The 62,752-nt window shown below is 42.2% G+C and overlaps 5 protein-coding genes across 8 annotated transcripts; 2 read left to right on the top strand and 3 right to left on the bottom strand.

Moving 5' to 3' along the window:
• Window positions 1-3,517: 3,517 nt before the first annotated feature.
• On the bottom strand, window positions 3,518-7,395 carry LOC138725700 (CDC42 small effector protein 2-B-like). Of its 4 annotated transcripts, none has more exons than XM_069866847.1 (5): window positions 6,806-7,395; window positions 5,383-5,499; window positions 5,066-5,262; window positions 4,493-4,594; window positions 3,518-3,951 (listed from the first exon to the last, which is right to left on the bottom strand). In XM_069866847.1, exons 3-5 carry the CDS (start codon window positions 5,117-5,119, stop codon window positions 3,877-3,879), a joined length of 231 nt encoding a protein of 76 aa, XP_069722948.1. In that variant the 5' UTR covers window positions 5,120-5,262; window positions 5,383-5,499; window positions 6,806-7,395; the 3' UTR covers window positions 3,518-3,876. The 4 variants fall into 4 exon arrangements, with proteins under 4 accessions (XP_069722948.1, XP_069722950.1, XP_069722951.1 ...); XM_069866849.1 differs by having other exon boundaries at window positions 6,817-7,395; XM_069866850.1 differs by lacking the exon at window positions 5,383-5,499 and having other exon boundaries at window positions 6,817-7,395.
• A 2,649-nt stretch (window positions 7,396-10,044) lies between these two features.
• LOC138725794 (nicotinamide riboside kinase 2-like) lies at window positions 10,045-13,416 on the top strand. Its single transcript, XM_069867014.1, has 8 exons — window positions 10,045-10,314; window positions 10,465-10,555; window positions 11,435-11,480; window positions 11,618-11,804; window positions 12,014-12,085; window positions 12,712-12,818; window positions 13,036-13,127; window positions 13,235-13,416. The coding sequence occupies exons 1-8, from the start codon at window positions 10,289-10,291 to the stop codon at window positions 13,238-13,240; spliced, it is 627 nt and encodes a 208-aa protein (XP_069723115.1). The 5' UTR covers window positions 10,045-10,288; the 3' UTR covers window positions 13,241-13,416.
• SQOR (sulfide quinone oxidoreductase) lies at window positions 13,000-25,346 on the bottom strand. Its single transcript, XM_069867004.1, has 10 exons — window positions 25,086-25,346; window positions 20,593-20,844; window positions 20,160-20,330; window positions 19,599-19,652; window positions 17,945-18,139; window positions 16,854-17,063; window positions 16,413-16,596; window positions 15,598-15,665; window positions 14,532-14,710; window positions 13,000-14,175 (listed from the first exon to the last, which is right to left on the bottom strand). Exons 2-10 carry the CDS (start codon window positions 20,824-20,826, stop codon window positions 14,118-14,120), a joined length of 1,353 nt encoding a protein of 450 aa, XP_069723105.1. The 5' UTR covers window positions 20,827-20,844; window positions 25,086-25,346; the 3' UTR covers window positions 13,000-14,117.
• Window positions 25,347-27,272: 1,926 nt separating this feature from the next.
• On the bottom strand, window positions 27,273-36,287 carry BLOC1S6 (biogenesis of lysosomal organelles complex 1 subunit 6). The gene is made up of 5 exons (XM_069867020.1): window positions 36,185-36,287; window positions 34,600-34,744; window positions 33,407-33,494; window positions 32,717-32,803; window positions 27,273-31,944 (listed from the first exon to the last, which is right to left on the bottom strand). The coding sequence occupies exons 1-5, from the start codon at window positions 36,243-36,245 to the stop codon at window positions 31,825-31,827; spliced, it is 501 nt and encodes a 166-aa protein (XP_069723121.1). The 5' UTR covers window positions 36,246-36,287; the 3' UTR covers window positions 27,273-31,824.
• Window positions 36,288-41,507: 5,220 nt separating this feature from the next.
• On the top strand, window positions 41,508-55,906 carry SLC30A4 (solute carrier family 30 member 4). Its single transcript, XM_069867005.1, has 7 exons — window positions 41,508-41,888; window positions 46,813-46,959; window positions 52,166-52,319; window positions 52,579-52,780; window positions 53,334-53,439; window positions 53,913-54,047; window positions 55,034-55,906. The coding sequence occupies exons 1-7, from the start codon at window positions 41,579-41,581 to the stop codon at window positions 55,186-55,188; spliced, it is 1,209 nt and encodes a 402-aa protein (XP_069723106.1). The 5' UTR covers window positions 41,508-41,578; the 3' UTR covers window positions 55,189-55,906.
• The last annotated feature ends 6,846 nt before the right edge of the window (window positions 55,907-62,752 follow it).

The raw sequence follows: 62,752 nt of genomic DNA, 5'->3' as shown, positions 1-62,752 counted from the left end.
GACTGTACAAAGAAATAGCACTACATGCCTGGGTTGCAAGTTGTTATATTGCAGGATGACTTGGAACATGTGTCACCACATCATTGTTATAAAGCTGCTCCTCAGGAGGTTAAAAAAAAAGACACATTAGGTGGTAAAAAAGCCAAATATCCTGTCTCTATAGGGATTGCAGGTTTAGGAAGCATTATAGGGTGCTCCAGTCTAGCAGGGACACAAAGAGATGAAACAGTATTTAAAATAAGTCACTTCCCACCCCCATACATTTTGTTTCTTTCTCTTTTTTTGGGGGGGGGTGGGTGCGTATGTGTATGGTTTTGTTTCATTTTTTAGAGGAAGCAAACAGATACAGCTCTGAGACTACCAGACTACATGCAAAAGACAAACCTGCTCCACTGCCAAGCTATTTCACTTTCAACTACAAAAAGAAACCATAAAACACCATCAAGTCAGAGCAGCAACGCTTCATTGCAAAGCTCTGTTGATATAAGGTCTTCACAGCCTACAATTTAGATCCTTTTGTCTTATTTGCTCTATTTTATTCCAGTCAAGCTCAGAAGTCAAACATAAAATAATTCACAAAGGAGTAATGGTTTGCTTCAGGTGGACAGAAAAGACTTGGTGTAAAACTGTGCTCTCTAGTGGAGAAACTGGGTTTTGTGCAACAACAACAATAAAACAAAGCCATGCTAATCCATCCACTTGACCAATAGGTTTTCAGTGTAGAGAAAAAAACAGGAAGATTTTCCACCATATGAAAAGAGTACGAGTGCCTAGTGCAACAGATTTATTATAACCAAGTTAGATTTATACTGAGTTACACAGCAGATTACAGCTATATGTGTCTTCTAAATATACAACAAAATAGTGAAGTTCCAAGACATGCTTTCAGGTCTATTTATATTTTAACATTAATGGCACCTTTAATGCAACAGCAAAACATCCCCTTTTAATGATGAGACACTTTAATATGGCCCTGCGTAATACTCTATAGAAAACAGGTTAGTTTTACACAAAGAAAATTAGGATTTTGCTATAAATAACAATTTCATAGGAAAATTCTGTTGATTAATCTTTAGAGATAAAAATTGAAATGGTCACGAACTCTTTTATTTCTAGTTCTACATACACCACTTACCTTAAACATACTGAATAGGTCTTCAGGAAAATACTAACTCCTATTCAATATGTTTTCTTACAGCGATAACAAACTACAATCCATTTCCTTCATGACAGCTGCCTTACCACTTTTTTTCTGGGAGTTATGGGCCAATGAATGCATAAGGACAATTTAACAGATGAATTAGAATCTAGTCTTTAAAACAATTTGGCCACTTTATGCTTTCTTGACAGTGTAAGGATGTTGGGGTTTGAGCTAAAAAGTAGAATCAGTTTTCTAACATCAGCTAAGTCTTGTCTAAGCAACTTCATTTTCCAAAAGGTAAATGCACATTTTTCAAACAGTTTCTCTCTAGAAATGATAACAAGGGGCACTGGGATGCAGAAGGCCACTGCTTATACTTACTCCTTCAGCAGCCAAAGCCATCATCAAGCCAGCAGAGTGCTGCAAGCTGAAGATGAGGAAGGCTCATGTCTGCAGGGAGGGGCAGACAGGACAGGTGACCCTGAGCTGGCCAATGCAGCATTCCATCCCATATACATCATACTTGGTGTAAACTTGAGAGAACATAAGGGTGTGTCTCTCTCTCTCTCCTGTAATTGTTGATGTCACATGAGGACTTGATGTGTCCATTTACCCCTGATCCTGGATCTGTGTGTTCCTGAATCCAGTTGCTGAGCCCCACTCCCACCTCCTAGCCTCACAGCCCTTTCCCTCACATCTGCTCTGCAGCATTTGTGGTGATTTATCATCATGAAGGGGTGGGGCGTGATTTAATATATTTGTAGAAATTTTATTTTCTTTATTATTATTCAATTAAAACTGTAGTTTTAGTTCCCAACCCACAAGTTGTCTTCTCTCACGTCCCTTGCCCCTCTTAGAAGTCCAACTGTTTGGTTTTAGCTGCCAAAATTGCCCAGGCCAGGGCTAAACCACAACAACAGGATTTAGCTTCTTTGAACTCTGTATTTTAACTAGGTTGCTGGAATAAATCTGAAGTTAGAAGACAGAAATGTGAAAGACTTTTTAAAAAGCTAATAGTACAGCTAACTCATGCTAATTTTAAAATCTATTAAAATTCAGCATGTATTCTAACACAAGAGTACAGGTCTACCAAGACACAGATACTAGATTTCTCTCACATGGTTGCCAAATGTTAAGATCAGCTGTTGACTGTTACAGAAAGCACAATCTTCCTCTTTGGCCCTTAAAAAGGGAATATGGGGGATTTTTTTTTTTTTTAAGCATACAGAAACAGTCACCTCGTGTTTAAAGTTCCCTGATATACTCAGAAAAGGCAGCCTAACGATGCAGCAAAGCCAGCACTCTAGACTGAAGAAGTATCACAAGTGACAATCATACAAGTTTAAAGACGCCCCAGCTAGATGTTTGGGGTTTTTTTAAATGGAAATAAGTCCCTAACTGACCTTATGCCTAGAACAAGGAGGAGAGAGTTATACTGACTTCCAGTGGAAATGGTGCTGATACAGTTTAACACCTGTATTTAGTTGATCCCATGACAGCACACAGATTTCCTGTTTCTGCACTGGTCATTCCGCATTTTGAGCTGGGGAAGGGCAGTCAGTGACTGGTTAAAAGGAAAATCTAGCCCTACTTCAGCAGTTTTGTCATATCGCTTAATAAAGATGAATAAGAGCTAAGTGATAAACAGTAATTTGTGTATGGCTAGATATTCATATTTATGAAGTGCTGGAACTCTGCAAGGCACTGTTTCCATTTAATATTCTCCTGCAAGTTTTCCCAATATTCTTTAAGTTTCTGTCCTTAATGTGTCTCTATCCCTTCAACTATGCTTTTTAGTTCAACCAATTGCAAGAAAAAAAAAATCAGTTGTTAAAAAAGTCTCAAAATTAAGGAGCCAGAAAGACAAGTGAGATAACCCTCGAAGTCCTGTGCAATTACTGTTACAGACAGGTAGAAGGGAGAGTTAACTTAAAGGTTTCATTTAAAATTCAATAGTAGTCATGCAAAATTAACACAGTTCCAAGCACGTTGTAGCTCACCTTGAAATGAACTGGTCTGCATTATTAGCTCTGTTGTAGTGACCTGACAGTCACACTGCATGTATGGAAGGGAAGCAGCCCAGTAATCGAGAGAAACGTCTTTTTTCCCCAAGCTCCATTCCAGAGCGGGTATGTTTGCAAAACCTCCACTTTTAGCTACAAAAGCGTTATCACAGCAAGCCAGAAGTTTCGCTGGGTTTTGCAGGCTCAGCTAACTATAGCTAGAGCTATCTCAGTTCATTCAGCACTGAAAGATACTAAAAAAAATTGACCAAAGTACCAAACATACGGGTTGACTTTGACTTTAGGGTGATGCGTTATCTGGACCTGGTACCAAAGCTCCAGATTTATGCATTAGGTTCTAAGCCACCTGAAAAAAACAGGCCCAAAGTTACATTACAGGCTACAAGATCTGTTTAGCTCATGTCAGAAGTGCAAACATGACAGCCTCCAAATAAATCAACCTCTGCGCTTCCTGAGGGTAAAAAAAGGCAGAGATCAAAACCCTAGACAATTTATACCAGCTTCTAATCTAATCCTACAAAACAACTTTGTGAAGTTTTTGAGATGCAGCTAGGAAGTCATCCACATTGACAAATTACAGTCACTATTACAACACTACCATGACTGAGTCTTTTAAGGATAATTTACAATAAACTCCTTTTTAGAATATACAGAAGCACAGTCCAGGGTGTCCTCCTAAGACAGAGGAGATTTCAACCTTCTCCCAGTTTCCTATATCTGAACAGTTGCAGAAGTGCCATTTGTGTAGCCACCTTTAGACTTCATGTGGTCCTGAATTGATACAGCCTGGAAAAAGAAAGTAGTATAACATGCATCTTAAAGTCTAGTTGCCAAATCAGCTATTAATGCAGCAATTTGAAGATGCACACGAGCCATTTGTTTACAGTACTGGGTCCCAGCAGTAGTAGGAAGAAATAGCAACGAAACCTAGGATCCTTAATGCTTTTTCAAGTCAGTGCACAAGATGGATCTTGCTGTCCAAAATCACTCTTACATCCCTCACTCTGGCACAGCTTTGAATTAAGGGTGATGCATTATCTGGACCTAGTACCACGTGTGTCCGCAGAATCCTTATCTAAAAGGTTCTTGCCATATTTAAAAAACGTGAAACAATGTGAAAATGATCACTTCTGGCTGAATACGTCTTCCACAGTACCTTATGTTTACAAACCAAAGGGCAGTTCTGTTCTGATGCTATTCTATCGATGAAAAAGAAAACAAAAGGTCATAGTTTTCTCTCTATCACAATTAAATACTATTTCATTAGCTATCTGCGCTACGGGTTACTGAGCGGAGATTTCTGCTTATGCAAGAGGAGCACACTTACTGATGCATAGTCACTACTCATCTCTCCTGCCCCAACATGCGCAGTGTGTACAAAGTTCATTGGTTCTCCTATCATGCTTCGGTCCAGCCTCTGACGCCTCTTCTATAAGAAAGAAGATATCTTAGGTCTCTACTCAGAAAACATAAGCAGCTTTCAAACCGAAACAAGCATCTCAATAAAGAAATAAAGTAAAAGAAATAAATAAAAAAGAAAACAAAAGAAAAAAAAAAAGAAGGGAAAAATAAAGAGATGGTCAGTAGTGACCCCTAAAGACTCCTCATTAAAAGTTTCAGATTATTTGCAGTAAGAGACCAAAGCTGGTTTAATTACTGCTAATCTGGTTTTAGCAAAACTTCCTTTAATGGTGGAAAGTCAGAACCCCAGTACTGCAAACTGTCACACGGCCCAAGTTTCTGGCAAAACACACATAGTTTAAGCATAGTTAAGCAGGTCCATTTTTAGCTCGTGCATCATTTATCCCAATCAAAACAACACGCAATGGAAATGCTCCCCACATAACCAAAGGATAAAAATTCAAATCTGATAAAGGATGACAGCTGGGAGTCTACCTACCGGCTGGGGCTGTTCACCGTTGCACCAATTAAAACAAACCAGGAATTCAGTCATTATATTTTTCAGGGGGTAATAAGATCTTGTTAAGTGCAATTATTTCTCCGAGGCCCAAGATGCAGGTTCTGAAGTGAGTTTAGAAAGGAATTGCTTGTGCCGATTCACTGGTAAAGATCACAGAAAGCATCTGATGACTTCACCTATAAAGAAATGATCATTATTTAAATATACACTAAAATAGATCAAAGTTCCATAACAAATATTGAGCAATAGACACTCCAGAAGACAAAAACCCAAGATTATAACATTCTTAAACATACCCGGACCAAAAAAGTAACACCTATCTAAACCACGTTCATGTCAGTAACCCAGCTTAAGAACTCTGCGTATTTACTCCCCGACAGACAGTAGTATAAGATCTGGTTTCATTCACAAACCTGAAGCAAAGCTAAAATGAAGCCACGGCTAGTTTAACAATTTATGAACTGGTTATAAGCAGAGCTAGTCAATGCTTGTAACCCAGTTGCTATTTCAAAGGAAGATATCTTAGAAGCACAGAGATTGAGCAAACACATTTAAAAGGAAGTTACTTTATGTCCAATACATTTACTGCTCTTAGACACAGAACACTCTTTACTTTGAGCTTTTCTACCATCCTAAAAACCCCTCAAAAAACAGAAAGAAAGCAAAAAAAAAAAAAAAAAAAATTTTTTTATACCAGCAGCAGAAACAGGCAAAGCTTAGAGCTGGCCAGAAGGTATAAAACTATTAACAGAGCACTCCTGCAATGCACATACAACCAGGAAACTCACTGACATCAAGTACCCTGAAGCTGCTATGATAAGAACCAACTTTTTATTGGTTACTGACTGGTCTGGTTGGTTTTATAATATCTTCCTCCATACCAAACCCAGGGCTACAGATTAGCCTTGTATGGCAACTTCTTCATGCCCTAGATCACTAAAATAATAATACAGCATGCTAATTGATAAAAAGGTGGTTTTTTCTTTTTTTAAAAGCTAACAGCCTAACAGAATTTATACCATCACCAGCTCAGCCTTCCTGAATCCCCACTGAGGTCTTCACAGCCAAACAAAATAAGCTTGCCTCTTCACAGGCTTTTCTTATGTAGTCCCACAATTATGTAATTAGCACATCTATTTCTTACACCTTTGTGGTGTTCTTACACGTCTCATGCTTCAAGCAGATGTTTTCAATTTCAACTATTTATCCTTCAAAGTGTTTGTTACATTTGCCTCTTGACTTTGGGTGGCCTCTATGACACAGTATTACGGAATATGTCGTATATTACTCTATTTTATAATGGGTGGGTTTAATACAAGTCACTACCTGCCTCAATTAACATTTTCAGACTCACTTCATCCTCTCACAAGTCTTTATCACCATGGAAGCCTTGTTAGGGTGCAGCAAAGAAGGAACAGTGGCCCACACAACTATAAGAACGCACAAAAGCCAAAGCTTTTGCCTATACTTCATATTAGCTGCAGATTTTTTGGGGTTTATTTCATGTTAAAGAGACTGTATTGAAGCTAAGATTTTCTTAGAAATCATAAAGCGTCTCACCATACACTAAGAACCTATTTTAAAAGCAGACTGACAGAGACAAGCATCAAATTACAGAGAAACATCCCCATCCCAAAATAACAGCTGAACTCAGCCCACTCTCCTCCCGTCATACACCCCAGCGTTTGGCCATCGACCTCCGTGAGGCTCTGTGTGTACCTGGGTGTTACCTGAGAGTCCCGACAGGATGGCACGTCCTCATCCAAGCGCTGGCACGCAGCCAGCTCCTGTCTTGGCAACTCCAGCAGATTTACAGCTCATATTCCTGGGTTATAATTAATCCTGAGTGCTAGGCAAAGACGATTCACTGTGATCCCATGCCCTGCGACGGTTCCTTTGCTCTGTACGGCGCCGCAGAAGTCTGTTGTGCGCTTCACGCTTACCTACAGGTGTCAGAAAAGCAGAACGGAGACCAAAAATAGCGCCCTAGTTTGGCGTCAGATTTGTGCAGCCGTGCAGTTTTCTCAGCATTATCCATACAGCCTGTGGCTCACTTCCACCCCTGCGGTAGCTCTGCAGGTGTCCTCCTGGCACACAGCAGTGCTGGACGCCTTCCTGTTGTTCTTTTTACAACAGAACTCTTCTTTTCCTCTGCGTGACTCAGAGTGTCATCCTCCAGGACAAGAATGTTTGTGCCAGGGCACGGGACGCCACTTTCCTTCCAGCGACTCAAGGTTTCCACGCTAACTGGAAGAATTTAAAAATCATCTTAATGGGTTCAGGCTCGCCCAGCACTAATAAAAGCCAACAAGAATCCCCAAACCGAGGAGAAAACAACATTTTGTCACTGTTGGCACACAGTCCAGAACTGGACAATATCCTGTTGTTCTTTCTCTCTATTTTTCACCATAGCAGCAGTATCATCGAGGAGAGAGACACAAAGGGCCAGGGAAATGGCTAGCACGCGCAGACACAGATGCTGAATGCAATGGGCAGGACGCGCAGCCACTCTGGAGTCCATGGCTTTAAAGTGCCCGAGACCTCTAGGAATGTTTAGATCCACTTAATTATTGAGTATAACATTCAGTTTGTTCTACCACTCCTGTGTATTAAAAAGTATTAAAAATATTCTTGCATTGTACTTTGAGGTAGAAGCAGATGTTTGCCTTCATCAAAACAAAAGAATTGTCCCTCTCCGTAGAGGTAAGAGATGCACAGTAATGTTGATAAATAACATGGAATCGTAGAATAGTTTGGGTTGAAAATGCACAGAAGACGAGAAGTGGAACCATTCAGTGGAAACTGTCAGCCTCTGGCCTGGACAGGCGCACACTCTCCTGGGTGGAAAACTGGTTGGCTGGCCGGGCCCAGAGAGTGGTGGGAAATGGTGTGAAATCCAGCTGGAGGCCAAGAGGTTTAACAAGGCCAAATGCCGGGTCCTGCACTCGGGGCACAACAACCCTGTGCAGCTACAGACTAGGAGAAGTCTGTCTAGAAAGCTGCCTGGAGGAGAGGGACCTGGACGTGTTGGTTGACAGCGACTGAACATGAGCCAGCAGTGGCCCAGGTGGCCAAGAAGGCCAATGGCATCTTGGCTTGGATCAGAAACGGAGTGATCAGCAGGTCCAGGGAGGTTATTCTCCCTCTGTACCCGGCACTGGTGAGACCGCTCCTCGAATCCTGTGTTCAGTTCTGGGCCCCTCACCACAAGAAGGATGTTGAGGCTCTGGAGCAAGTCCAGAGAAGAGCAACGAAGCTGGTGAGGGGGCTGGAGAACAGGCCTTATGAGGAGCGGCTGAGAGAGCTGGGGGTGTTTAGCCTGGAGAAGAGGAGGCTGAGGGGAGACCTCATTGCTCTCTACAACTACCTGAAAGGAGGTTGTAGAGAGGAGGGTGCTGGCCTCTTCTCCCAAGTGACAGGGGACAGGACAAGAGGGAATGGCCTCAAGCTCCGCCAGGGGAGGTTCAGGCTGGACATTAGGAAAAAATTCTTCACAGAAAGGGTCACTGGGCACTGGCAGAGGCTGCCCAGGGAGGGGGTTGAGTCACCTTCCCTGGAGGGGTTTAAGGGACGGGTGGACGAGGTGCTAAGGGGCATGGTTTAGTGTTTGATAGGAATGGTTGGACTCGATGATCCGATGGGTCTCTTCCAAGCTGGTGATTCTATGATTCGCAGCACAGCAACCGCCAGCTTTGTCATAGCATTGAGCTGAATCACCAGCGTGCAAATTAGGGAATTTAATGTTACTAAGAATACACTCAGATTAAATAATTTTTGTAAGAAAGTGTGACCGCAAGTTTTATTTCTTGATAGAAGAGGAAAAGGCTTAACAAGAAGAGGTGAAGCCCCTCAGGCACAGCAGGGTTTCCAGTCCCGTGGTTTTCCATGGTTCGCAGGAGTCCCAGTGATGGCAGAACACGGCCAAGGGATGAACGTGGCTGCTGGGGGACACGGGCTCCTCCAGCCACAGGAGCAGGGCAGCGCCCTTCCTCTGAGACCGAGGGACACAGGAGACAAACCCTCCGTGCTGAGTTTCCTGTGAGACCGAAAACGCCAGCAAATTCGCTCTGTAAGACTCGATTTGGCGTTTCAGAAGGCGAGCATCCTTTCTCCTCACGAGGCAGCTGCGTGCAGCGAGATGAGAGCTGGGACAGAACACATCTCCCACTTACACGTGTCATTTTTCCCAGAAATCTTATGCATATTCTATTACTTTCAAAGCACCGATTTTAATATTCTTAGGAGCTTCACAACGGTGAGAACTCTCGCTCATTTGGAGCTTTGGCTCCAGCTCTGCCCTTGCCTTTGAGATGGGGAAAGGCTGCAAACAGAGGGGCTGGCAGAGGAGACACCTGCTCAGCACCGATCGCACTGAGCACGAGGCGGTATCACCTTCAAGGGATGAGCAGCGCCTGCAAAACACTCGTGAAAGAAAACCGTGCTGCCTAACTTTCAAAGAACACCATTATTTAGATGAAACTTAACTCTCCTTTCGCTTCAATCAAAGACACGCCCCTCTTTGCCACAGCCCCCGCCATTGGCGTAGCTCCCACGCCATTGGCGTAGCCGGCCCTCGCTATCGGCGCAGGCGCCCCTGCGATTGGATTAGCCGCACCCGCCATTGGCGTAGCATCCCCGCCATTGGCGTAGCTCCCCCGCCATTGGCGTAGCTCCCCCGCCATAGGCGTAGCCGCCCCTCCCACTGCCGCAGCCGGCTCTCGCTATTGGCGCAGCTCCCCCGCCATTGGCGCAGCCGCACCGCCCTTCGGCTCATCCGCCCCGCCCCCCGCTCAGCAGCCAATGAGCGGCCTCACCGCCTCCCCGCGGGGCGGGAGCGAAGGCGCGGGGACCAATCGCCGCTCGGCGCCGCGCGGCCCGCGCTCCCCATTGGCTGCGGCGGGGCGGGCGACGCCCAATGGGCGCGCGGGGCCGCGAGGGGAAGCCGCACGCGGCGCGCGGCCGCCTCCCTTTGCGCAGCGCTCGGGTGCGGCGCGGACCCGCGGTGCCGCTGCTCCCTCCTCCCGCGGCCATGGCGCTGCCCGGCAGTTGACGTTGGGTTTTTCTCCCCCTTTCCACCTCCTCCTCCTCTTTCTCCGTCCCTTTCCTTCCTTCCTTCCTTCCTTTCCCCCTCTCCCCGGGCGCTCAGGCGCGTGGCAGCCGGTTCCGGAGGCCCCGCTCCCCGCGGGCCGGGCCAGGCCCACCATGAACATCATCATCGGCATCGGCGGGTGAGGAGAGGGGATCCCCCCCGTGTCCGTGTCCCCCCTGCGTCCGCGTCCGTGTCCCTCCCCCGCCCCCAGCCTCGTGCCGCACTGAGGGGGTTGGGGGGGGTCGGTGTCGCCGGTGCCCGACGGGCGGTGTCTCTCCTCTCGCCGCAGGGTCACGAACGGAGGCAAAACCACCCTGACCCGCAGGTTGATGCAGGCCCTGCCCAACTGCAGCGTGGTGCACCAGGATGACTTCTTCAAGGTGAGGCGGGGGGGGGGGGGGTGCGCCAAAGGGTCACGGTGACAAAAAGGGGTACATCTTTGATTGAAGCGAAAGGAGAGTTAAGTTTCATCTAAATAATGGTGTTCTTTGAAAGTTAGGCAGCACGGTTTTCTTTCAAGCAGTGTTTTGCAGACGCTGCTCACCCCTTGAAGGTGATATCGCCTCGTGCTCAGTGCGATCGGTGCTGAGCCTGTGTCTCCTCTGCCAGCCCCTCTGTTTGCAGCCTTTCCCCATCTCAAAGGCAAGGGCAGAGCTGGAGCCAAAGCTCCAAATGAGCAAGAGTTCTGACTGTTATGAAGCTCTTGAGAAGATTAAAATTGTTGCTTTGAAAGTAATAGAATATGTATAAGATTTCCGGGAAAATTTATCCATCTGCATGGAAGTAGGAAATCTGTCCCAGCTCTCATCTCGCTGCACACAATTGATGGGGATCACTGCCTTGTGTTGCCCTGGCCTCATAAAGGACGCTTGCTTTCTAAAACGCTAAAAAATGAGTCTTGGAGAGATTATTTGCTGGCATTTTCTGTATCAAGGGGTGACCCCTGCTGCCTTCTGCCCACTCCCCCTGTACTGGCTGCGGCAGTGCCTCTGCAGTCCCAATGCGTGAGCCTCACTGCCCTGTGTCCTGGTGACTTTGTGTTCTTGGAGCCAGTGCACTTGTGTTGGTGGGAAGATACGAGAAGCAGGCTGCTTTATCTTAGCCTTGTTACTACTGCTTTTTATCTGCATGTGAAGAAACCTGGGGGAGGGTTAAGATGCCTCTGTGTAGCTCTGGGTTAGAATCTTGCTCTGAAATGGGTATTGAGCTTCCCAGAAGCTGTACTGACTAAGCAGGTTTTGTTTTTTTCACTTTTTCAGCCCCAAGATCAAATAGAAGTTGAAGATGGGTTTAAACAGTATGATGGTAAGGCTTTGCTACAATGCTACGAAAGTGTAACTCAAAACTTGAATGATTTTGATCTTTTCTGTGCACTTTTTTATACTGATTATTACTAGGTGATACTTATTACTGCTTAGTGATAGTTGTGTGTTTTGTCTTAGTGATTAGTGCATTAGATATGGAAGCTATGATGAGTACTATAAATGCTTGGATAAAAAATCCAGTCAAGTTTGAACGTTCTCATGGGATCAACAACACACTGGATGCCCAGATCTTGCAAGATAAGGAGGGAGGAGATGAAACAATCCACATTCTTATTGTTGAAGGCTTCCTGCTTTACACCTACAGGTAATCAAATACAACTTGATATATTTTGACTTTTACATGATAAGCAAACCTCCAGTGGAATAAAAAGACCTGTTCTTACCTAAGATTTAGTGGCCAGTATTGACTCCTGTTCAGATGTCATAAGTCTGAAGTAGCTCTAATAAAGTTTATATTTCCATTTGTTGCTAGTAATCAAGCAGTCTAGCTGTAACGAAATGTATCTCTTCCAGGCCACTAATTGATGTATTCCACCATCGGTATTTTCTTTCCATTCCATACGAAGAGTGTAAAAGGAGAAGGAGGTAAGTTCATCTTTCTAAGTTCCCATGCTAGCCCAGTAAGATCTTACTCTGTTAAGACCCTTTCTCTTTAAAGCTTTTGGATAACAGGATAAACAGTCATGTAGCTCTTTCGTTGCATGATGGTAGCTTCCTTCACCAAACCAACCCAAAAGGCAGCTGCTCAGTTTCTGCACAGATCTTTCACTAGTCTTTCTCCCTTTCTGGTTCTCCAATTATATGGTTCCCAGGTCCTGAACTATATTGGCATTTTCTATTTGACTGCGTTGTACACGTGCGCGGCTCTTAATGCAAATGACATGCTAAACTTGAAAAAGTTCAGTTTCAGAGGAATAAGCAGACAGCTATTTTACCCAAACTTCTGCTAAAGCTTTAAGGAAGGTTATTCATCAACATTAAGATCAGTCTGTCTTGGGAATCCTTTTTGCATCTTGAACACTTTCAACCTGCACATCAAATTCCAATTTCTTTTTTCATATCTTTATGCTTGCAGCTTATGCTAAGTACCTGACTTCGGGTAAGCTCAGAAATTACACTGGAGGCAACAGGCTCATGCTAGTATGTAGGGAAATGGAATGAATTATAACTGTAACTACACTGCTCTGAAATAACGATGTCTTAATTTATAGTTCAAGGAACTACACTGTACCAGATCCACCTGGCTTGTTTGATGGCCACGTTTGGCCTATGTATGTAAAGCACAGGAAGATAATGGAAGATCTTGGAGTAGATGTAGGTAAGTCTTTAATGACAAAAGCTCTTCTGAAAGATTGCTTTTTGAGAATGCTTTTCAAACCTGGGATATACTTACTGGCTAAATGCATGGGAGGAGCTGGAGCAGGTGGATGGAGTATATATCACTAATACCAGTCAAGAGCGTGCTCTTTAAATGAGGATCTGGCAGGCTTTCAGAAACATTCAGTTACAGTGCTCTTTTTATTTTTTTTTTTAAGTGCACTTGAATGGAACAAAATCAAAGGAGGAACTGTTTAATGATGTGTATGGACAGATCCAGAACAAGATTGAAGAATTACTCAAGATGCAGGTACATGTTCATGCCTGTAGTTGCAACTCAAAGGCTACACTTTTAAAGGCTGTGTTGAAAAGCACGAAGCTAATATGACATATGTTCATGTCTGTCTTTCTGTTTAGAAATAAGCCGCTGCTGCTGAGAGCGAAGATGATTCCTGTTTGCTCCACGCTGTCTACCTGACTGCCGCTAAAATTCCAGCTTCTGTGAAGACTCCCAACTCTTGAATTCTTTGTTCTATCTTACCTTGAAACTGAGTTATACATGGTCATGATTAAAAAGCACTTCTCCCCCTTGTCTGTCACCTTAATTTGTGCTTCAGTTTGTGCCTAGTATGTGGCCTCAGCTGACCTGTCTTCTCCCAATCTCCAGTCCAATGGGAATTCTTTTCAGCATGTCCTTAACCCGGGAGAGTAAAACATGTTAGCAGAACTGATGTGAAGTGGCCCAACTATCCTCGAAGAGTGTTTGTATACCCACGTGTACTGCTTTGAGTTCTTTCAGTAACCTGCATTCATTTCTCTAATCCATTTAATTAGACAACAACTGTGCTTCTTCATGAAATTAGGATTGATGTTGCTCTTCAAAAATTAAAAAACAAGTTTTCAGGCCATTTTACTAGCATTGAATTGCTCTTAAATCCAGTGCACGCATTGATTTGGAGGCAGATAACTCAGTTTAAGAGTCAGCAAGAAAGTTTTACACATACAACAGCTTTAACAGAGCTGGCTCTAGAAGATTTCAGTAGTGAGCTGTAGCTTAAGGCAAGTTCAGACTCCCATGTGGATACAGAAGTAGTTTAAAGCCCCTTGGTTTTCATAGAAGAGGAGTGGAAGCATATGAAGGGTTAATCTGCAGTAGGGGGAAAAGTGAATTTAGGGCAAACACTTGATTAAAAAAGAAAAAATAAATCAGTCTAGGTAGTCCAAGAGGGAAGATGTGCATTGATCCATTGTGAGAGCAGTCCTTTTTCTTCACAAGTGTTTGACCAACATGGACCAGCAGTTACTTAAAGCCCAGGTGCATCAGCTTTCTGACAGGAGCTGGTCCACCCCAGTATCCCCTAGAAACAGAGAAAGGTGTTTTCATCAACTTTTATGTATTTCCTTCTAAGTGTTTAACTGCCATCAGGTACCATGCTTGCCAAGAGATGCTTGTGAGGGTTTTGGAGACTCATATTTGGTTCAGTGAGGTTTTCAATCAGCCAAGGGATGCCCTCTGTGCAATTCAACCCTGGTCTGCTTGAACCAACCTCTGTTCATAGCTTAAGTGCCCAGAATCCTGAGAAAGTCAATGCCTTAATCATGACTAAAGGCGCACTTTTGCTTCTGTTCTACTAGGGAACTAGGCTGGAACAGGGATCTCGTATTGGACTTTTTTTTCTGGATGATCACACCAGCTCAGACCGGAGGTACTTACTTAAGTAGTGCGTTCCAGTAGAGAAAAGGCATCATATCCGCTTTCATGTGGTACATGCTTACTCTCTCCTTACTCTGGTCGATGGGAAAGGTCTCCAAAGGCTGAGCATCGTAGTCAAATTCTGCTAGAATCACCTTGTTGTAGCCTGTTACTAGGGGGCAGGAAGTATATCCATCGTACTGCAAGGAAGAACATCCCTTTCTCATTAATCTGCATGAAGTTTAAGTGCTGAGGTATTAAATGCTGTTAACATTCATGCTTCAAAACAAGTTACGAGGAGGTTTCTGTATTAATGCCACAGAATTTAGAAGACTGCTAAGTCAATTATGGTTTAATAGCCCTAATACCAAGCTATTTTATTTCAAACATAGATTTCAGATTTGCTTAAATTAGAACTAACCTAGAACAATAGGGCTTTGTGTCATTAATTGCTGATTATTATTGTGACCAGCAGATGAGACTACGAGTTGCTGATAGCTTTACCTGACAGCATATAAACAGGATCTTAAATCTAGTTTTAGGACCTTCCAAAGGATCACAGGAGTAAGGGTGATATTAAAGTGAGTACCCCAAGGAATATTAATTCAGAAGCCATATGTAAAATGAGAGCCAAGCCTTACAAATTTGAACACAGTAACAAGTTTAACATCTGTAGTAAAAAACTTCTATTTAACTCCTTAAAAGAACATGTTCTACACAGGGAAGGCACACTCAACGTCATACAGATGTGCAAAGTTTGCAAGGTTTTTTTCTTCTAGTAGGGATTATACAAGTCAACAGTCTCACTCTAAATAAGTCATCTGCATTGGAAGTACACAGACTAATCAGCTTTTCAATGTCTTAACAACAGAAGTCAAGGAATTAAATAGGTAATATTTTTAAAGGCAGTATCAAAAATTGTGCAAATAGATTGCTATTATGACTTGAATCTTTTAGCACTCGAGTTGCTGCTGCAAACCCCTCCCTGCCTTCCGGTTCACAGGGTTTAGCTACTTGCAAGACTTCCTGCATAAGAATGGAGAAAACATTCAAAACAAATCCTCCCTATGACAAGATCTGCAGGTACCTTTTTAGTTGGCAACTGGTTCTTCATTACCAGGGAAATGGTTTGATCAAGCACTCCAGACTGGGCAGCTACATTATAAAGAAAGGAGAGGAAAAAAAAAAAAACATATGAAGACTTTGTTTCGGGCTCACTGTTTCCACATTGCTAAATGTAAATGAAACCTGACCTGTATGTTTTTATTCTATATCCATTCTCCTGTGCCACATTATACTTGTTCAGTCTTTCTAAACACTGAGAATTTACACACTGAAGTTTTGTTTCGTTTCGAGTGCTGTAAGAGAAGTGTTCTACATCCATTTGCTGCAAGAGTGGACTAGATCATTCTTTGAGCTACACCAATTACGTACTGCATACTGATCCTCTTCCCCTGCTCCAGTAACATAATGTATAGCCTTTCTTTTTTTTTCTTTGGAGGTTTTTTTGAAGGGTTTGCTTTTGTTTTAGTTGTGAGACCCTATGCCTGAAGTGTTGTTATATTGGAGCCTGTGGCTACAAGTACCGAACAGTCACTAGTGACTTATCAGTTAGCTGACACATACACATGAGCTGCTAAGATAGAGCAGAAAGTTTTGTTACTGAATGATGATGGGATGCAAGAGTAGCACACTCTGTGAACACAGAATTAGTTCATCTGTGAGGCATTTGGAACCAGAGAACTATGGGCTAATAGCATCAGCACAGTCTGTAGCTAATTAGTTGGCCCAGGAGACTTGGGTCTGGAAACAATTGAAGTTAAGAGCTCAGGAGTAAAACTAAACAAAAAGCTTAGTGTCACTCCCACACTTTTCATGACACACACAAACACACAACTTTACCTACAGCTGCAGCAGTTTTGGATGTTGGAAGGTTGGTGCAGTCTCCAATACCAAAGACATTAGGATATTTCTTATGTTGCAGAGTTTCCTTATCTACATCCACCCAGCCAATTCCATCGGAGACAGGACTGTTGATGAGTACATCGGGTGGCCCCATCGGGGGTGTGACATGAAGCATTTCATACTAGACAGAAAGAAAGAAAAGGCACTATAGCTAGTGTATCACAGCAAATCAAACCTGCATTGACATTAACAGCCATGTGGGGAGGGGTTTCAAACTTTTTAATCTGCTAAACAGGCATCTAAAGTTAGAGATGCTGCTCTTGGGAGGTAAGGGCAGTATACAACAAAGCAGACGTTATGTTACTATAGTGTGGCAGTTATGTCCTAACACCCAAGGAAACTAAAATCGACCAAACTAGAGGTCTGAAAGCTCCCGACCTGATGAACTTCAGTCTCTCCGGGTTTGTCCAGGTTTTCAAACACAGCTTCCTGCTTGTCCGCTCGAACTTCCACAAGGTTGTGCTTGTAGCTAACAGCAATATTCCGCTCCTTTATTATTTCAAGCAATGCATCAGCATACTTCTTCACACCAAAAATGACACCAAGTGAAGTGTTGAACATTATGTTTGCTTTGGAACGTTTTCCTGTCTGCACAGACAGATCAAATTAGCCTTTTCCATTAAGAAACTATGACAAGCTACCAGAGACAAAAGCACTACGCTGCACTGCTGAAAAGCTGATAGAACCGTTAATGCAGTTCAATTATTAATGAAGTACTAACATTAGAATTCTTGAGATACAGCTGTTTCCCCCACCCCACCCCAAAGACACCCAAGACACCCCCACCCCAAACCGGTAGTGAGGAGAGGTGGCTGCAATTCACCAAGAAAGTGCTGTATGCAAGTTAACCATTTGTAGCAGCTTAGTAGTATATAGCTTTCTGAAACCTTCAGTTCTATGCATTATTCAGAAACTCATCCAGTAAACAGCCCATGAAACTTAAACACATATGAAGCCTGACACTTCCCCTTGAAGTTTTTTGTTTCCACTAAGCTCATTTTAACAGCCTGGCTAAGGCTGAGACAGTGCGCTACAGGGAGAAAGCGTTGCCACTTTTCAGACTAGCAGAAAGACAAATGGCAACAGCTATTAAGCACTTAAAGTAACAAGAATTACTTAATTCCAGCCAGCGATATTTTAGTGCACCACCTGAAGTTACAAATTAGGCTGAGAGCACTCATATCTGTAGCTCACCAGAAGCAGGGTAACTAGTTCTTTCTTTATGGATTCTCAACTCTGGAAGTTTCTCCAGTATCAACTATACACTAAATATTTATGTATGATTGAGTTAGCTTCATTTATTATACATTAGTAACAGAAAAAGCAACTCAATCACTTTTATTTAATAATCCTGAGTCACCTTCCTCTTGTGCAATTTTATTTGTTTTAAAGATAAACACGAATACCTTAGAACAAGCCTTCCTTCCAACTGTGTCAACAAGCACTGGCAGAGAGAGTAAAAGACTTACCTTCCTCCAGTAGGCTTCTGATAAATACATGATCTTCTGAGGAGCCCCTGCACACTTCACTGGGGTATTTGGAAATGTGAAGATAGCATTTCCTTCCTTGAAATCTTGTATAGCTTTCCATGTTTTCTCTACCGTATGAACTGAATAATTGGAACCTATTTTAGGGTGACGAAAACCCTCCGGCAGTCCTTTGATCTAAGAAAATAAAATTATGGTTTAAAGTACAGATGGGAAAAGTTTCGTCAACATCAAGTATGAAATGCAGACTTGAGAAAGAGCTAGTTAAGAAGCCTCTAGCAAAAAGCAAGCCCATACATACTTGCTAGCTGCCTTTGTTTAAAATAAGCCTGGCAATCAAACATATCTCCATTAGAATTTAGTAGATGATTTAGTAGATTTAATATTTACTGAAATTACTCTGGTCTGCAACATCTGTAGCATAAAGTGTTCAGTGCAGACCCACACCCAGTTTTTTTGTAGACTAGTGCATGAAATTCAGAGTAAGAATATATAAAGTCACATGATTATAAGTAAAAGTCATATGGAAAAAAGACATTATGAAAATGTATGAGGTTTTAATTAAACTTTTGAGCAGCCAGTTGCAGATGCTTGTATTTCCTAGATGCTTTTTTTTTTAACTCTACTGTCTCAAATAATTGTTCCCCTTCAACGCCAGAGCATCTGCTTGTGAGAAAGGGGGTTTGTCCCCATTTCAAAGTAACGGATTGCAAAAATTCTGTGAGAAAACTCAGTCGTGTTACACGCACTGGGATGTGTTTGGGACGTTACAGTCAGGAAGCATGCCCTTGGTGAAGACAAATAAGAAAAAAACTTCCCTCTTTTTAAACTGGCCACTTTCATTTTAAAGCCACGTGAATCTGTTACAACAAATTCTATTCACTACAAAGTAACAGCAATTAATTGTATTACACGGCTTCTACTACTGAACACTGAGTTTAGTCTTATCAGGTTGTACTGAAGAGATACACGAGGACAGAGAGGGTCACTGAACACAATGCGGTTTCTCATCCCACTGACCTAACCACCAGGATTTATCTGGTGTGACCTTTGTGTTCTACTCCTCCAACAGATCACTGTGGTCGTTCCTCTGCTGTACAATGGTATTAACATTTTCCTCTGAGTGCATAACGTGTGCAGGGAACCTAATAAATGGCTCCTGGGCCTATTTAAACACAAGTGTGGTAACTCAGCTGGTTCCTTTTGAAGTGCATCCTTTAGGAAAGGTGAGGGTAGTTCAAATTAATTCTGTGGGACAGATTTTACTGACTGCTGTGTGTTCCTTGCTTCTGTTTACATTAGAGATGCTTTGGACTTCAGTCAGCACACGTTATTATCTCATTATTACAGACTGCCTTTAAGTTCTAGATTTAACTTGCTGCCCCATCTGCTGATATTGCTACAGAGATGCAAAAAAGCTGCCTTAAAAGATCTTCCCAAGGGTAATTTGGGTTATTAAACAGAGGTCTGTGGAAGGAGTACAGTCGTTAGGCTGTCTTCTGGCTTTCTAATTCATACTAGCATTCAGTATCTTGCAGTAAAAAAAGCGTACTGAAAATCCATTTACTTTAGTGAATTATAAAGGTAAGTGTTACCATTAAAACTAGTACAAATATGATTACTGTAAAGTAAATACCTTTTCGTAATGCAGACTAATCCCAAGGGCGATTATCAGATACTTGTAAGATACCTGTTGTGTAACGGGGGAAAAAAAATAAATCTATTTTAGACAAAACCCAAAACACTACCTCAAAGCAAATTTAAGTTATCTGACAGCACAGTCGTAAGGGAAGGAAATACAGGGAGCATCATTAAGTAAATGTTAAGCTAGCAGAATAATTTATAGTTAAAACGCTAACTGCATTATGAGTTATACACACAGCCTTTGCTATACACAAACCCAAGTGTTTGGAGTAAAATATTCTCTCTTTTGTGTTCAATTCACTACAGAAAGTGAGGATACTTATGATAATGATACTTTACGTTCATGTTATTGTAACCTAGTAATCTATAACGGGTTTTATTAGAAACAGATTTTAGGATCAAGTACTTCTCATAAGACTAAGTGGAATTTCCTGGCCTCCTACATGCTGGATGAAGGTCTTGCTCTATAGGCAGTTCCAAGGGGATCTGCAGGAGGTGGACAGGGAGCTCATGACACAGAACAAGAAATTAAAACTTTTTTGTACATTACTACCTTTGTATCATTCTCCAGCCAGACGCAGTTCTTATCTGGATCCAGTGCTGTGACTCGAGATTTGATCCACTCAACACCTTTAGGCATTACGCTTCCCATTGGACGTGCCGAAGCTGCCAGCTGCTTTGCACCACCACCAACCAGGGTCCACAGCGGCTGATAGTAATGAGTCTGGAAGAAATATTCAAATGAACATTTAAGAACTGTTTAAAGGGAAGCAATGTGCTCTCAACAATGTATTTTTCTTAACAAAAGAGCTGTATAAATAAGAAAGACATGGCATGCTGGAGGGATAGAGGCATCTCTAATCATAGAGCAAATTCACACGAAGCACTGGGTTGTTGGCTTCCTCTCTGCAGTTAAAAATGTGGTGCTGGGGAGGGATGAGAATCAGACCAACATGGTCGTATAAGTAAAACTTAGGAAGACTCACCTCACTTGGCTCGACAACAGCCACATTTCCTGCCCCAACTTTCCTCTTCATCCGAGCACTCATGGTGATTCCACCAGCACCTCCACCCAACACAAGGACTTCAAAATAATCCTTGGCCGCACACCTGGCTGCCGTATGTAACCCCAGGGAGCTCATCTTTTGCATTCCTGGTTTCAGCAGCCACACACCAGGACGGAGACAGGAACAGGAGGACACTACTCCAATTGCTGACATCTTCCAGTAAGTGGGAAGCTACAAGATAAGGACAGGCACCAGGAACCGTTACAGCAGGCAGAATTTGTATTTATTTATATGCTTGGATGAGTCTTCAAGGCAAGAATTATAATACCAAACTTTTGTTGCTGCTAAACCACTAATCTGCAAATGGACTGTAATCAATTTGGATAAGAAAACAAAAAAGACAATCATGGCATCTGTCCCGAAATTGAAATGTCATACAAGCAAATGAACTCTAACATAGCATAAGAACATTTTCTGGTTATCATGGCAGGAACGTGTATCTGATCCTATCACGATGCATATGCTGCAACTTCAGCTATCGTATTACAGTCCTGAAGAGATGAGTGCCGCAAAAAGGAACAAGAATTCACTAGGTGTTGTGGATCTCTGAAATATTGAACAAGGCGGTTGTGTGAACATACTGAGAGCCATTTGCCATTCCACTAACTGTAGTGTGTCAGCCAAACAAACCATTACACGTGTATTTTAATGTTAGGATATACTGGCACACGCACACATCGTGTGCCTCTCCAGGGTGCAAGCCATCAGGGTAAGCTTGCCAAGGTCTATGCTGCTTTGAGCAAGGGCAAGTGTATTAGTCTGCAAGAGAATTCTTGCAAGAGAATTAGTAAGCCCTAAGCTTGATTGGGAAACAAAGTTAAATGAAACAAGAGTATACAACTTTCTACATCTGGGAGCTTTGGGTATATCCAAAACACTTAGCTCTCCATCCATGGTCACTTCAGCTTTTATATCAGCAAAGTGTCTGGAAATGGAGGTCAGAAACCCATACTCACCCTTAGCACAGGGGTATCGTGTCACCTGACAAGAGACAGCTAGAACTCTAAAGCCTGATATATCTTGACAATTGCAGCACTGGATATGCAATTGTGTTATCTAGAAGGCAGTCAAGGTTAACCCATGTTTCCGTCCCTGTTAGAATGAACAAAAGCTTTTCCTGTTCTAAATCCATTGTTTGCACACACTGGATATCAGGTTTTTGCTTTTCAATGATAAAACAGGTATAAATGCATTTTAATTCAGTTCCTTATTGCCACAGTGCCAATAAAGAATGAGTAAGCATTGTAAGTTGAGAAGAAGCCTATGACAAGACTTTCACGTGTTCTATAACTGCTCCCTTTTGTTTAATTCCTTGAGTAATGAGACAAGAATTCCAGCGCTTTTAGAATGGTAGAACTCATTTGTAGCTCCTATAGAGAGAAATTTGAATACTAAGATAGAAACCTCAAATATTTTAAAGAAAATCTTCCAAGGTCACCTTCAAAAATTCTCCTCTCTTCCAGATGTATTTGAGCAATTAATTCTGCACCTTCACGTGCTATCGTAACACTTTTCATCTCCATGTACCCCGAATTCGCTATGAAGTTCCATTATTAACCCCTACAGTACAATTAATTTGGAACAGAGTGAGAAAATTTCAGAGGTGTCCCCTGTAAGAACAATTTAAATCATTTTATTTTACAGATGCATTCTCCCTATCTTCCTTTCCCATTCAAAATAAAAACACTAACTGTAGAATAAGTTAGTTTTACTTTAGAAGACTGTTTATCGCCTATCTAGCGCAGGCAGTTATTTAAAGATGTAGACAGACTGCTCGAGCAAGAGGAGGAAATTATTATAGCCGTAGAAATAAAAATTACGCAATGAACATGTGTTCTACTTTCTCTAGGTCAGGGAGAGAGATTAATGCTTTTACAACTTCTGTTTGTGACACAGTTTTAAGAGAGACATCCTGTTTCCGGAACCTCAGGAAAGCCAGATTTTGCTTTGGGCTTTATTAAACACACAGAACAGGCACGGTGGCCTGCTGGCTGACAACACACAGCATGTCCAGATCAAGAGAAACAGATTCCGTTTTGATACTGCTAACTAAGGAATGATTATTCTCTCTGACCAGATTTTGAAGTAAGCACACTTGTAAACACACAAAAGATGTGTCTTAACTAACAGCAGATGAGAACGTTGCTGCTGTTTCAGACTATGCAGAAACAAGCAATGTGAAGCGTCATCTGCAGACAGCAAAAAACCCTGCAAAATCCTTCATCTTAAACTCCCAAGTAAGACGGCAGCTGTATGACTGAGTCAGCCAACACCACTTCAGCCCTCTACTCCGGCCACTGGAGATGAAGGAATAGGGGAATTAGAAATCAAAAATGAAGGTTAAGTGGAAAAATCATAATTAGTCTACTGAACTGGGCTGGGATTTTAAGCTTTTACACACAACATACTTATCCATCATTCTTTAAACTACAACTGTTGATACGGGCTTTAGTTGGCATGGAATCACATTCCTAATGAAGATCCGCATCCAAGCCTTGGAGCACTGCCTAGAAAGGTGAAGCCTACCACACACGTTCACCACAGGGAGGGCTCTGCTTAGCCCGAGACAGTTCTGTTCAAAGTTAGTCCTGTCACCGGGAGAGCCCAGTCTGTTCTACAAACCCTTTCAATACACAATAGTTTGTTACAGTGCTGGCAGCTTGCAGAACACTGCTGCAGCACAGCATAACGAGCACCGTGTAAAAATCAGGGCAATGTGACTCACTATAAATACAGAAAAAAAATGGCATTACTACCAGCATAGTTAGCATCTCAAAGCTTTTTTTAATTTCCTTTTTTAACAAAAGACTTAGTCTGAAGATAGACAGTGACTGCCGCACCTCCATTCAGAAATAGAATCATAGAATAGTTTGGGTCGGAAGGGACCTGAAGGATCATCCAGTTCTACCCCTCCTGCCCTGGGCAGGGACACCTCCCACCAGACCAGGCTGCCCAAAGCCCCATCCAACCTGGCCTTGAACCCCTCCAGGGACGGGGCAGCCACAGCTTCCCTGGGGAGCCTGGGCCAGCACCTCACCAGCCTCATAGTGAAGAAATTCCTCCTTATGTCTAGTCTAAATTTGCCCCTCTCCAGTTTACACCCATTGCTCCTTATCCTATCACCACAAGCCTTTGTAAACAGCTCCTCCTCAGCTTTCCTGCAGCCCCTTCAGGTACTGGAAGGTCACTATAAGGTCTCCTTGGAGGCTTCTCTTCCCCAGGCTGAACAAGCCCAACTCTCTCAGCCTGTCTCTCTTCCCTTTTACTAGGATGCCTTCAGAATAAGTTTGTTTAATTAACACTGAAGAAAATGCACTTTAAGAAAGTCAGAGTTAGGACTGACCAGGAGAGCTTAGTATTATTTAGCATTTGAATGGTTAAGGTAGGACAAGCATGAAAATAGTATTTCAGTTAGAAGGAAAAAAAGAAAATTCAAAACACTGATTTCAGGCAGTTGTAGAGAGCAATGAGGTCTCCCCTCAGCCTCCTCTTCTCCAGGCTAAACACCCCCAGCTCTCTCAGCCGTTCCTCATAAGGCCTGTTCTCCAACCCCCTCACCAGCTTCGTTGCTCTTCTCTGGACTCGCTCCAGAGCCTCAACATCCTTCTTGTGGTGAGGGGCCCAGAACTGAACACAGGATTCGAGGAGCGGTCTCACCAGTGCCGAGTACAGAGGGAGAAGAACCTCCCTGGCCCTGCTGGTCACGCCGTGTCTGATCCAAGCCAAGATGCCATTGGCCTTCTTGGCCACCTGGGCCCCTGCTGGCTCCTGTTCAGTCGCTGTCAACCAACACCCCCAGGTCCCTCTCCTCCAGGCAGCTTTCTAGACAGACTTCTCCTAGTCTGTAGCTGCACAGGGTTGTTGTGCCCCAAGCGCAGCACCCGGCATTTGGCCTCGTTAAACCTCCTGCCGTGGGTCTCAGCCCAGCGGTCCAGCCTGTTCAGATCCCCTTGGAGCCCCCCGAGGGGCCGGGGCTGCCCGGCAGCCCCCGCGGTTCCGCGCTCCCCACGCCGCGTTCTCCCCCCCCGGCTCCCCAGTTCCCCCCCCCCCCGGTTCCCCCCGCTCCCCACTCGCCTCTCGGGTCGCGGAGCCGCAGCCGGAGCGTGGGGCGGGCCCAGGGCGGGCGTTTCTCTTTTTATCCCTAAACGTCGTTCCAAGTCCACAGCGACCGCTGCCCCAGCCGGCCGGTCCCAGCAGGGCGGCGCAGGGCGCGTTTAACCGTGCGGTTGGTGAGGCTGCGGCTGCCCCAGCCCTGCAGGTGGTCGGGGGGGCTGGATGGGGCTTTGGGGCGGCCTGGGCTGGTGGGAGGTGTCCCTGCCCATCGCTGGGGGGGTGGAATTAAATGAACTTTGAGCTCCCTTCCAACCCAAACCGTTCTACAAGTCCTGACCTGAGATCAGGGTGTAACTCACCTGGATACACGGAAAGAGAGGGTCCTTTCGGTTAGGCACCGGCAGACAGCAGGGCTGGCATCTCTCCTTCCCATTCGGCTGATCGCAGCTCACAGCTGAGCCAAGCTTGAAAATGTTTTCCTCAAAAGCTTTACAAGGCCTTTGATTTATGATGTGGTGACCCTGTGAAGCAATAGCAGCCGTTAACCTACTAGGTTGTCTTTGTCAAGCCAAGCATCGTGCAAAGATTAGTGCTGAGAGTAACATACACAGACAAAACTACTTGCGTCAACTCATGCACGTTGAGCAACCAAGAGACCCAGACCACATGTCCGCCCATTTCCTTCTCAGGCTCCACCTTCCCCTCCTGGGACAAAGTTTGAGCCCAGGTAAAACTTTAGCTGATACGCAGCCAGTTGTGGGAAGGTGCATGGAACGGGGGAAAGGGAAGATGCCACAAGGCTGCTTCACCGCCTGCGTGCAACTGAGAAGCAGGAGACATTCAGCAGGTGCCAATTTGAGAACCGGTGCAGGTGTCAGTCTCGTGCCGCATCCAGGCAACAAACATCGCAATCGTATCCTGCGCTTCCGATCAAGAACGATTTCTCTGTCCTGGCTCAGCAGCTGTCACTGGTTCAGCACAATCACGCTGCCACCTCCTCTCAGCCAGCAGTAAACTAACACCCAGCTTGCTTGTGCCACTTGTCTTACACTTTGTGTAACTTGCAGCTTCTGTTTGTAGAAAAGAAGCTTCGGTTGCTTTTTTCAGCTTGCAGCTCAAGGACAATAATCATTAAGCCCAGCCTGACACTTTACCTCTGCTCACACAGACGCTCCCTGCAGGTACAGAGGTTGTTGGCGATGAGGCCACAGCCCTTGAGATGGAATTAGAAGGCCACAGCCCTTGAGATGGAATTAGAACCACTCGTTTTGCCTGCTTGTAAAAACCCACACTATCATCCCCAGTTAGGGGCTGTTCTCACAAAAATAAACAAAGTTCAAAAGCAGCTTTAGCTAAAAGATAGAATTCAGTTTGGCAGGATGCAAGTTACCCTTTCATAGGAATTTCTCAGTATTTGGCAGTTCTGTACACATTTGCTAGGCTTCTGTAACCCTTTCCACAGCTAAGTAGAACCAGCTACACTAGACTAAAATGTGTAAACATAATAAAAGTAAGAAAGGCCAAAGTTAAAAGGCTTCTGAGACTTTTTTTTCCCCCTGTTGCTTCCATAAGACTTGGCACATCTAATACCAGTTCCACTGAAGATCTGCACATTATTCTGCATGAAACCACTGTCACATAAACAAAACCTCCCTCCCAATTTTAGCCTAGGGCCTCCCCTTTTCTCATTTCTCAGGGTATCTGAAAATAAAAGCCTAGCATGTGGGCTTCTCCAAGTTCTTAAACAAACATTAAATCTAATTCTAGATCTGGAGCCCTGCCAGAGCCCAATCTAAACCCAGCTGCATATTCAGCCTGCACCAGCCTAGAAGTCCTACCTGGTATAAGCCAGTCACCGCAGTCTGACCTAAACCAAACTCACAACCACTCCAGCACCTGTATCCGTATCCTAGTGATCACTGATGCTTCGATATCTAAATTTTATGAGGTTATCTGTAAGCAGCAACCCTAAACCTTAATCTAGCAGTCTTTTTTTATTGCACAGAAAAATAGTAAAATAATTCAGTTTGAATTAAAAAAAAACCCAAACCACTTACTAGATCAGGAACTAATAATAAATAAATTACCTTTGGTGACCGACATGCAAAGGCTCATTTTTCAAAGTTGCTGAACACCTACACTGTCATGGATTTTACTGGACATAGGATGGACTGGGAAAAGACATAAGCAGTATCTTTAAAATTACAACATGGAGATGAGAAATCTTTGTTAATACATCAATACAAGTGACTTCTCTAAAGAGAAAAAAATCATGGTTTACAGTCACATCTTTTAAAACAGCCAAACTCCCCAGTTTTCTCATTTTAAGTGCTCCCTGACTTCCTGTTCCCAGCTGCTCTGGTACAGTCAGAGTACAGCCTTTTTTCACCTTTTTATTGTTCCAAGAGGTTGATCCTCATCTCTGCCCATAAGAAGAGAAAGTTGTTTTGGTTTTGGGTTTTCTTAAACATGTATTTTTTGGATTGTCTTTAAATGTTAACATACTTTATGCTCCCATGCATACTTTCCCACAGACTTCTTACAGAAAAGGTCTGCAATTTTAATAAGGACATTAAATGAACACCTTAACTTAGAAATGTAACACATGAATCAAACACGAAGAAACGATTGTTCCTGTGTGGAAAGCGGCTACCCGACAGCAAACACAATCTCAAGAGAATTCTGATAACACTGGGTGATGTAGAAGAAAAGCAGTGATTTCCTCGTGACACCTTTGATATCTTTTTTCTTGGAGATCATCTTCTGGTGTAGTTCTACATCATAGCAATGGTAAGGCTAGACAAAAAGAAGCAGTAGCAAAGGCAAAAAAAAAGTACAAACAGAAGCAAAACAGAATGAGAAATATTCTCATAGATCGTTTACCAACATGACTTTACCCAATTTTAATGAGTGGAGAAACAGCACCTTAAGTTGAGCACTGAAAGGCTGAACCATTGGTTTCAGGCTGTGGGGCGGCAAAGAGTTATCATAGCTATTCTGTCGTTATTCTTTCAAGCTGTGTTTACACAGGAGAATATTACTCTTACTAAGTCCCAAGAAATGGAAGAAAAACCTTGCTCATCAAGGCAATAAACTTTATTGCCAATTTTCAGGTAGAGTGGTTTGTTGACCAACACATGAAACAAAATCAATCAGCCTTACCTTCTGTCTTGCATCTCAGTGTGGAAAATTAATTACTTCTGTAAACTGCTGCTTTAGAGGCTGTTGCCTTTGCGTGTGTACAAATTTTGAAATTATTCTTTATCAAGCTTTAAATTATTTGCTTCATTAAGTTGCAAGTTTGTAAAAGCTGAATACATTCGTTATAACTTTTCTGTTTGCCAAGCAGGGTGTTTTATTTCTTTTCTTAAACACCATGGCTTGACATCATGGAGATAAATGGACAGATAGGAGCACAAACAAGAAGGAAATACTGAGTTATTGGGTATGGCCAACATCTGTGCTTTAAAGCTACACGACACCCCACGAACAACACTTACATTTGGACTTGAGTAGTCATAATTTCCCAGATCCGTGGTTGCCAACAGTTAGAGGCTGGAGGAAAATGGTTAAAATTCCCCACCCAGGCACTGTTGTGACACCATCAAGTACCAATCATAGAGCTGTTCTTCCCATCAGTTTTAGTTCAATCACCTATGCAGGGAATACTTGGGAAAACTATATTTGTCACACCATAAGAGCTCTTGGCTTTGCTGGTATCACAAATGACTGGTTTGAAGATACATAACAGTGGTGGTGGGGATGAAACTGTCCAGTTTTGGTGGCTGTTTTTCTACAAATCACTTTGCCAAGTACTGAGAGAAGTAAAGTAAGTACAAGCGTACTTCAAGTTACTGGAAAGCAGTGATATTTTTGCCAAACCCAATTGTGTACTTCAATTTAAGATTACACTTTGATTTAAAAATAAATAAATACAATCATCTCTGCTCAGTTCACATACTGCCTTACTAAGAAACTTAGTGCATACTGTTTTGCCTATCATGAATAGCTATATTAATATTTATGCTGGTGTAATTTGTATTCTTGCAGACTTACATCACCAAGTCCTGTGGTTTCTAGCAGTAATTTTAGTTATATTAACACAGCTAATCCAACAAAGATCAAATAACCAATCAGAGTTAACGAAGTTCAAGAAAAAATTGAGCCCTGCAAAGTGAGGCATGAAAGTGTCACGCTAAGAACTAAAATAACGAACAGTGAGCAGTGTTGCAAAACAAGCAGTAGGTGGCAGAAAGTGTCTACTGAAGCATAATTCACAATAAATGAACCAGAGAACTCCCTCAGATGCTAGCATCCCAACAGAACAGCTATAGAAACAACCTTCACATTATTATTATTTATGCTGTTATCACTCTCACAGCGCACAGAATAAAACCAGATAAATACGCTGTAGCCATTTTCCAAGAAGAAACAAATATTTGTCTTATGAACATGGCAAAAGTACCACTATCACTGAAAAAGCCAGAGAAACCAAGATTCCCCAGTCAGCAACAGTAATTCCTAAATTTGTAGAACCTTACAAGATAAAAATTCAGACAGTTACTGCACAGTTAGCTGTCTTGCTGCTGCTGCTGCTATGACTTGATAGGTTTAAAACAATTAAGCATACAGAGAATGAAAGGAACAGTACCAAGAGACTGTTTTAAAGCTGTCATTTTATCTTTTTTTTTAAAAAAACGCAACTAGCTGCACCTCCTCATGTGGACAGAATAAAAATCAGTAAGAAAATGTCTTATCACTACCACATTTATCTACTTGATAAGTCATTTTTTATAAAATCAAGCAAGACTAAATGAATACAGTAACAGAATTACTCCTCTAACTATGCATATTAACGCAAACATACAAGTTTAAATGCCAGTATCATTACATTCATACAGTGTAGCATTTAATTTCTATGCATTGAGCATTCAGAAGAAAAAGATCCTTTAAAGGTAATTGTAACTTTGACTGAAATAATTTGAGATGATTAATAAGAGAAAAACTTAAGTAAACTGACCAAACTCCTCCCTATATATGCTAATTCCCCCCTCCCCTTTGTTACAGAAAAATCATTTATTAAAATTAGTCCCTATTCATACAAAATCCAGATTTTACTACAATTTAATGGGAAACGTTACCAATTACATTTTTACATATCTGTATGGGATTCCTCAGACAAGCACTGCAAGCTTTGGTTCCTTTGACCAGAAATTATTCCAAAGAAATTCTGAAATACGCAACAGCAAAAGCATCAATCTATATGCTTAGAATTCTGTATTTACAGTAAAAGTAGCCATGATTTTTTAAACTAAACTATCCCCTTCCCCTGCAGTTCTTTGAAAGAAAAACCCCACAGTTCTTCACAGAAAAGAGACCACAACTTGAAACACCAAACCAGATTCTAGATGAGGGAACACAAATTAAGAAATATCAGAGAAATTTAATCCCAATTTGGATACTGAGGTATCCGGTGCCATGTTATACTTTAATAAGAACTATTTAAATTTCCAGAAACTTATTTTTAAATTACATTACAAAATATGATATTTAAACAATATTGAGTTATATACATTCTGCTCCAAAAATGGACTGTGGAAATTCTTTACATTTCTCTTAGAAATACATACAAACCACAGCACAAGTCAACAAGCCACTGGCAATTAACAGACAGAAGTCACTTAAAGGAAAAATACCTGTGGAAAGTTTGAATCTATTTACCGCTTCAGTAACAGCATTTCAGTGTTTCTTCAGACTACCTTAAATAGTTTGTTCTCCTGGCCCTAAAGCATTATCCCAGTCTAACTTGCAGGTTGGGTGACTCATTAGAGCACATCCTTCACCGAAAAAGATGACAAATGTTAAGAATAGGAAACCAGGAGTTCAGAAGATTGTAATACAGTGGAGTCCAGGCAGATGTGCCCTGTTGTAAATCATCAAAAAGGGAAGAAAAAGAAATATGGATTGCGCCCCTCTGATAATGTACCACACATTTTATGTAAAACTTGACATAGCTCACTCTTCCTCTTACTTCAAAGACCACCACTTACACTACGATTTAAAAAATGAGACAGGTCTAAAATAAACAGTTTGTTAGACTGTGGGAACAAATTGTTTAAAGCTCTTTAACCAGTCTAGACAACATACACCAAGTGCTGCAAGAAAACAATTACATTCAGAGAAATGAGTATCAACCTCCATTCCACATTTATCATCAGTATACACTAATAATCATCGATTTGGGTGAGGACAGTGCAACAAAAAATCTCTCGTGTAGCCCCAAAGTGCAAATTAATAGTTCTTTGAGGAAAAAAAATTAAATGCAGTTGTCTCTCCTACAGGTAACTGCATCTCACATGAAAGAAATCATTTAGTTTTGGTTGCATTTTATTTGTGGAAGCATAAATTCATTCATCTTTGCATTGTGCACACACCAGTTTTGAGAATCTTTAATGTTCCATTTAATGAATTCAGCTGGGAAACTATTCAGAAGTTACTTTAAAGCTGTTCTTAAGTTATTTTGTGATAAAAAATGAAGTCTGCTGCAATAAAGTGAGCCTTCAGGCAAATACATTGGAGGTTTCTTCAGTTTAATAGAGATGGACCGAACTAAGGCTGCACAAAAAGTCAGTATTTATGAGCCAGGGCATCGAAAAGACCCCTCAACTACCTGAATGAAAGCAGTTTCAGTGAAACAGGTGGCCATTGAAGTCTGAGGAGGACAGCTGAACTTTAATTAGTATTCTGTATTTTGTCTGAAAAGCACATATGCTAGTCACCAAATATCTCTCAGACACCAGAACAACAGATGAAAAAAAGAGATCAGTATTTCAAACTGTGATGTCCTATATACATACGTATTAAAAAAATTAACTTACATTGTAATATCAGACTGCATAGCATTACGAAAGAAGGCAACTTGAGTGGCTGAAATGAAAAAATTTGTATGTTACCAACTCTATAACTACCATTCTGGAAATTCTAATATCATAAGGTAGACTGTTACTAGTAACTGCTACAGTCCAGTTGAAGCCGTCTGCTTTAGATCCAGAGAATGCAGAAAAGATTAATTCAGGCAAGTTGTTGCATGCTCTGCTTTCACGTCCTCCTAGCAGGTTTTGCCGTTAACTGCTTCTCTCTCTCAAGTTCCTTCTCACGTTGCTGTTCTCGTTCAAGCTCTTCCTTCTGCCTCTTCTGTTGTAACTTAAGTGCTCTTTTCTGAACAGAAAAAACAAGAAAATAATTGTAAGTTTTAAAGATGTATTTAAGCTGGAGCTAGAAACAGAATCTCTCCCATTCTCTTAACCTTATTTGCTCTAATCCACCCTGCTTACGATCCAGTGTTGCATAAGCTGTTCATTTTTCCTTCTTCCCTCCCAGTTCCATCTTAATGTTGAGAAACAGCAAATCTCATCTACACTGGAAAAACACAAACTAGATTCCCTTCAATCTCACCAAGCCATCCTTTGTGTACATGGGACAAGGTGTGTACTCTGCAATTTGTTGTCTCCAAGACAAAATCCTTTTGCTGAACACACCGAATGACTGATCTTGCCAGGACATAACCAGAGGCTGCCTATATAGCATGAAGTCAGTGAATTATGTCACTGTTAATATTACATTAACTAGAAGGAGAAATTCTTACATTTATGACAATCTAGTTTTCATTAAGCAGGCACAGAAACAACAAAGAGATGCAGGTGGAATGGAGCAAATTAAGTGACAGAACAAAGCATGCCCCTTATACCACCCAAACACCATGATGACATTGAGATTTACTAGCAGGTCAGATGCCTAAGTATCTGGAGCACAGGTAGTGAAAGTTTAAAGACAAACATGTCTTGGTCCTACTGAAAAACATCCATTTAAGAAAAGAAGTGAAGATTCTATTTTAATCAGAACTTTCAGCATGCATCCAAAATTAAAGTTAGATATTTAGTTATGTATTGTTGACTTTATGTTGGAAAGTAAAAACATTCACCCTACTCACTTTTAACTTTGATGTCTTTTCATGGAGCATCATCATATCATTTCTAATATTCACTAACTTGCTGTGATAGTGTTTAGCTTCTGAAAACTTAAAAACCACAACAGTTAAAGCAGTGACTGTCAGCTTGGAATAGTTGTTTTATACAGGTACACAGCAAAACAACAATCAAAAACATAGTGGTTACTACAACAGATTGATAATGGATTAAAGATGTTCAAGTTTACGTATAAAGTTTACATGCTACATGTATTAATATAGAAACCTACCACATCTCAACAGGTACACCCAGAAATCTACTGAACTAAGATTCATTAAACAGAATAAAAATATTAACATTTTATGTACTATTTATCAGTGTTTCATGCACCCTCCCTGCTAGTGTGGGGAGATGCACAGAGCTCATAGTCCTACCAAAAAGTAGCACACATTTGCTTTGGCTACTGGTTTTGAACAACTAGACTTATTACCACTGACTGATGGAGCCTGCTCTTTCTTCCCAGTGCCCTCGCTACTTATGGGAAACATGCTGGTTCCACACCCTCGCCAGCAACAATTTGTCCCAAAGATCTGAACTGGTTGGTTCTCTTCCTATAGGTCATTAAGAACAAGGATAATATGCAAGCTGCTAGTAACTGTTCAGCAAGAAAACATACACTGGTAGATACTTAAGAGAGCATTAACAGTACTCACCAAGGCATCAATATCAAGAATGTAGTTACATTCCTTGAATTTAGAAATCTCTTGTTCTAATGTGTCTAGTAATACCACTTGGTTCTGTCTAAAACAAAAAAAAAAGATGCATAAAACCAAAGTAAGGCAGCACACGTGCTTTTCAACCAGCCCTTTAAATAAATACCACTTTGGATCATAACAATATAAATACATTCTTCCCAATATCAGATTCCTCTTGCACACTGCTAGGTGATTTCAATAAAGACACAAGCAAATGGTTCTATAAAAATCCCAGCTGAGTACACACAAAGTCAGCTGGCATCATCCAGTGTGATAAGATATCCAGGATAAATATCTGAAAACCCCCAAGAGACACTCTGCAGGCTGCACTAAGTAAACACCCGAGGTTGAACAAAGGGAAAAACTACCAGCTCTTGACTTTCCACTCAGCTGCCCCTGCGTCACGCTGCAGGACAAAGCTATTTCTGTAACAGAACCTGCATGGATTGATGCTTATTAAGGGCCCTCCATCCCACATCAACCTGATAAAATCTTTCCAGACACAGGCTGTCCTTAGCAGCAGCATATCCATCATGAAACCCAGCAGCAGCATGCATCGTGAAACCCAAAACAATGTACCCTACGTAACCTGAGAAGGCTCTGCATACCGCCCTTTCAAAGATCTTTACATGAATGGCAGATCCAGTCTGCATCCGAATATAAACTATTCTCAGTTATCAGCAAGATACCAATGAACACAGAATTCTTATCTGTTTAGCTCCTTAATATACCTTCCAAGGCTAACTTTTCCAACACCTTTTAGAGGCTGGACAACAAATATATCACACTACAAGCTGCTCTGAGGATAAACTGCATCTCTGTAAACAAAATAAATCTAGCTTTCAACAGATTTTCCACTACAAAAGTGAGCAAACACTTAAGAAACCTGCATGTCTTCTGCTGTACCTGCCTTTGGGTATTTTAGTGTTCTCGCATTACGTTTTCTTCACACAAAGTTCTGGGGAACTACACTGTAGCCTATACACCTGCAGCACAGCGGCAAAACACTCAACTATTCAGGTTGCCGCAGTCAGAGCACAGAAATGTTAAAATAAATTATATCCCAGTTACAGGGAGCTAAAACGTTCTATTCAAAAAAGTAGCAAACAGGATATGCCCATAGAAGAAGTTGGTTTTAAAAATTTGCTTACGTAAGTTCCTGTAGTGCTGATTTTGATCGCTGGAGATCAGGCAGATAATGAGAAATCAATCCTTCAGTTAGCTGCTCCACAGCTTTCTCATCTATCAAAGGCAGATCTTCTACTACTCCTTCATCTGGAGATGCATCACTAAGACCTACACCAAAGAAAGGCAAGTATCAGCATGCACATCAAGTTTCACCTAGAACAACTAAATATTCCTGTTGAAAAATTTAAAGCGTTTTCACACTGAAGGTGTAATTCTTAGCACTTCATCAAGTAAGCTCTGCTTCCTTTCTCCTTCCTCTCTTTACCTCTCTCTTATAGCCAGTCCTATACCATTTGATCTGAACAATAGTTTTATCTGAATGCCAGCAAAACATAAAGAGGAAAATAAGAGTATTGCAAAGAGATGTTATAAAAAAAAATTCCAAGCCCTCCAGTCCACTGAAGAAAAAAAAGGTGTAGTATCAGTTGTGGCTACATACTCAGCATTGACGGGGCCACAGCACAAATACTGTGCTGCTTTGGGCCCCTCACTACAAGACTCTGAGGTGCTGCAGTGTGCCTAGAGGAGGACACTGAAACTGGAAAAGCACCTAGAACACAAGTCTTATTAGGGGCAGCTGAAGGAAATACAGTTGTTTAGCCTGGAGGAGGCTGAGGGGAGAACTTATCACAGTCTATAGCTGTCTGAAAGGAGGTTGTAGCGAGGTGGGGGCTGGTCTCTTCTCCCAAGTAATAAGTGACAGGGTGAGAGGGAATGGCCTCAAGTTGTGCCGGGGAAAGCTGAGATTAGATATTAGAATCATAGAATCACCAGGTTGGAAAAGACCCATCAGATCATCGAGTCCAACCATTCCTATCAAACACTAAACCATGCCCCTTAGCACCTTGTTCACCTGTCCCTTAAACACCTCCAGGGAAGGTGACTCAACCCCCTCCCTGGGCAGCCTGTTCCAGTGCCCAAAGACCCTTTCTGTGAAAAATTTCTTCCTAATGTTCAGCCTGAACCTCCCCTCGAGGAGCTTGAGGCCATTCCCTCTTGTCCTGTCCCCTGTTACTTGGGAGAAGAGCCCAGCTCCCTCCTCTCCACAACTTCCTCTTAGGTAGTCGTGGAGAGCAATGAGGTCTCCCCTCAGACTCCTCTTCTCCAGGCTAAACACCCCCAGCTCTCTCAGCTGTTCCTTATACGGCCTGTTCTCCAGCCCCCTCACCAGCTTCGCTGCTCTTCTCTGGATTCACTCCAGAGAATTTAGGAAATTTAGGAAAAGTTTCTTTGCAGAAAGGGTTCTCAGGCACTGGAAGGGCTGCGCAGGGAGGTGGTGAAGTCACTATCCCTGGGGGTACTTGGAGTCAATGATCTGAAAGGTCTCTTCCAACCAAATGATCCCCTGAATCGGGAACTCCTACACATCGACACCCGCCACCCTCTGCTCTCCAGCCCAGAGAGAAACCCGGCTCTACCACCTCCCCGGTCTCAGCCCCCGCTGAACACCGCTCGCCGCACGCCGAGCTCGCCAGAACTCGGTTCCTGGGCTGTCGAAGCACAGAGCGCTCGGGCTGGGCTGTCCCGGACCCCCCGCCGCCCCCGTACCCAGCGAGCGAGCGGCGTCGCCCGCCGCCTCCCCCCGCTCCGGCCTCCCGGAGAGGCTCATGGCCAGGCCGCACCATGGAGACCCCGCGCTAGAGGCGGAAGTGACGTCGGCAACGCGCCGGGGGGGGGGCGGGGCTTCCGGCGCCGCGGAGGGGCCAGAGTTACGCACACAGCGCCCGACTCAGGCATAGAGAAAGGGCGAGAGTTACGCAAAGAGCGCCCGAGTTACGCACACAGCGCCCGACACAGGCATAGAGGCGAAGGGACCAGAGTTACGCAGAAAGCGCCCGAGTTACGCAGAGAGCGCCCGAGTCCATGGGAATCATGCAGATCATCCACCAGTTTCAGCTTCTTTTCCTTAGGAAACACAGTTCTGAGGACTAGTTCTGCTTGCATCTGTCTGTATCTCTCCCAACAGTCTGTCAAATCGATCAGAATTTACAAGTTTGTATTTTACTTTTTCATGAAAAAGGAAAAAACCACTTCTGTGGTATGGTAGGATTTATATTTTGTGTCACTTTTCTCTGTAAAGGTCTTCTCAGGAAAGGCAGACGCGAGCGTGGGAAGAAACCAAGCAAGGAAGCAGTCAGATAGTGTTGGAATGCAGGACTTGCACAAAATCCCAAAACTTCAAGATTAAATTAAACTCCAGTATTCCCACTAATGCTTTTCAGAAACACGTCAAGGCAAAAAAAGGACTTTTGAGATGACCTGTTGTCCTTAAAAGTGGCATTTTTAATTACAAGGTTGCTGCAAATTAGTGTTTTTCTTCCTCTACATGTTCCAATGAACTGTTGATAACAATTACGTCACTAGTCTGTCATCAGATTAGAAACTCACCTATTTTTCTCTCTTCTGCTTTTGCTTTAAAAAAGAAGCATCCATGGCCTGGTCTGAAGACAGATTGCAACAACAGGAACTTGTCAATTAATTAAACAAACTCAATCACATCCTCGATTATAACTGGTTAGCAATTTTCCTTGAAGTTTCTGTCAGCAGGAAAAAAAAACCAACTTTTTTTTTTTTTGCAAGTTTCATTGGGAAAGACTTTTCAGCTTCCAGATGAAATTTTTAGTAAGAACAAGTGAGATAATCACTGTGAAATATGCAGTCTCATTTGAGATGTGGGAGTTTCAGATTTGTGCTCCTGCTCTGCCTGTTCCAGGCTCTCCCACGACTTGCAGAAATAGACTGAGGACTGGAATATAAAATTGGCACCTGTTTTTCCAGACAAGTTAAAATTTAAGTACTTATCAACCCAAATGCTCCCAAAAAGAGATTGCTAGAAAGCATCTCTTGTTCCTTTTCCTCTACAAAATGTCCTCTGTTTCACAGCAGCTATTTCCCAACTGCATTGCCAAGTTCGTTATCCTGTGAAGGATTAGGTAAGGTTCTATTCTAAGATAAAAAGACATTTGAAGAGTAAGTGAAGTGAAACCTATAATAACAAACATAAACATTTAATTAAACTAATGAAAAGCACAGTTATTTGCTGATCTAAATATTTAATTTCAAGGAGTTGTGCAAAATCTAACACTACCACTGTTATCTACAAATATAATACTATGTAACAACAAGCTCCATATCTATGGAGCCATACAGTGAAATAGCTTTAATTAATCAGAAAGAAAATCATGCTGAGGACCTCTCTATAACTAGGTGAATTGGATTTATAGTCCCCACACAAGAACAGAGCTACTCAAAGGAGGCTACGAAGAACCTGGACTCTAGCTGATGTCTCTTCTACCCATCTCTGGGCAACACTGTCACCTACACATTCTGGGTTTTATTGCTGTAACTTATTTAAACAGTTAGATACATAGGAACTCCCCCTCCCCCTGACCCTAGAAATATGAGTAAAAGCAAAACAAGTTTGCTTGAATTGTATAGCAAATAGTTTTAAACCATTCGCTTTGCTGTATGACTTCAGGGATGACAGTATGAGAAGGAAATATCTCACATTAATAGGTAACTTCTTAAAGGCTCTCTGTGCTTATTAAATAAACAAGACTACAAAGAGAGTACAGCCTTAGCTGTCAGAGTAAAGTGATGGTGTGTCACAAGCCAGACTTTTCTCTCCTTGCACGAGGGACAGCAGAATGAAGCATGAGCCTGTTCTCCGATCCCTCAATACAAAGCCCAACACAAACAGTTCTTTTTGCTAATGCGTATATTTTAATTCCAGCCCATTTCAAGGACTCAGTTCATTATCTGGCCTCAAACCCTGCTGGGGGAATTACGAAGTGGGTGAAAGGGCTGGGGATGGCACCTCTTTAGCCACCTGAATAATCTGAGATTACACGCTCAGGACAATGGCCACACTGCAGAGTGTCAAGGGAGCTTGGAAAAAGCATGATACTGGGGTGGGTTTTTTTGGACATCATTACAGAGAACAATAAGCAGTCTCCACCCAAGACCAGTTTTCGACGCAGGGCACCTCTCCTGCAGGGCCAGTTCCAAGAAGGTGCTTGCTCCGCGTCCCACGGTGCCTCCCTGATGTGTGCCAGAATCTGCTATCAGCCCCAGACCAGAAAGGGAGTGCCCTTCTCCAGCATCTAGCAGTTCCATACAACTCTCTCTGTTCTTTACTTAGTAACTTCCTCCAAACAGGTCAAAACACAGGATATGCACTTTTCCTCAGGCAGGCGTGTTTTTCCAGAAATGTTGATGACTTAGGGAACTGACTGACACAGAAACAAAATTTGGGTACAAACTGACTCTTAAGTATGTGGAGGCTGGAAATGGGAAGAACATTTCTAGCAGTCAGACCGGCAAGGAGGGGAATAAACCCTCAACAGAAGTAATAAAGGCAAAAATCTAATTACTTCTAAATTAGAGGGCAGCTATGAAAGAAATTATATGACAGCAGAGCCTTTGAGGTCGTTTCTTCCTATATCCTTTAAGGAATGTTCTGAACCATGCATGCGACTGCCTACAATAGAACACTGCCCTAAGGGGGTTACTGAAAATGGTGGGAAGAGCTGTGCCTTTTACAGTGATGCTGTGGGAAAACAGACTCAATAATCAATGCCAATTTGATTATTAAGTAAGGGATTCTTCAATGCGACACAGGGCATGCAGGGGATAGCTCCACCTAATGTGCGTGGAACACCCAGTTCCATTCACAAAGGCTATAAACAATCAAAGCACACATATTCATCACTTTTCCTGGAGCAGATGTGTCTATTAGAATCAGTTCCCGGAATTTACTTACATAAGTTTCCTCTCCTTGGCTCACATGCTCTGTCCTCTGGGGGTCTTCTTCAGGGGTCTCTGGATGAAGGCTGTAGATCTTCCTCACAGCTGAACTTTTCAACTCTCCTTCTTGTGCATGCTCTTAGACTCCTTGGGCACCTCTTCAAGGACTGGATGTCATGCAGAGGGACCACGATAAGCTGGAGAAGTGGGGCTGTGCGAACGTCATGAGGTTCAACAAGGCCATGTGCAAGGTCCTACACCTGGGTCAGGGCAATCCCTGATTCCAGTATATGATGGGGGATGACGTGAATGAGAGGAGCTCTACAGAGAAGGACTTGGGAGTGCTGATTGATGAGTAGCTCGACATGAGCCAAAAGTGTGTGTTTGCAGCCCAGGCTAACCGTGTCCTGGGCTGCATCAAAAGCAGTGTGGCCAGCAGGTCAAGGGGGGAGATTCTACCCCTCTATTCCTATCTTGTGAGACCTCATCTGGAGTATTGTGTCCAGTTATGGAATCCTTAACATAAGAAGGAGATGGAAATGTTGGAATGGGTCCAGAGGAGGCTACAAGGATTATGCGAGGGCTGGAGCACCTCCCATATGAGGACAGGCTGAGAGAGTTGAGGTTGATCAGCCTGGAGAAGAGAAGGCTCGGAGGAGATCTTAGAGTGACCTTCCAGTGCCTGAAGGGGCTACAGGAAAGCTGGGGAGGGACTGTTCACAAAGGCTTGTGGCGATAGGACAAGAGGCAACAGGTATAAACTGGAGAGGGGCAGATTTAGACTAGACATAAGGAAGAATTTCTTCACTATGAGAGCAGTGAGGTGCTGGCCCAGGTTGCTCAGGGAAGCTGTGGCTGCCCCACCTCCGGAGGTAGAATCATAGAATCATAGAATAACCAGGTTGGAAGAGACCCACGGGATCATCGAGTCCAACCATTCCTATCAAACACTAAACCATGCCCCTTAGCACCTTGTCCACCCGTGCCTTAAACACCTCCAGGGAAGGTGAATCAACCCTTTCCCTGGGCAGCCTCTGCCAGTGCCCAATGACCCTTTCTGTGAAATTTTTTTCCTAATGTTCAGCCTAAACCTCCCCTGGCGGAGCTTGAGGCCATTCCCTCTCATCCTGTCCCCTGTCACTTGGGAGAAGAGGCCAGCACCCTCCTCTCTACAACCTCCTTTCAGGTAGTTGTAGAGAGCAATGAGGTCTCCCCTCAGCCTCCTCTTCTCCAGGCTAAACACCCCCAGCTCTCTCAGCCGCTCCTCATAAGGCCTGTTCTCCAGCCCCTTCACCAGCTTTGTTGCTCTTCTCTGGACTCGCTCCAGAGCCTCAACATCCTTCTTGTGGTGAGGGGCCCAGAACTGAACACAGGATTCGAGGAGCGGTCTCACCAGTGCCGAGTCCAGAGGGAGAAGAACCTCCCTGGACCTGCTGGCCACGCCGTTTCTGATCCAAGCCAAGATGCCATTGGCCTTCTTGGCCACCTGGGCCCCTGCTGGCTCATGTTCAGTCGCTGTCAACCAACACCCCCAGGTCCCTCTCCTCCAGGCAGCTTTCTAGACAGACTTCTCCTAGCCTGTAGCTGCCCAGGGTTGTTGTGCCCCAAAGGTGTTCAAGGCCAGGCTGGATGGGCCTTGTGCAGCCAGGTCTGGTGGGAGGTGTCCTTGCCCGTGGCAGGGGGTGGAACTGGATGGGCTTTAAGGTCCCTTCCAACCCAAATTATTCTATAATATTTAAATAGATAATAGGTTAGCAACGTGTAACAAATAATTTCTTCCTTCAACAGGGGGATGGAGGAAAACAGCACCACGAGGCAAAACTCTTGACACCTGAGGATGGAACCACGCGGTTGGGGCTTCTAGTGGACACGCACCCAGTTGCCTCTCGAGAGATCATATTCGGATTCGACGGCCTTTTCGGCGAGGCCTTCGCGTCACACGGCATTTCTGCAGCAACACAGCCGCGCGCAGGGCTGGGCGCAGCCTGCGGGATTCGAACCCGGGTCCCGGCAGGGCTCGAACCCTCGTCTCGGCGGCGGCGGGTCTCGAACCCGCGGCGGGCGGGCGGGCGGGCGGCGCAGGCGCGCTGGCGGCGGGGCCGGGGGCTGCCGGGTGCCGGCGCGGGGGCGGCCGTGGCCGTGGCGGCGGCTCCTCGGCGTCCGCGGGGCGATGTAGGCGCCGCGTCCTGAGGCGCGATGGCCGGGCCGGGGCTGTGGGCGAGCGTCAGGTCGGTGCTGCGGCGCGGCCGGGACCCGCCGTTCCTGAACGACTCGAGCGCCTTCGACTTCTCGGACGAGGCGGGGGACGAGGACTTCCCGCGGTTCAACAAGCTGCGGGTGGTGGTGTCGGACGAGGGCTCCGAGGCCCCCGAGGAGCCGGGGGAGCGGCCCGGGCCCTGCAGCGGCTGCCGCGGCCGCCGCGAGCGCTCGGGGCAGCGCGGGGCCAAGAAGCGGCTGGCGCTCGCCGCCCTCCTCTACCTCCTCTTCATGGCCGGGGAGCTCGTGGGTGAGTGCGGCAGCGGGGTCGCGCCCGGCCCCGGGAGATGGAGCTGCTGGAGCGGGGCCAGAGGAGGCTGCGGGGATGGTGCGAGGGCTGGAGCAGCTCCCGTACGGGGACAGGCTGGTGTTGGGGGTGTTCAGCCTGGAGAGGGGAAGGCTCTAAGGAGACCTTATAGCGACCTTCCAGTACCTGGAGGGGCTGCAGGAAAGCTGGGGAGGGGCTGTTCACAAAGGCTTGTGGCGATAGGACAAGAGGCAATGGGTATAAACTGGAGAGGGGCAGATTTAGACTAGACCTAAGGAGGAATTTCTTCCCTATGAGAGCAGTGAGGCGCTGGCCCAGGTTGCCCAGGGAAGCTGTGGCTGCCCCATCCCTGGAGGGGTTCAAGGCCAGGCTGGATGGGGCCTTGGGCAGCTGGTCTGGTGGGAGGTGTCCCTGCCCAGGGCAGGGGCTTTGGAATTAGATGACCTTTAATATTCCAACACGAACCGTCCTATGATTTTATGACAGCAGGGAGAGCAGTCGCAAGTTCAGAGAGTGAGGAGGAGCAAGGTCCATCTGTGTGTTCCGTGCCAGAAAGAGGAGTTTGCAGGTTCGCTTCCCTGTATCTCAGCAATACCCCTCAATGGCATGGAGTACATATTTTTTAATACGCTTGATGGCTTTTTATTTCTCCCCTTCTTTAAGTTTGTAATGTGTTTTTGTCAAGGGAAAAGCAGCATTTCACTACTGATGTAAATAAAAGAAGATGAATAATTTCATCCATGTTTTTTTTTTCTAATTACTGCTATAAAATCTTGCTGCGTTTCTAACCAGAGGAGAAGGGGGAAATACAGTTTATAAGTGTGACATTTACCATACTAACAAAACCAACATTGGGAGGTATTTGTCCTTATTCACAAGATACAGCAATACACCCTGTTATTTACAACTGAAAAGACAAATCTTGAGCTATAAATAACAATCCCGTGCAGAAACTGCTCTCTTGACAACTTCCCAATGGCCTTCTGTGCTCTGGACTACCATATGCTTCACCCAGACATAACTCTTATGATCAAAGTCAGCTTTTAACACTTTTCATTACAGCATGTAAGAATATCAGGCAGCCTGGTTAAATTCTTTGTGGCTTTTGTTTGTTAGTAGTTGGCAGAAGTATGGTAGGTTTTACCTGGAATTTTGTTCCTACATGAGCATCTGATTGTTGTTGGTCAGAAGGTGCTCAAGTTTAGCTTTTATTGCTCCCTCATAAAAGCATGCTGGTGTTTGCTGTTCAGATTGAAGAGAACCTGTGCATTATACATCAGCCTGTACCTAACAACTGTGCTTTATTTAATAGGCTATAGTAGTGTAGGCTTGAAAATTAAATTTGAAGGTCTCTTCAATGTACTGATGAGCTATTAAATATGAAACCCTTGCTGTTATCTAATAATTTTTAAAAAGGACAGTATTTATCTTTTAATCTCTGTCCACTTATCAATTTATTATCAATGTACTGTTACCGTCTGTCTTTTGGATACATCCATGCCAGGACAACTGCCTGCTGGGTGCTCAGCAGGAACGCTTGAACTCCCTTGCTCGCCTTCCCCTGACATAAAGTAGTGGGGAGCGTTACACAGTGCCAGTACATTGGCATGTAGGCTGATCCAGGTCTCCCTAGCAACTATAACAATTAATTCCTTCCATATTAGCATACAAGTCTAAATCTGAGCTGATCAGATGAATTATTTGCCATACTTCACTAGGATTAAAAAAAAAAACAACAAAGTCACAAACACTTTCTGGAAGTAAAACCAGAGATATCTCAGGTGTGTTAACATGGGACCTACATCCTCCTCACTGATGCAAACCTGATCAGTAACGACTGAAGAACTGCTGTTTGCTTCTGTGAAGTGAGCTCGTGCTCTTGGATCACTTGTCCTAGGACAGTAGTGAATTATATCATTAAGACAGAAGCTTCTACAAGATGGAGCAAAATCATTGCTTGAGTATAAATAATACAGATTGTCTCACATTTATAAAAAAAAGTCCCTAGGAGAAATGGTCCATTTTTCAGAGGCAAACCAGAATACTGACTGTATCTGCGCCAGTTTTATTCAGGTCCTTATTTCAAGAATGTGAGTTGTTGGTTGTGGTCATATCGGAGCTCTGATACGTGCTGAATTTATTTCATCTGAAGGGCCCCATATTGAAGAGTGTTTCTGAGCTGTTGGCAGCTTTATGCTGAAGTCACTAAGAGTCTATCTGTTGGGGGCTTTGGATCTGGTGCATGCTAAACCTCTCCATAGCTGGTGTAGGGAGAACTCTAGAAATAATAGGCATCGAGAGTAAAAAGATTTCCTTATCACTGTCACATCATCTGCTCTTTCTCCCTTACAACCAGGACTTCTGCAGACTCAGCTTGGCGCGATGATTTGTTTGTACAAAACATTCCTATGTAGCGTGGGCTCATCCTTTGCAGGTTTATATCTGTTCCCAGCCCTGTTTCATTGTTTGAGCACCGAGGGCCAGACCCATAAGATATTCAGACATCCAACTTCCACAGAGGACTTGGATATCTCTATAAATAGAGGGTATCTCTGTAATTTTGTGGATCTTGACCTGAATGACTTGTCACAGGACAAATAATCAGCAGCAGAACGAGTAATTAAGGAAGGAGTCCTCAAGTCCTGTGTTGGTGCTCTATCTGTTTTAATTCATTTCGCTCCAGACCTGTATTGTGTTCTGTCCGGTTGGTTTCAAATTTTGGAACTTTTAAATGGATCTGTAGCTCAGGAAACTTTAATCATACAGGACATTTAACTGACTTCTTTCTGTGATCTTTGACAGATTTGAGTTTCTGAGAAAAAGGCAGAAGGCTCTGTCAGACAATTAATTTGTTCAGTAAAAATCTTTCTGCTGTCTCTTACCAATGCCAAGATGAAGGAAATCTTGTTTGTGTAGCTTTTTTGTGAAATCTTGATTGGCATTGTAGAGTAGAGCCAAACTCATTACCCCAGCGCACCTCAGTGTTTGTTGTTTAATTTGATGAACAGTCATTGTAAAAGTCAGATAACAGCTTACGCTTTGTGGCAACTATTTTGCTTCAAGAAATGGAAAACATAGTTCGCTTTTCTGACAGGTTTATGATGTTTTCAGCTATATTTAGAGATTTCTAATTGATCATCCATGAGGAGGACTGCTGTCCTTCGTGGGTCACTGAAAGCAGTGGTGAGCCATCAAGCTGTCTGTTTGTAAAGGTTATAGGTGTCTTATTTTTTCCAAGTTGCCAGTCACGTTTAAAGAGCTGTCGGGCAGTACCTTTATCCAAGCAATGAACCGATACACCTGGAAACAGAGAACTTTAGATTTCAGAATTTCATTAATCTAAATTATTTTTTCTTAATCAACATGCTGCATCATGATTAGCTTTAGTACCTGAAATCCTTCTTTATAATTTTTTTTAAAAGTCTTTGAAAGTGAGAGACTAGCTGAAATAGAATTGACTCATCTTGAACTGAAGTGATTCTCAGAACTAACGCATGTGAATTAACATACATACTTGAAATGATCATACATGTAAACAACTGCATTGAATGTCTTTAGATATAAATTATTTTCTTGTGTGTTGACTGTAAAAGAGGCTGAGTTGCACATTTCTAAGTCGTATTTCTTTAAATCGTGCGAGAACACAAATTAATTCAGAAAGGAAAGGCGTAACTCATTTTTAGTCAAAAAGCTGCTGAGTTGCAAAATGTTAAAATCTCATTATTTCTGAGCTGTGATGGCCTTTGGAAAATTTCAGCTTCAGAAGAATTTGACTTTGAAACTTAGGAACAACTGAAAGGGGGGGTGTGGAGGAAAGGGACTGCTTGAGATGGGGTGTTTGGTAGTTTCCCCACAGTATAAGCAGTACTACAGTGCCAGCCACGCTGTTGGGTTTGGCTGGGGAGGGGAGTGGAGCTCTATCTGCAGGTGTGTTCATGCAAACACCCACAGCTACTTTCCCCCCAGGCCCCCTCCAACTTTAATTGTATATGAAGATACCTTTACTTGAAATGTTAGTTGCCAAATGGCAGACCAGCTGCGTCTTTTGCTCAGTAGAATTTACAGGCTGAATGACAATCTCAAGGTAAAAAGAGAAACTAAGTCATAGCTGAGCTAACACTAAATATGTGATTTCTTCTGAGAAAATGGGCTTGCCTTCATACATATGGTAGATAACACAGCCTGTCCTTGATTCCCCTTTGGATAAGGGATGCTTAAGAGAGAGGCGCATTGTTTAAATCTCTCACCCATCCTGTAGTGGTGTTAGCAGTTGAATTGGAACGAAGTTATTTGTCTCAATGCAGCTCATAATTATGAGAAAAAATAGTGGTAATAAATAACCAAGCAAAATGCTGTGCAAGTGAAAGTCATTGTCTGCAATATATATTGGCAGAACTTATACACTCCTGCCAGGACAGGGAATGATGAAGATTAAAAGATAATGTAATAAAAATGAAGAGGTGGCCGGGTACATTTCATTGCCATTGAATCACTAGATTTTGTCCCCGTTCTATAATGTCAAAATAATTAACAGATGTAGCTTAATAAAAGAATCTGCTGACTAAAAACATATGCAATAATATAGAGAGAAGAGATACTAAACTGTTTTGGGCCTGATCTTGTAAACATTACGATGCAAGTAGTCTCTGTGAGAATAATGGGAGTGAATCCCTTCCATGTTACTCTTAATAGAACGCACACTTCACTGCACTTCTGACTATGGTAGCTTTAAATCATAGCATGGCATTTTGATTGTAATGGCAAAACCCCCTCTTTAGTGATTATGAGAAAGGCTCTCATACACTTAATGCACTGTTCTGAAAATAAATAACCATAAGCTATGCCAAGAGGCTATTATCTAGAATCATTAATGTCATACATCCTGATTTTTCACCCTTGTTTTCAGGTGGATACGTTGCTAACAGCCTCGCAATTATGACAGACGCACTTCATATGTTAACTGACCTTAGCGGTATTATTTTGACCCTGCTTGCTCTCTGGCTCTCTGCAAAGTCTCCCACAAAGAGGTTCACTTTTGGATTTCATCGCTTAGGTAAGTAGATATCAGCTATTGCTATTAACGGAGTATTTTAAGCAACAACTATAAAGATGACCTAATTCTAGAAGAATAGGTACCTAGAAAAAAAATACCAACAAACCTAAAAGTTTACTTGAGTTTTAACATGCTGACTGGAACATCCTGTCACTGGCCATTGTGGATCCACTACATAGGTTGTGTTGCCACAAGGGAAGAGATAATAAAAATTAATTATTTAAATTTCACACCTCAGCCACAAGTGAAGTTTGATGATTGAGGTTCACTCACTGGGAGCAGGATGAGTCTCTCCATCTCTGTGGAACTAAGACTTAGCAAATTCAGAGTTAAATTATAAATGCTTGGTTCATCTTCCATATTAAAGAGGAAGGTTGGGGAAGTGGATACATGACGACATCGTAAATACGACTTCCTACAAATGAACAGAGACCTAAAGAAGTTTAAAAAGAGTTGAGGAGGGAAGCTGTCCTCAGCAAGGACAAGGGTGGATGTACAGCTGTGTTTCACAGCCTGTCCGTTGTTACTGGGCTGTTGCATCAGGTCAGGCCCCAGTCCACCTTTGTGCTTTGGAATTGAGGCTCCTGAGCAAAAGTGGGTCACGTTCTTTGGTCACTCACTGCTACACCACTGTTACTGCTGCTGAGACACACTGAGGAGCTTGTTGGTGCTGGATCTGTACGTGTCAGTTGTTGTTCACAACAGATTATTGCCCATTGACTTCAGTAGAATTACGACAGTGGGAAAGGTCACATTCAATGTGAAAAATGATATCTTAGTCCAGAACTGAAAAGTCCTGTAGAGCTTATTATTAGAGAGCTCTGCCTTGCCAGTCGCTGGATAAATCAGTATTCTGCAATCCCCAAATGACACAAAGCAAAGGTGAAAATGTCCCATGGTTTGCAGTTTAAGTTACTTAAACTCTACCCATTTTAGGTGTCTGTAAAAAGAATCATAAACAGAATTATGTACTAAACCTTGGCAAGGTATTTTCAGGATTTGTTAATTCATGTTTGGAAATGTAATGATGATAAAGGGTGCTTACATGTGGTTGTTAACTGGATATAAAAATTCATAATGTACAGCTGCAGATCTTGCAGACATTTTACAAAAACCTTCAATGTTTATGTTACATGAAATGGATAATTTCTAGTGTCACAGTTTGCTACTCCTGCTCTATGCTTTCAATAGTGTTTGTTTTTCAAGGAATTTCTAAGTCTTGTGTAGTCATTATTTGCAATTCTTTCTTTGGCTGCTAGAACAGAGCAGCAGAATTCAACTCCATCACTCCTAGTCATTTGTCATCAGTTAGTCACTAATGCATGAATGCATAACTCTACACTAGCAAAGATCTTTGAGGCTTAGCAAGAAAGCATTAACAATGCCAGCATTTCACATTACAAGCTTTTCTTTCAAGAAATTTTAATTTTGCGATAGCAGCTCGCCTAATACTGAAACCCGACCTTGCAGCTCTGCCTCTGGCATTTGCTCATACTCTCCACAAGGACGTTTGCTAGCACTTTTATGTACTTTAACCCTACTTAGAAATGTTTTGAGTAGTTTATGTGTCTCTGTAAGTTTTCTAAAACCAAATAGCACATGCATTGAACCTGTCCTGGCTTAGCTTAAAACAGGAGTTAATCTTAAGAAAAACAAACAAAACTTATTTAACCATTACAATCTTACTCAGTTCTGTAAATTTTCACTGGCTTTTCAATGAATTAACTCGAGGGCTCCATAGCAGGTTGCAAACAACTCCTTGAGGGTTCCTGCCACCTCACTTTCTGTATCTTCCCCCCCTGCATTTTACTGCCAAGAAAAATACTGGCCAGTCTGATCCAGTAGTGGCCTGTGGGCTGGGTCTGGCCCACAGAATTAGTTTGTATTGCCCACCATCTTCTCCCTGGAGAAGACAAGGAGCAGTTTCTTAGTTCTGTGACAGTTACCCTACGTTTCCTGCTGCCCAGTGGCAGTAAGTGGTGAAGCACTAAAATAGGCTGTAGAGCCTCCACAGTTGGAAATTGTCAAAACCCTACTGGACACAGCCCTGAGCAAACTGCTGTTGTTGACCCTGCTCTGAGCAGGACTGCAGTGTCTCCAGGGATTCCTTCCTACCTCAGCCTCAGCAAGGAAAAGTGGGTAAAGGCCCTGCAAGAGACCCCCAGACCTTGGCTGAGGGTCTGCAAATACAAAAGATGAGGTGGTTCAAAATTACTGAACGTACTCTCAAAGTCACATTTGTGAAATTTATTTGCTTGATTTCCGACACCCAATCTGAACACCGTGCCCTGAGGGCCCGGTTTCACACATCAGTGAATGCTGGCAATGGAACAAAGCTGCTTCTTGGATATATCCTCACTGTAACACATTTTTCCAAATAACCTGTATGTAAGGAGCTTGTCAGCAAACAATATGAGCTGAACAATCGCTTGAATTTCATGAGAGAGATATTTAAACATGACAGAATGTTAAAAATAGGGTACAGATTGAACATCTGTCACAGAGAAAAATGCGGAGCATTTGTTTAAAGCAGGGGATGTGCAAGAAGTATCTCATCGCTGACCTGCTTTGCATTAAGTTTTAAGACAATCTGTACATACAGCAAACATGAAAACATTCTAACAAACAGCATTTCTGGTGCTCATTATGACTTTTGTTTGCAGAAAGATGAATTTTCAATCTTTTTCCCATAAACACTGCATGGTAAATACAACAGACCTATTAGTTGTCTTGTCATATTCCAGAATGAAATTAGCACTAGCTTTCATTTATTTGAATTCTTTTTGAATACATAATATGTATGCTCCATCTTCAGTTCTATTCCATTTTCAGTGGCAAAAAGGAAGCTGACAGATGCAGGAGTGGGTTAGAGAAGTGAAGACAAAAAAATTGAAATTGCAGTCAAGTCTATAAAGGATTATGTTCTTGAAGCTGAAAATAGTTCTGTTTCACTACCAAGTGGAGATACCTCCTTCTCAGCAAGACGATGGGCAGATTTAGGTGTAGATATGGAACTTGGCATGTTTCCATTGCTGCAGAGACAACAGGATCAGTCAGTCCATGGAGACAGGGCATAGTTCACTTCACAAGAAGTGAAAGATCTTAGCACAAATCTATAATGCTGACATGTTGATGACTCTGTGAAAGAAACTGCAAGGGAAACACTGGTTTCCATTGCAGAAAACACGGTTTTAGATTGGTAAACCCCAATACATTATTTCTCCAGTAAATGCTCATCTGCTGTAGCTTCACAGTTTTTTTAAAAAGCATTCTAGGAACCCTTCTAAGCAGTGTATTATTTTTTTTAAGGCTGTTGCTCTGAATAATCTGCCTGCTTTGTAAAGAACGCTACCACTTGCATGGGTATTTCCAGGATTTTCATGTTGCTCTGAAATCATCTGAGATTGTGACAGTTGCTTTTCAGAGCCTTGTTACTGCCTGGTAATGCTGGTGCTCATCCAGGCACTGACACGCTACTGAACAGCTGAATGCGTTGGTGTGAGTTTCTTCTCCCATAATGATATTAAAAATTCAGGGTATGGATCAAGTGATTTTTGGATATTAAAATGCTTATGTAGCTGCATGTTTTTAACTGTAATATGCAACAAATAAGATTAAGGCAGTCCTGTGTTAGAAGTGACATCTTCTGCGGTAACCAAAGTTGTAGCGCACGCTAACAGATTGAAAGCAGAAGGAGAAGTGCAGTAATTCTCAGATCAGCATTCGAAGAGCGATGGTGCAGCCAAGAGCAAAATTTTGCTCTTACTAGGGAATAAATGAGGGCAATGTATGGAACAACAACCACTACAGTTCCAAGTAAATTAATTCCAACTCTGATCTTTGAATTCATACAGGAAGGGTAGGATCCCAGTGATCCATCTGGCAAGTGACAGCAAAGTGCATTACGCATAATGATTACAGATTCCTCAGGCATGACTGGGGATTGACAGGCAGTACAGTGGATCTACCACTAAGATTTTCTCGGTCCTTTTTGTAGAGCCCCGTATTAAATCACTTATAAGTGAAACAGTCTTTTAACTGGACCAGTGTTTTCTCTGTCAGGGACCTTCCCTTCTTCTCTCTCTTTTTTATATATATTTTTTTTAAAGTTTCAGCTGCAACAGGGCAAGTGTTTTCAGAACACGAAGCTAGAGGGTAGAAGTATGTTTATGTTAAAAGAAATCTAGTGACCCATTTGTAAATACCTGTATTCTTTATAGCAGGATCCTAAAATTGCAGTGTGGGCTCATCCTCCTCAGGTTTATGTAGACTGTTACCAGCCCAGTTTCATGACTTGGACACTAAGGCAGACAGCACTGAAGTCCAGACTTATGAAATATTCAGGGCTATTTATCTCACATCAGAACAGCAGGAACCTTGTAGAGAGCTGTAACCACTTCCCACAGATGTAAATGGCAGCAGATGGTCCAGGACAATGAAATACTAGTTTTTTTTCTTAACTTCCTAATTTCTCTTCGTTTAGATGTATGTGCCCTTTTGAAAGTCCTTACTGATCAGATAAAACTTCTACACCAAAATGTTGGTCATAACGCTCTTTCTTTTGTGAAATATGATTAAACGTTAGTAAACATTAGATAATGTTAAACCAGCATATTACAGCAATACAGAAACTTACACTAAGCAATCCTTCATAGCTGAAGTCCGCAATAAATAACACGTATGTCAAGAAGCATAGGAGTCATAAATCTGACAAGTTTGCACTGTTTAGTTCCTTAATATTTTTATAATTTTTTTCTCCATTCTAAATTCAAAAGGATAAAGAAAAGTAATTTTTAAATCCAGCCTAATAGTGTGGGCACTTGAAATCAAGCTTTCTCTTATTTATAGATGGGCTGGTGATGCCTGAGATCACTCATCGCCCTCTCCCCTGGCCTTTGTGACTTCTCAGGCAAAAACGCTGGGTTGTCTGAAGAAGTCAGAGTCATCACCTGTGCAAAAGTTTTCAGAGAAAATATAATTGGAGGGATATAGTGACATGGAAGTGTGAAGGAGTTGATTAGAACAAATCCCTTTTTGTAAATCTTATTTTATGAGTTTTATTTACTGCACAATTTGTTAATTGTGTGTTAGGGTCATAATACACACAAAATAATTAAAATAATTAAGGCTCCGTCCACATTTTAACTTGGAAATAGAAATAGATCTGAGACTTGCTTTTGTAATGTTGTTTCCTTTCTGTTTGCAGAAGTACTGTCAGCTATCATCAGTGTATTGCTGGTCTATATTCTTATGGCATTCCTCTTGTATGAAGCTGTTCAAAGAACTATCCATATGGACTATGAAATAAATGGCGATATCATGCTGATTACAGCAGCCGTTGGTGTTGCAGTTAACCTAATGTAAGACCTCCCTTTCTCTCCATTAACACTCATAAATGTATTTCAGAATAAGCTGCTAATTCATTCATGGCCTGTAACTTTCTCATGGGATGTAATGTTGCTGGATCTCCTCATTTTCATAAGTAAGACAAAAAATGATACCGAGCATTACTTTTTCAATTCTTTTGTTTAAAAGGAAAGAAAAAGAAAAAGCAACAAAAACCCTAGAGCCAAACCCTAGAGCCTGTTTCTTGGAGCGTTTTTCTTCTCTCGCTTTCAGAATGGGGTTTTTGCTGAATCAATCTGGCCACCTTCACTCCCACTCTCATTCTCACGTACCTGCGTCGAACGCTCCTCACACAGCCCACAGCAGCAACCACGGTCACAGCAGCCTTGCCGTGAGAGCAGCATTTGTACATGCCCTTGGGGACCTGGTGCAAAGCATCGGCGTGCTCATAGCTGCATACATCATACGCTTCAAGGTAAGGAACTGCTCATCCTTAAGGCACGGTGGAAGTGAAGAACTTTCAGCTCTGATGATTAAATTAAAAAGGGATTTGTTTTTATAAGTTATTACAAAGTACTTTGTGATATTTTATTGTAGGCTTCAAACATTAGTGAAAAATAAGCAAAGACAATCTATTATGTATTTTAAAGAATCATAGAATCACCCGGTTGGAAAAGACCCATCAGATCATCGAGTCCAACCATTCCCATCAATCACTAAGCCATGCTCCTCAGCACCTCATCCACCTGTCCCTTAAACACCTTCAGGGAAGGTGACTCAACCCCCTCCCTGGGCATCCTCTGCCGGTGCCCAGTGACCCTTTCCGTGAAAAATTTTTTCCTAATGTCCAGCCTGAACCTCCCCTGGCAGAACCTGAGGCCATTCCCTCCTGTCCTGTTTGTAACTATTCAAACAAAAAGAAATATTCATGAAAGTTGGAGCTAGAAGTACCTGTTTTGTCTGAGTCACGTTTTTATAAATGAGCTTATTTTCATATATCCTTTAACACTTTGGAACTTCCCTTGCAGCCGGAATACAAGATTGCTGATCCTATATGTACATATATATTCTCCATACTCGTGGTTTTGACAACAGTTCGAATTCTGCGAGACACAGGAGTAATTATTCTGGAAGGTAAGATCCCTGCACAGTCTGCAGCACTTTACCTGTCAAATACCAGTGAGCACTGGCATTTGTTTGACCTCACAATCACCGTCTCTAACCAAGTGGATTGTGTCTGGAGACCTGTTTATCCTGCCTGCCGCCTTAGGCTGTTTGGTTCATGATTGCTTATCTTGAGGTGCTGCAGTCTTTTCACGTTCTTGACTGTGGCCAGAATGACCCAAGTGCTTGCTCTGCTCACACTTTACCATCAAGATATGGTAAAGCGAAATGCATAGAACTTCCTGTAGTGGCTGTTGATTAAACTAACTGAACATTTCACACAGTCAGTCCCACACTTTAACTTTAATTACTGGTAAAGTTGCTAACTACTTCCAACAGCACAAATATAAACTCTTTTGACATTGAAATTTGTCATGGTATTTCAAAAGCTACTGAGAGTCTGCAAAGACAGAATTAATTTTATCTTATGTGTGGTGTCACAGGAGTTCCAAGACATTTAAGCGTCGATCGCATTAAGGAAGACTTGATGAAAATTGAAGATGTTTATTCTATAGAAGATTTAAATGTTTGGTCTCTCACTGCAGGAAAAACAACTGCCATAGTCCACTTGCAACTAGGTAAGCTGCTGCATAGCCTAATTCTAAATTAAATATAAGTGTATAAAAAAAAATCTCCACTTTGTCTCTATAATGCTATTTAAGTTGAACCAGGAAATATCATTCTTGGGGGAAAAAAAAAACCTACCAACTGTGGACTGTGGCTTTATACAGTGAGATATAGAACTGTGCAAGGAAGGTATTCATACTGAAACATTGAAGACAGATTCTTTGGGTAGGAAAAAGAAAATTCTCCTCAGAAATAAATTCCTTTATTTTGTCCAGGGAAAGACAGGGTGAAGTTCTAATATGGAACAATCCGACATATGAAAAAAGAAATACATTTTGCCAAAACATGCTAATTTAGACATCTAACAGTACTATGAATGTTACTTCTTAGAAGGAAAGCTCATTTTTTTTTGAGGGGGTGGTGAGTGGTGTCTAACATACAGATTTGTTGAGATGTGATTCTAGTTAGAGGATATAGACTTAAAGGTGTAAAATAATCATAGAATCATAGAGTGGTTTGAGTTGGAAGGGACCTTAAAGCCCATCCAGTTCCAAACCCACTGCCATAGGCAGGAACACCTCCCACTGGATCAGGGTGCTCAGAGCCCCATCCAACCTGGCCTTGAATGCCTCCAGGGATGGGGCAGCCACAGCTTCCCTGGGCAACCTGGGCCAGGGCCTCAGCACCCTCATTGTTAAGAATTTCCTGTTAACGTCTAATCTACATCTTCCCCTCTCCAATTTGCAGCCATCCCCCCTAGTCCTATCACTCCAGACCTCTGTAAAAAGCCCCTCCTCAGCTTTCTTGTAGGCCCCCTTAAAGTACTGGAAGGTCACTATAAGGTCTCCTTGGATTAGATATAGCGACTACAGAACAATATTAAATCGAGTGTGAACAACGGTTATTCTACTTGGTAACACTGATAAAATCGAGAACAGCTGGATTGTACAGGCGTCTTGATGAATGAAATCTGTTAATTACTTCCTTGATTTTCTAGTTCCTGGTAGTTCATCTAAATGGGAAGAAGTTCAGTCCAAGGCTCGACAACTGCTGCTGAACACCTTTGGGATGTACAAATGCTCTGTCCAGCTTCAGAGCTACAAACAGGAAATGAGCAAAACCTGTGCGAGTTGTCAGAGCTCCAGTGCCTAATTTCATGTGTTTTGGGAACTGCTGCCTTATTCTTTATCTTGTAGTCAAAGACTGAGAGCAATAAATGCAAAATGAAAATGATCAATAGAAACCATTAATATGTGGATTTGTACCACGTAATGTGCAGCTGGGAGAACTGGTATTGCAAAAAGTGCAGTGGTTGTCCCACGGAACAAGTACTCACTCTCTCCCTTGTACTTGTTTATTCAATTTATTATGATTTTGAGTCAAAGCTGTTTTCAGGTTATTGTTTACAAACCGCAACGTGGCTCGGCCGATACCTCACGAATTACAGTCCAATATTGTCCTTTAATAACTACATACCACAAAGTACCTGCACTCCAAATGGAGCGTCCAGTATTCAGTATTTCAGTTGAAAGTCTCTAACGGTGATGATGCCAACGTTCCATAACGTGCCATGATTCCTGAATTCATTTTGCAGTTTTTTTGCAATAGTGATTTTCACGTGGTATCTTAAGCTCTAATGCGTACCGTGCTAGTTGAATTCTTTTGGATACTGTCTTTTTAAAGACACTGCAGAATACAGAATTTACTGTACCCAGACTAGAAAGTTAGCTTTAATCTGGGCATACAGAGATCTAGACAGGAAGATCCTTGCCCAGACTTCTGGTATTTAACTAGAGACCCAACAGTGGACCCAAAGTATTTTAAGTGATCAGTTCTCTTTAATGTATTTTAGAATAGGGTTTATACATTAGGTTATTTATTTTACGTTTTGACTTGTAAGATAAATTATTAATAATCTTGAATGTCTAAACCAACATTTGATTCACATTAAAAGGCCAGTTGAGTAGCATGCAGTCTAATTATAATTAATAAATGTCCTGTAATTGATAATTTTTCCATGATTAGTCCGTTTTAAAAGAAGAGTCAAGTGATGGAAACTACGCTTGATGTGGAGATACTCTCAAACAATCTCTAGCCATGCAAAACCCATGTGTTTAACAGGAAGTGGGGAGCAGAAGTTTTAGAAATGTACTGTTCCCTCAGTCCCAGACCTTTTCAGCTTTGCTTTGAGCACTGTATGGCAGTTCCATGACAGGAGTGCTGCTGCAACAGCAGGGCCCTACTACTTAGCTTTATGAATAAAGCAAAATCCAAGCAAGCTCAGTAACCTAATGGTGTTGGACAACCATATTGTAACAATCTAGAGAGGCTGAAAGGCCTTGTCTTACTTACAGAGGGATGAGGCAATTTGAGAAGATTTATTTATTCATCTGGACTTCATCTTCAAAGTCCACAAAACTGAATTGCTTAGCCTTATGGTGGAATCCTAGTTCTGTGAATGTACACAGAACAGTAAAACGTGACATTAAGCTATCATGTGCCTCAAGCTCAGATTCACTTCTGCTTCTGAAGTGATTTGCATCGGTGGAGCTAAGGGCAACAAGAATACGACCTGCAAAGTTCAGAAGACGGGAAGAACTTCGCTTCAAATATTTTTTTGCTTATTCTGTACTTTGATCTTTCTGCAGAACTTCCTCTGACATCAAAAGCAGGTCTCTGTCTGGATCAGAAAGGACAAGTTGTGCCCAGTAATAGGTAGTGTGATATTCAGCTGTGAATACTTAAGCTATTGTCTGTTTTGAAACTTGCTAGGGTTTCACATGTTCATGAGGCCGATCTGTACCTGCAGTTGGTGGCAACAATCTTAGCTTCTTTTCTCCCCTTTTTTGAGGTAGGGGTCACATTTTTATTGGTGAAAACCGAGAGCACGGTATTAATTTGGACAATGTGCACATAACACTGGATTATGTTCTGATAAGAAATGGGAACGCTCAAGCACAGCACAGGAGCACATACAGCTCAGAGGCACAGTAGTGCTGTACTTGGGAAGTTAATGCTTCAATTATGAACACTATCATTAATTAAGCCATATCACAGGTCGTGAAAAATGTGCATCCCATCCTTACAAACTTACTGGAAAAATGCCACAACCAACGAACAGGTATTTTGCACATATACTCAAATATGTTTTAATTAAATTGGGGTTTACAGTCGATGTAATTAGAAGTTGAATTACAGTAGACAAGTATTGTATTTGGAGTTTTTTAAATAACTTACTACACACTTGTTTAATTGAAGAAAAAAGCAGAAATGTGTTGCTTTATTGTGGGTTTTATTAAATCAATTAAACTTCACATTGTTGTCATATTTATTTGTATTGCTGTCTCTTGTTATCTTTGACTCTTACAGCAGCTGTTTTTTGAGATACCTGAACACTGATGCTTAAGGCAGTCTGGGGATAGGGAAGGAATTGTGTCTCCCTCTTAAGTCACAAAAATATAAGTCTTGTTATTTCCCATGCAATAATTGCACTTTAGAAAATATAAGCTGATAAAGTATGGTGAAAGCTCAGCCATAAAGCAACTGGCAAAACATTCTTGAAGCGCTACATTCATTCATGAGGGGCCCTTGATAACAAGGTCAACAGACTGGAAGGAGTTCAGAGAAAAGGCAACATGAGAAATGAGGATGAAGAATATAGCAATCAGTGCTCAGGGAGACTCTGAAGCATATATTCCCTATTTTAAGGTCTAACTAAACTCACATGGAAATTTCTATGTGTGTGGCCTACCTCAAATCTCTTTAAGAATTTACTCTTTACTCTTTAAGAATTGTTCAGGGCAGAGGTTGTCTGCACTGCTGTGTTTAATGTAAGAATCCAGTATTCTTCTCAATTTGCTATTAACATCAAAAGGAATATGAATATTATCATTTATAGTTCTCCAAGTGCTTGGATAAATGAGCCCAACAGAACTATGACCAAGTAGAAATAATAAGTGCTTTTACTTATAAGGATAGAGAAATATTCAGAAAATAATATTCATTTGCAAACCAACAACCAGGAATTAATGATGTAACACATTAACAGTACTCTAGAAGCATAAGTACATATAAAAGAAGACAAGTTATTTTTATGGGCATTAAAAGGTTATTTTCAATATCAGCATAGAGGAAAGAAACCTTAGTCTAACTAAGAATTAGGTCTCACGCCTTTCCAAGCAGCTCTGCAAAGCAACCAGATTATTTCATGTGGCTAAGATAATTTACACATTCTTACACTACTCCTTCTACAAAATGCTCTGCTTGAAATGAACATGCATTTACTTAACGGGGTTTCTCTCAAGCAGGATTCCACAGCTAGTGTCCCCGCTTTTCCAGAGCTGTGCTGCAATGCTCTTGGCTGACAAACAGCTGAAATCCTGTAAAAGTTCTGCCACCTCTATCAGTCTACATTGGGAAGAGATTTCTCCTTGTCAGCTTCGATGACAACCTAGTCTTATGAGTCAATAAAGCATTTTTATACTGAGTTGACTGCAAACGCTCACATCCCACTCCTTCTATTCTGAAATGTTCTTATCCTAAGAAGAAAATTAACAGAAACCTATTTTATTTCTGCATACTTTTCTTGCGTAATTCTGTGGGTTCATTTTTTTTGTTTTTTTGTTTGTTTTTTTTCCAATTGCATTGACATTTAGCCCTCTCAATACCAGCAGCATTTCTTTCCACACCAGCAGAATTACCATTTAAAATGTCATACCTGAATCTGGTCTTCAGTTATTTCACTACTGTGCATATCTGCTCTTTCTGGCAGAATCACTCCCAATTGGCAGAGTGACTAAGAAAAGCAGTAGGCTGACATTTAAAAGGAGTTTTCTCATAAACCCCAAAAGACACCCCCCAACTAATGAGCAGCAAGTCTTTTGTTCTGGTATTTTGGCAGAAGCTCATGAGGACGCTGCACTGATGCTGTGCAGAGCGGGTCCATAAAGTATTATTTCTCTCTACAGTATTATTTCTCTCCACAAGAATGTAATCAGTGAAGATGGGCTATTGGGTAATTAGACATGACACGTACTGCAGCAGCTTCCTAGACTCCAATAACTTAGTCCATCGCCTGTAAAGAAGTTCCCTTGAGATTCCAGGGGAAATGACAACCCATTGTAAATACTCAGCTCATTTCCCTCTATCCATCCAAAATAGTATCTTTTTTCTTGCTGGTTGCTCTAAGCACAATCAATTCGTCCAGCAGTTAGCACAGCTAGCTCAAACACTTTACATTATGCCACCGCTTTCTGCTTCTCCCACTTTTGTTTCCTTGCAATGCTCTGCCCTCTCCACAGCTTGCACCCAGCGCACCTGCCGTTTACACGGTCACTAGGAGCTTCTCATGCAGCACCGGGTGTGAAACACCCCCAAACGATTTGCAAGGCCTGTTCTATTCAAATACAGGCACCCCAAAGTTCCTTTCCTCTTCTATCTCTAGATGAAAAAAAATTCTAGCCACCAAATTGCTAAAGCTCACAAGGAAGACCTAATCTGAGAGCCTCTAGAGTCGCTTTCTACCTTCAAAAAAAATAAAAGAGATGTCATCCACCTTCCCCACCCCTAATCCCCTTTCCAGTTTCGCTCCATCCTCCTCTGTAACCAATCATGATGGGCACTAAACAACACTCCCTGTGCTCTGGAGCTGGCAAATCCCCTTCTGCTCTACCCTTCTTATTCCCTTCTCCATGGCTGACTGCTCTGGGAAGGACCATACCCGCTCTTTCATTCTCTGAAGCACCTGACAACTTTGGAAGCCACTAGAATAAATACTAATCCTTTCCATTTACTACTGTCCAGCTACCACATTCATCTGTTCTCACAACATGTGTGCCTGCCTTCTGTCTTTACAACTGTAAAATAATAACACCCAAATCAGTATTTTTGCTCTTTTATCTCCATTTTCCTACTCACCCTTGTGTTCTATTTTTTTCTCTCAGTATCACACAGTTTGAAAACAGCGCTAAACATACAGGACAAACCAACTTGATTGCTTTTATTACAGTTATAAAGCATTTACACCTTTTATGGCATCAATTTCTGTAGGGAAAAAAAAAGCCATTTCATAAGCCCAAGGACTATTTTATCCATATGATGAATGCTTTATGATTTCTTTACTGTTTTACTAGGTGAAAAGGTAAGTTGTTTTTCCAGGATTGTGACTAGCCAGAACACGAGGTTTCATGAAACCAGTTGATGCCATCTGTCCAGAGTGTGCTTCACATTAAACTCTGTACTGATCTATACAGAGATTTTTTTATTCAGCTGATGAATGCATAAAAGCAGCCAGGTCACAAGCAGACAAAAAAATCTGCTTTTCTCTCAGGTGCACTAAGAGCAACCAAGTCCCCGCACTCTATTTCCAAAACACACACACAAATTATCGAATAAATCATTAAATAAGCTGTCAAGATGTAAGCACATAAAAATAGCTATTTAATTCTCATAACAGGCCTTTTCAATTCAAATGGAATTTTTGAGACAACATATTTTCATAGTTGAGACAATGCTACATATTTGAACCTAATATACCATTATTCTTAATTTTTTATAGATTTCACGTGCTCCTTTTTCCAAGCCCACTGTAAGAACATGTCTGTCACAAAACTGTACAGATGAATACTCTCTTCTCTGAGCATCTTTCAAGGCATTTCCCGAGTTTCCCAGAAGAGGGTGCACTGGTCCCAGTGTTAATAGAGTTGTGTGGTGAGCAAAACTATTGAGACTTCTAAGTCAAAGGAATATATTTTGTCCCACATATTTATAGCGTCTTATTAGCAAGTAAAAACCCCTAATCTTACTCTTTCCTAAAGATAATACAAGGGATTTCACTTTATCATAGATGCAATAAAGAAAAGCACAAACCTAGCACAGATTTGCCAATCATTTACTGGGAAGTACTTCAGATACCTCTTAAAGGCATATACAGGTAAGTACGATGGAATACGCTGCTCAAACGCCTCCCCTGCAGGTCCAAGTAATAAAAAAAATGTATAAGTACAAATTAGTTGTGGCTATGGGTACCTGAAATCTAATTAGAACAAATTACATTCATTAATGTAAACAATATAAGTTACCACACAAGCCCTTTGTTTCTGTGAATACAAGTACTGCTTCTTTGGGGTGCTAAATTCGTGTTTCCAGGACAACATATACTTGCATTCAAAACACCCTTGACTGCCTGTTGGTTTTTTTTTATAAAGAATCTGATGACAATTTAAATAAAAAACATAGACTGAGGGAAGCAGTTTTGTGTCAGAATAGGCAGATACAGTCATAAATGTAGAATATAATTGTTTTTACACTGCTGCGATTGCTAGCGTGAAGTTGTCTTTTGATCTAGTCGAACAGGCTTCACAGAGAGAAAATAGAAATGACAGAAGCTGAAGAACTTCCTTCCAGTTAAGTCTTTTCATTTCTTCATGCTATTAAGCAATTCTGTATTTTCTAAGCTTCTGCAGAAGACACACACCTTCTACTGGAAGCAGAAATTGCCCAACCAGTTGCACACACTGGTTTCTTTCTGCTTGGATACTTGCTTTAAATATTATCCAGACGGAACAAATAAAGATCCTTTTCAAGCAGCCCAGCTGCCTGGACTTGCCACAGAGCAAAGGCCAAATTATTATCATAGAACATTCCAAAAGAAAGTAGCCCTGCGTATCAAAAGTTAATGGGCCACGTGCTGTAAATCACGTTTTAGATACGCTCACTTGTGGATAGCCACGTAGGACATTCCATTATATCGGATCTATTAAGTCTGTTTGCAAAGCAGCAAGGAAAGCAGAATTTTATTCTTCCACGCTCGGACACAGTAAACTTGAAGTTGCTCTGAAGCGAAGGACTGAGGCAAGAGATAGTCCCTAATTTCAGCTGTCAGAGCTAGAAAGAGGCAGCTCACAGAGCAGGAGTAGTAAAAAAAAAAAATGACAACACAAGGTGTGTTTATGTACAAAAGAGGACGGAGGGAAGAAAACAGATAAAGCCAGACCAGATAAAGTGTGTGCTGCAGAGAGCAACTGAAAAACAGGAGGCTCCATTATACGATCACGTAGCCAACCATGGAGCATACCTATGTTTCTGGACCAAACAGTGGTGGTCACAAATGAAGACAATACCAATTTTGTTTACAGATTGTAGCATTAGTTGATTGATCTGTTGTGCAGTTCAACTAGGATGTATGATGACTCTTTTTACAGTCATTTTTCTCTAAGTTTTACCCGTCTAACCCACACTACGTACATTCATTACTGATGGGAAGAGAAAAAAACAAAAGAAGATTGAAGTGTTGCCCAATTTTATCTATGTAGTGAAGAAGAAAGAAGCCCAACAGGTAAAGAAGTTCTCTTAGCTTTTGATTTTTGTAACTCTGATTACACACTGCTTATTACACAAATACTGATCTCTAGCTACAGTAACACCTTTGTGCTTTGGTATTCTGTACTCAGGTACACATTACACCTGTGGTCTGGCCAAACAAGTGCTGTGAGGGTTTCTAAAAACAGGCAGGAAGGCCAAACCCTTTGGTTCTTTGAGTGAATCCGTCTGTGACTTTAGTGTTGATTTTGTTTATTCAAAGAACTCCCCAAAGAGGGTGTATACCTTTGTCCTTTACCCCTACCTAGAAGCGAACACACCTCAAACAGAAACTTCCATAATCACCCTGTTTTGCATACTACAAAAGCTTCCTCTTTGAACTAATACACATACAGGA

The sequence above is a fragment of the Phaenicophaeus curvirostris genome, chromosome 12 (assembly GCF_032191515.1).
Source record: "Phaenicophaeus curvirostris isolate KB17595 chromosome 12, BPBGC_Pcur_1.0, whole genome shotgun sequence".
Classification (NCBI taxonomy): Eukaryota; Metazoa; Chordata; class Aves; order Cuculiformes; family Cuculidae; genus Phaenicophaeus; species Phaenicophaeus curvirostris.
This window is presented reverse-complemented; position numbering and strand designations above follow the sequence as displayed.

Coding starts and splice junctions, on each gene's coding strand:
- SQOR (XM_069867004.1), bottom strand. CDS start 20,826: ATGTCAGCAATTGGAGTAGTGTCCTCCTGTTCCTGTCTCCGTCCTGGT. Junction 20,331..20,592: donor CTGTTGTCGAGCCAAGTGAG/GTGAGTCTTCCT, acceptor TATTTCTTCCAG/ACTCATTACTATCAGCCGCT. Junction 16,597..16,853: donor GAGAGACTGAAGTTCATCAG/GTCGGGAGCTTT, acceptor CTTTCTGTCTAG/TATGAAATGCTTCATGTCAC.
- BLOC1S6 (XM_069867020.1), bottom strand. CDS start 36,245: ATGAGCCTCTCCGGGAGGCCGGAGCGGGGGGAGGCGGCGGGCGACGCC. Junction 34,745..36,184: donor CGACGCCGCTCGCTCGCTGG/GTACGGGGGCGG, acceptor TCTTTGGTGTAG/GTCTTAGTGATGCATCTCCA. Junction 33,495..34,599: donor TCAGCACTACAGGAACTTAC/GTAAGCAAATTT, acceptor TTTTTGTTTTAG/ACAGAACCAAGTGGTATTAC.
- SLC30A4 (XM_069867005.1), top strand. CDS start 41,579: ATGGCCGGGCCGGGGCTGTGGGCGAGCGTCAGGTCGGTGCTGCGGCGC. Junction 41,889..46,812: donor CATGGCCGGGGAGCTCGTGG/GTGAGTGCGGCA, acceptor CCTTGTTTTCAG/GTGGATACGTTGCTAACAGC. Junction 52,320..52,578: donor GGTGTTGCAGTTAACCTAAT/GTAAGACCTCCC, acceptor TCTCGCTTTCAG/AATGGGGTTTTTGCTGAATC.
- LOC138725794 (XM_069867014.1), top strand. CDS start 10,289: ATGAACATCATCATCGGCATCGGCGG. Junction 11,805..12,013: donor TTCCTGCTTTACACCTACAG/GTAATCAAATAC, acceptor TATCTCTTCCAG/GCCACTAATTGATGTATTCC. Junction 12,819..13,035: donor AGATCTTGGAGTAGATGTAG/GTAAGTCTTTAA, acceptor TTTTTTTTTAAG/TGCACTTGAATGGAACAAAA.
- LOC138725700 (XM_069866847.1), bottom strand. CDS start 5,119: ATGACTGAATTCCTGGTTTGTTTTAATTGGTGCAACGGTGAACAGCCC. Junction 4,595..5,065: donor ACGGTGAACAGCCCCAGCCG/GTAGGTAGACTC, acceptor TCTTTCTTATAG/AAGAGGCGTCAGAGGCTGGA. Junction 3,952..4,492: donor TGAGTAGTGACTATGCATCA/GTAAGTGTGCTC, acceptor TTCTTTTTCCAG/GCTGTATCAATTCAGGACCA.